At 42.5% G+C, this 72,089-nt stretch overlaps 1 long non-coding RNA gene across 1 annotated transcript; it reads right to left on the reverse strand.

Moving 5' to 3' along the window:
• Positions 1–8,051: 8,051 nt before the first annotated feature.
• On the reverse strand, positions 8,052–44,302 carry LOC135966648 (uncharacterized). The gene is made up of 3 exons (XR_010580151.2): positions 44,127–44,302; positions 18,331–18,490; positions 8,052–9,327 (listed from the first exon to the last, which is right to left on the reverse strand). It is a non-coding gene; the product is annotated as an uncharacterized lncRNA (long non-coding RNA).
• Between the last annotated feature and the right edge of the window lie 27,787 nt (positions 44,303–72,089).

Consider the following 72,089-nt stretch of genomic DNA (forward strand, 5'->3'; position numbering starts at 1 on the left):
AAACAAAATAATAAAATAAAATAAAATAAAATAAAATAGCCTGTCTATTAAAAATCCAGAAAATGCCATGTAAGAGATGACTTCACTCCAAGACTAGTTAGGAACAAAAGCAAAAGCTAAAAAGAGAGAGTACATCTGGGTCTAAGGAAGTATGATTCTATCTCCCTAGCCTACCTTCTTTTACCCCCTCAGACTGGGAGAAGAAAAATTAGAAAGGAGAGGAGAGGGGTACAGTTATACCACATTGTGGCTTTAATTTTCACTTTAATGACTAAGGAAGTCAAGTACCTTTTGCATGTTTATTGGACATTTGGATTTCCTCTTTTGTGAAGTGCCTGTTCAAGTTTTTTGATCATTTTCCCATTGGGTTATCTGTCTTTGGCTAGCCAATTTTCTCATTATTTACTCATCTAACTTGAGAAACTTTTAAAAAATTATATTCTTTCTATTATCTTTTTAACATAATTTTTTTCCAAAACGTTTTTGTCTGGGATATTTCACAGCTTTTTCTGTGAGTCATCAGTATGTGTATTTGTATCTCTAAGGATATATTTTTATTGATTTTAGATGTTTATCCATAATTCTTTTCAATGACAACAACTTTCTCACTCTCAAATATTTATCTTCAACATTTATAGACTTAAAGACATGTTTAGTCATTATTATAGTAAAAGTCATTCTTTTCTGTTTCACTGCCATATTTTAGTTTTTTGCATTACAACATATGACTTTTTTGTTTGTTTCCTTGTTTATCATATTTTTTCTATCAACAGTCTTCATCTTGTTCATCTCCAGTGTTTAGAACAGTAAACACTGTATAAAGGAAATGGCTTCAAATCCTTATTGAATTAAATAAACCTGATTTTTGTCTAATAATGTTTTCTTTTTCATCTTAAAGCTCGAACATTCCACCACAATGTCTTGAGAAATGTTCTGTTTGTTTTGCCTTGAATATGGTGAGCTGTTTTCATATTTAGTCATAGTGAATTGCATTATACCTTTGATTACCAATTCTGACCCCATTACAAAGGACAGTATTTCCAGAACCTATTTTCCATGTCTGTTGATTTTTTTAAATGTTTTTGTGTTACCTTTAATAAAATTACACAAATAATAGATTTATTCACGCTTTTCATTAAAAGTCAAAAAATAGAAAATTGTAAAAGTGAAATTCTTTCTTCTCCTGTCAGTACTGACATATTTGTGATTATTTTTCTCGACTATGTAGTAGTCATTGTCAAATGCACATATTATAGAATATTCAACCTCCTCCCAACAGATGGACATTTAAGTGATTACTAGTTTTTCACACTTACAGAGCTGCATTGTATATTTCTGTGAATGTATCATTCTGCATGTGTGCAAGCATTTCTATAGGATATTTTCCTAGAGGTAGAATTACAAGGCCAAAGAGTGTGTATCTTTAAAATGTTAGCAGATAATGCTAAATGGCTCCTCAAAAATACTATACCAATTTATAGGCCCCAAACTAAAGCGTTTATTTCTTGTACTTTGGTGACCAACACTGGTTAGTATCAATTCTGATAAGCAAAAATGTCATCTTCATTCACATTCTTCTTATTTCTTAATAAATTTCAACTTTTTGAGTGTTTTTCTCTATTTTTATTTTTTACATCATTTGCTTAACTTGCTGAAGGGCCATTTTTTGATTTTAATTTCTTCCAACAATGATGCTATTTAGTTTATTAAACGTTTTATTTTCCCCTTCTACCATCATATTTCTGTTTAACAAATGACATACTTTTTTTTATCCCTTTAAGAATAGAAAACCATCCCTTTATAAGATTTTCCTTTGTTCCATGAAGTACATTCATTTCAGGTGAAGATTTTCCTCTTAGTTGTTGTAACAATGATCTTTTTATGTTTCTAGGTCCTTGCTCCTTGTTGTTCTCTGCTTGTCTCATTCTTGAAACATAGATGTTTTGTTTTATTGTTGTAGCTTAGGCGTATTGAAGGCCTGCTTGTTTTATTATGAAAATTACCAAACACCACAAAAGCATGTCTACAATGACCCCATGTACCCATCACCCAGATTCCAAATATTATCAGGAAATTGCCATAATTCATTTATTTGTTTTCTTATCTTCCTTCCTTCCCTCCCTCTTTCTCCATTCCTTCCTTCTCTCATTCCTTCCTCCTGTCCTTCCTTATTTCTGAAATATTGTAAAGCAAATTCTAGAAACCAGATCATTTCATCCTGACCTTCTTCAGTATGCTTTGCTGTTTTAAAAAATGGGGATTTTCTTATATAATTATGATGCTATTAACACCTAACGTAATTAACAATTCTTTGAAATAATCCAATACCCATTTCAAATGTTGCTAAGGACTTCAAAAGTGACTTTTGTAAAGTTGGTTTGAAAAGGTCCACTTTTAAAATGTATTATCACCTGCCTATGTGAGTATTGTGGGCTCTGTGCTGTGCTGGTCTAGGACTAGAAAAGAAATTAAATGGAGGGATGGTCCCTGCCCCCCAATTCCAGCTAATCAGTTGTCCCATCTCTCTGTGTGCTGAGTACATTGCAGAATAGTAGTAAAATTGGTACTAAGTACTTAGGGACAGTTCTTAGAATGAATATTTGATTTACCAGCTTCATTTACTAAGTGGTCTATCCAGCCTTTTCTGTTACAGCTGCCAGGAAGCCCCAGGAAAAGCCCAGCCACATGGCCAGTCTGGCACTTAAGCTGGTGATGTTAAAGGAGCTCTTTTTAAATTTATGTCATATCCACTTAAGAAATTTCTGAAGCCTGGAAAACATTTTCACTGTGGAAAAGGTTAAGAATAAAAAATCAGGCAGAGCAGCATTTTTCTAAGGAGAAAACAATTCAGCAGATCAAAGGGCAGATTATGCAAATTATAGTAATGGATTTGTATTTTCCCCTGGTGATCACAGAAGCCTGTCTGCAGAGAAAAGTGACTATACATCTGAAAATATCTGGATTAAGGACTGACAGTGTCCGTGCAAGTAGAAAGGAATTATCTCCTGTAACCCCCAACCCACCAAGGTCCTTTGAAGATATCACTGCTATCAAAACAGCCTTGCTACGGAGGAGAGCACTAGCTGGGACTTTCAGTTTTTCAGAAGCATGAGCTATGCCCTCAGTTGAGAACTAACAGCTGAAACCAACTACAGTGAAGGCACCAGTGAAGACCAATTCCCAGATCAGGGGTTGAGAACTCAAGACTCATTCTAGGCTCTGCTCCAACCCCCATTTTGGTTTCGAACATGTCCTTCAGATTCTTTCTGGGAGTGCATTCCTGGTGATTCTGCTTCCCACATGTGCTTCCATTGTCATCTAGCAGGTACGATGCCATCATATCTGCAGAACAGAGGAACTATTTACCCATGGCAATACTTTTTATCCACAAAAGTGAGTCTTTGCCCTAATGGGACAAAGCATAAGCTTTTTTTGAGCAAGTCGTAAGTTTTCTCCAAGTCCTGGTTCCCTTTTCTGAACAATAGGAATAGTAGTACCTACCTTCCACATTGTTCTGAATAATTAAATATTATTGGCTGCTTATTAACAATTCCTGCTTTCCTCATTATTTTGCTTTCATTTAACCTGTAGTACTCATAGCTCTTCTTCATTCTAAAAACAATCTCACAAATCATTTAATTTCCTTACATTCAGGTGCTCTGGAATTCATTGTCTCTGTGGCCTATAGCGGAGAAGCTGAACCCCCTGGCTGATGTCATGGAGGGGACTTTGTACGTGTCCCTGATCCCACTTCACCAGCCTTGCAAAACCAGGGCCTATCTCAACGTCCACCTCACCTGACTTGGAAGTTTGAAGAACCTCTGTCCCCAAGCCTGTTCCGTGCTTTGCCCAGCACACATGGGACAGACAACTCCATTGGTAAGAACCATCCCTTCTTAATTTGCTTCTCCCAGAGGTTTTAGACTGGGCTGGACCCACAAATTGAGCTTGAGGGTAGCAGGCAGATGTCCCTCAAAGGTTAGAGAGGGGCCGATTGTAGTGTTGGTTCACAACTCTTCTGTCCCTCCCCCCCATATGGCTTCCTTTGGGCAAGGTGTGCCTCCCTCCCCACTGAACTGGGCTTGGCCACATGACTTGCTGTGACCCATGAAATGTGGGCAGGGGCGACTGTGTGTCCACCCTGAACAGCTGCTTTAGGAGGTCTGTGTGGTGTCATTGGCTCTCTTGTGCCCCTGCAGTTCCCCTGCTGGTTAGTATCCAAAATTCTCATGTTGAGGAGTTCCCTGCCTTGGTTCAGGTGATAGCTGTCCCTTACACAATGATCTGACCCAAATTCAGCACCAACCCTCCCTTTATCACACCTCTTGGCATGGGTAGTCCCCACTATGACACCTCTGGGGCCATCTGCTGCTTGTAACACAAGCCTGAGGCCACCTGCCGAAGCCCTTTCCCTTCCTGTCTCATCTTTGAGGCCGTAAGTGACCTCATGATTGAGACAAGGCCTTAGATACAATTGCTTTCCCAAAGTCCCATGACATTTCAACACGCGTTGCATCCTTGCAATGGGCCACTCCTTCCCTGGCCTTTGTTAAATGGCAGACCCTCCTTGCAGGGAGCATTCAGTTGTCTGGTGAGTGCCTTTGCCTTCGGAGGTGGGTGCTCTTGAGCAGAAGAGTCTGGTTGTCAGGAGCTGGTCCTGGGAGGTTGGGGCAAGGAGGCAAGGATGACTCTCAAGACACATGGCCACTTCTCTGGTCTGCGTTGAGCTGGCTCCAAGGAGCTCCAGGTGGGGGTCCCTCTAATTCCTGCTCACTTGCCCAGTCCTGATTTTAACACAGCCCTTTCAGAAGTACCAGGCTTCTGATCCTGTTTTTCTGGCACTGAAACAGGAAAGAGGAGTAGGCAGTAGAAGGTGCTAATAGCAGTGGTCCCCAGCCTTTTTGATACCAGTGACTGATTTCATGGAAGACAATTTTTCCACAGACCAGGGAGGTAGGAGGGGGGATAGTTTTGTGGTTTGGGGGTGATTCAAGCCCATTATATTTGTTATGCACTTTATTTCTGTAATTATTACATTGCAATTTATAATGAAATACAACTCACCATAATGTAGAATCAGTGGGAGCCCTGAGCTTGTTTCCCTGCAACTAGACAGTCCCATATAGGAGTGATGGGAGACAGTGACAGATCATCAGGCATTAGATTCTTATAAAGAGTATGCAACCTAGATCCCTTGCATGCACAGTTGACCGTAGTGTTGGCACTTTTATGAGAATCTAATGCCATCTGCCGCTGATCCGATAGGAGGCAGAGCTCAAGCAGTAATTCGAGCGATGGTGGGGTGGCTGTAAATACAGATGAAGCTTCACTCACTTGTCCACAGCTCACCTCCTGCTGTGTGGTACCGGTCTGGGGCCTGGGGGTTGAGGACCCCTGTGCTACAGCATAGAACGCCCATGCTGATGGCAAACCACCCAGGTTCAAGGCTACCTCCTCCCCTCACTAGGTGGGTGACCTTGGAAAATGCATGTATCTTCTCTCAGCTCAGTTTTCTCAAGACTTCAGCAGGAATCATGACTAGAGGTAGAGTGAGCATGTGTTTGGGGTTGCTCAGGACTATCCTACATAAACCTCGCACACTCTCGAGTATAGCAGGAGCTGTCAGGAGTCTGTTACACAGTAGAGCTGAAGCCCCTGAAACTTTGCCTGGCACACAGGAAAGGCTATGTTCCTTGCTCAATACTTTCATCATGGAGCTATCAGAGGAGAGGCTGTCCAGGGGAGGATGCACATCCCCCATGGAGACTGGAAGGAGTGCTGCTGTTTCCCCGGCTGCTATGGTGAGGTGCATCCATTACTTCCTGCATAAATCCACATTAAGGGAGTTTTCATTGGGTCTGTGCTTGGAGGTAAGTGGGCAGAAGAGGAACAGATTATTCAGGGCGTGAGAAGGCAGGCCGAGGAGGCTGGGTATCAGGGAGCTTGAGTGGACAAAGAGGCAAGAAGAGAGACAGGCAGATGAGCAGGGCAAGGTGACATACTTTTGTTGGAAATGCCATTGGCTGCCAATGGAAAAGGAGATGAAATCAAAGCCACCCCAAGCTTGCTTCAGAGCTCCACTTCTTTGGTTTGCAAATGTAAAAATTGCCCAACAGGAACTTGTCTCTAAATTGGTGCTTGGTCCTGCTTGGTCCCCAGCCATGAAATAGGACTCATGAAGCATGAGGGTAATATTCTTTCTCAGCACAGCCAAGCTCACCCTGGGGTAGCAGGGAGGTCAAGGACCACGGGGAAGGGTTTATCCTGTTGAGTTCACCTGCGAGGCAGCTGACCGGGCAAGGGCTTTAGGGACTCTGGGAAACATAATCCTATGATTGGGTTGATAGTTCAAGGACACAGGTGCATCTTTTCTCCCCAGAGGATTGAGTTTGGTTGGAGAGACGCGGCAAATTGGAAAATGAGATTTATGCTTTGTTAGTAAGATTAGTCATTGTTCACCTGGGCAACAGGTCATGAAGATCAAAAACACATGCTCCAGGGTGGAAGGAGGGAGTCCAGACTCCTCACCATCGATTACCAATTAATATTGACAGAACTCTCACCGCGGGGTGGGATGCGGGTGTAACCAGGGCTTTCTCTAAAATAACACTTTAGTGAGGAAGGGACAGAAGAGTTCGAATATATCTCAAAATGATCTGTAGCTAGTAATAATAATGATACTGATATTTTAATCCTGCAAAGGAAAGATAAAATCTGAGTATCACATAACAATGAAGAAATTGGGTCCACACATGGGAAAAATGCTGCAAAAATAAAGGAAATTAAAATGTAAAAGTCTGGTTGATCAGCCTAACCCTGTGGACTATTCTTTTTTCTCCCGAAATACTTGTGTTGTTTGCATCACTGTGACAATAGAATAAGAATGTGCCACTTTGAGGTAACTCAAAGTCATCTTCACTCTCTGCTCAGTAAGGGGAAAGGCATCCACTGGGGAGTCGGAGGCTCAGTGGAGAGGCTGGGCATTGTCTTGGGTTGAATCCTGATACTGAGGCTCCGGGCAAATTGCTTGCCTCTGTAAGGACTGACTTCCTAATCCCTAAGAAAGTCCCATGAAGCCTTGCAGGGTCTTCTGAAGATGACCCAACAGGAAGCTGAGCCACAGCAGGGCTCATCCCACGCTAGGTCCTTCTTCTCCCGCCTCCGCCTGCATTTTCTGTGTGTGAAGGAAGAACTTATTCAGACTCATGGTCTATATGATTTTAGCAAAAACCCCCTAAGAATTTCCCAAGACAAACATAGAATTGGAATTAAAAACATATATGCTCCAAATGTGTCTATTGTTGGCTATTTATTTAATAATAAAATTATGAACTAAGTTAAAAAGAAGAAAAATAGCCATATCTTTGATTCTGTCTCGTAGTCAACATTTTTCAATACCCAAGAAAACCTTTTTGGTGTTTACCTGCCAATAGTTGATGTGTGGTTTTCAACATTCTCCATACTAAACAAGGCCATTGGGGAATTAAAAAAAAAAATACAAGTCATTGCCACATGCAATTTTGTCGTTGTCATCCTTTTAACAGTTTTCTTTATGAAAATAAACATTATTCGTGGTCTTGTCCGCACTTGAAACTATTAAATAAATATATACTATACACATGTCTCTCACAGAGCTTTCAAGTTCTACCTAGTAGGAACCATCCCCCACCACTTCAGCCCTGGCAGAAGTTTAGGTTGACACTAACTAAGGGGCCTAATTCATAGATTTTGTTAAAGAGTCACTGCTTTATTCAGTGTCTTCACAAAATACACAGTGACGGCACAGAAGCACACCACCACTGTAAAAAACTCTTGATCTTCCCTTTGACCCCTCCCTTTCCCTGCCATTAAACCTTTCTTGAAGCTAATTTGGAATAGGGAGCCTTGAAAAGCCTTTCAACTTACCCAATAGATGGTGGAAGTAGGCAACACATTTCTGGGAAGTTCTACATTGTGAAGTTATTATATCATGTATCTCGCTCAATTCAGGTGTAACTATAGCAACTGCCTATAATTGGAGATCAGTGAAGAGTAATCTCTCGTGAAAATTAGTTTTGCCTTAGGCCACTTTAATTAAAGTATAAATATTTTGGGGAAGGAACAAGTTAGTTTTTTTTAAAGGGGAGAGTAACAAGGAGAAATTTGTGTGTGTGTGTGTGTGTGCGTGCGTGCACGCGCACGCATCTTCTTTACTTCTCTTTTCTGTCATGGGCCACAAAGCTGGGAAAACTATCAACATAAAATAAAAATGTCTTTGAAAAAGAAACATGTAATAACATTCATTTTTAAATGCATTATTTAAACACATAATACATTTGTTTTCCTCTATATACATGAACTCTAGCTACTACAATGTGTGATACCTGTTTGGAGAGTGAAGTAAAACTCCCATTACTACTGAGGATTGGGAGGCAGTATGGATTCTTCTGGGGGAGGCCTGATTGGGTAACAGACGCCAGCATCATTGTGGATGCCAGTGGTGTTCCAATCCTCTACCGCCAGCAGTTAGCTGCATAATCTTGAGCAAGTTGCCCTACTCTGAACCGAGGTGTCCTCATCCATAAAAGGGAAGTAATACCACCAGCTTCACAGGGTTGTTTGTGGATTGAAGATAATGAGTGAAAAGGACTTGGCACGGGATAAAGTCAACACATGTTGGGTTTTAATGTCATCGCTAGACGTTTTATCAGCGAGGCAGAGCTGACGGGACGCTCAGGATGGATTGCTTGGAGACTTGGGTCCTGAGACTCACTCTTCCAGGAACCAGTGAGGAAATCTCTTCCCCTGTCGTGCTGCCGCTCCCTCACTTACAGTCTCAGGAGATCCGACTAGATCTCATTTAAAATTCATCCAATCCCCCAGTCCTGTGCTTCTGATTCAGCCTCCACTAAATACTCCTTGCCATTGTCTCATTTACTTTTCGGAAGGGCCCAATAAAGTGGAGATCAGCGAATCTATTTGTCCCAGGCAAGGACACTGGGGTTCACAGAGGGTCTCAGAGCCAGGCTGGGGAGGAGCTGAGTGTTGGTCCTACCGACTCACATCTTTCTGATCCTCCTGAGTTCAGAGTAAGTGCAAGGAAATTCAATCAGAGGCAGGCTGTATACCTCATCAAGCTGAGGCCACGCCCCAGAGTCCAGATGGGTCCCTGAGCTCACAGCCCATTGATCAGCTTCTCCCACGGGATCCCCTTTGCCCTGTGTTCACCAAGCGGTCATCTGAGTGTCCTCTCAGCAGCCGGCTGGTAATTAGCCTGGAAATGACAGCCTGGACACTGATGTAAGGTTATGATTCCCAAGCTTCCCGCTGGAGCTGTGAATGATGACCCTGTGAATACATTTACCAGTATTTGTATGGAGGAATTCGGATTCATTTCAGATTTTTTTTTTTAAAGTCAAAATACTGTGTAAAAAGAAAACACATGCCCCTTCAACCCCCAACATAATTGAACGTTTAAAGGGCCTGGGTGGTTCCATTTATTAGAATCACATGGGGAGAATGTATTGAATCTGTTAAATGTACGATTCTCTTAAATGGATAATTCTATTAAAAGAAGGGGAGGAAAATCTTTCTCACGAAACTTCTAATTTAAGTTCAACAATTCCGTAATATTTAGTGAGAATGTAGAGTGCATAGGGAAAATTAAGGCAAATTATTGCCACAGATTTTACACCATAGATTTGAGGAGTGGGTTGGGTGCCCCATTGCCTATGGTGGTGCCAGCTTTGCCCGTCGCCCAGGCAACCCTGGGAATGTGCAGAGTGACCTGGGGCTTGGAGGGGCACATCACTTCAGGGTCTTGGGGAAGACTAGCAAGCAAACAGGTTTTTCTTGAAGGATGAGCAAAACTTACAGGGTGAAGAAATGAGAGGATGGCCTTTAAGACCGTGGCCATAACACAGAGGTCAAGGCTTTTAGCTCTCAGGCGGATGGGGTCTGGTAAAGTGAACTGACAAGCTGGCCTGCTGGGTTCTTCAGGAAACAGACTTAGACCCAGGAACATGTCAGTGATGACATCTGAGAAGGAAAAAGAGATGGCACAGAGCTCCCCTGCCCCTACAAAGGGCTTCCCATTGATGGAGGCCCACACTGGTAGACAGGGTTGGGCCCTTTTACCGCAACTCCCCACCCCAGACCCAGCCTACACAGTGTGGGACCTCCCTGAGAAGAGTAGGACCTGGATTCAAAAGCCGAGAGTGGACTTTGAAGGAGCCGACTGGTGGAGGCTCCAGGCGACCACCTCCGGTTGAAGGCAGCGCTGAGTGACACCTCTGTGCCAGCCATAGTGAGATCCAGCAGTGACAGGAGTGAAGGCTTATAGAGGGCAGGGTATGTCTCCTGCTGAGCACGTTTCCTTCATTATTTCATTCAGTCCTCAGGGGAGCCCAGTAAGGGAAGTGCCGTTAGGATGATTCCCGTTTTCCAGGTGAGGGACATGGCTCAGGAAGGTAAGGTTAACTCAGAACCAAGAGGCCGGCATGCAGCAGGAGCAGTAGCAACCCCAGCCCTCCACATGCGGAGCTGGTGGTCTTAACAGGATGCAGGTGCCAGGAAAGGCAGACCAGGGCCAAGCCACTGAGGCAGGAGACTTGGTCAGAGGGCTGTGACAGCCCAGCCCAGAGCAGGGGCAGGGTCAGCTAAAGAAGAAAGGATGGTTTTGAAAAAGCTTCCAAGGGCAAACTTGCATGGTGTTGTCCCCACACAGATGCATTGGGTTAGAAAGATGTAACTGGAGGATGCTGAGATGACAGGCATGCTAAGCTTTGGCACTGCTCCTTTCACCCATTTCAGCAGCCTGTATGAAAAGACATCACCACATCTAGATTCCTCATTTTCTTGAATTGTTTGTTTGTTTTGTTCTGAGACAGTCTCACTCTGTCGCACAGGCTGGAGTGCAGTAGTGTGATCTCGGCTCACTGCAACCTCCGCCTTCCAGGTTCAAGAGACGCTTCTGCCTCAGTCTCCCAAGTACCTGGGATTACAAGCACCCACCACCATGCCTGGCTAATATTTGTATTTGTAGTAGAGACGTGGGGTCTCACCATGTTGGCCAGGCTGGTCTCAAACTCCTGACCTCAGGTGACCCACCCGCCTCAGCCTCCCAAAGTGCTGGGATTACAGGCTTGAGCCACCATGCTTGGCCATAATCTGCTTAAATTCTATTCACAACACTTCTATTTTACTTATTTAACTTACTGAATAGGTCATACATTCACAAATTTCTAAGGGCAAAAGTATAAAGGTATATATACAGAAAAAAAAAAATCTCCCTTTTCTCTGATTCCATCTAATTAGTTCCTGCCGTGCACTATACCCAAGCATCTATCCAGTGTTATCAAACATTTTTGATGTTTTCTTCTAGAGCTTTTAAATGTACATGGAAGCAAAGATGAAAAACATACCCATCCTTTTGCCCACAAGTTAAAGCGTTCTACATATGTAATTCTAATTTTTCCATATTAGTACATAAAGGCCTATCTCACACTTTTAAACAGCACCATCTATTCCACAGAGTGGATGTAATACATTTGATTTATCTATTGATGAATGTGTACTTGGGTTTTTTGTTATTAAGAATACTACCACCATTGTGCAGCACACCAGCGCGGCACATGTACACCTACGTAACAAACCTGCACGTTGTGCACATGTACCCTGGAACTTAAAGTATAATTTAAAAATAAAAATAAAGTATGAGCTACAAAAAAAAAAAAGAGAGAGAGAGAGAGAGAGAGAATATTACCACTATAAAAAACTTATTCTTGGCCAAGCATAGTGGCTCACGCCTGTAATCCCAGCACTTTGGGAGGCCAGGGCGGGAGGATCACTTATCATTTGAACCCAGGAGTTTGAGACCACCCTGGGCAACATGGCAAAACCCCATCTACAAAAAGTACAAAACTTAGCTGGACTCAGTGGCTCTTGCCTGTAGTCCCAGCTACTCAGGAGATTGAGGTGGGAGAATCACCTCAGCCTAGGAAGTTGAAGCTGCAGTGAGCTGTGATCATGCCACTGCACTCCTGCCTGGGTGATGGGAGTGAGACCTTGTCTCAAAAAAAAAAAAAAAAAAAATTCTTTATTTGAAAAGTTTTAGTTTGCCGTCTATCTGTGGTGATACCATCTTTCTAATTCCAAATATTATATGTTTTAATTTGTTTCTTTTTTTCCCTTGGTGACATTTCCCCAAAACAACTCTATTTTGTTAATCTTTTCAAAGAGCTGGATCTTCACTCTATTTATTATTTCTATGCATTTTATTTCTAACTTAATTGTGTTCTTCTGTCATGATTAATACCTGATTTTGCTTATTTTTGTTTTTATGTACTTCCTGAGTTGAATATTTCTTGTTAATCCTTAAAAGTATTTCTTCTCTAATAGTAAAGGCTTTTAAAGTTTTGGATTTGAATTGACAACACTATTTATAGTTTTGATTTGTATGTTTGATTTGTATTTTTCTCATTATTATTAATTTCCAACCCATTTGTAAATTTACTTTAACAATAAATTGATTTACTTTTTGACTCAAAACTGTTTTGAAAGAGTGCTTTCAAAATGTCGCAGTATACTTATAATTTATGTCTCATTATTTGTTTGCAGCCTATTTTTAGATTTAATACAAATGATTAAATAATGAGATGTGTAATTTCTACTTTGAGGTAAGTAATCAAGTTTTCCTTTAGCCTACATATAGCCAAATTTTATAAATATTCCCTGGTTATTTGAGGGGGATAAGCCTCTATTAGTATCTATTAGTAGGGTACAAAATTCGTTGTATCTATTAAAATAAACATGTTAATTGCAGCATTCATATCCTTTTTTCTTTCTTTTTTGTTTCTGTCAAATTCTGAATTGGTGCATTAATGTCTTGCATTGTTACTGTGTCTTGATAATTTCTCCTAGCAATTCTAACAATTTGCAGTTATATATATTTCGACGCTATGTTGTTTGTGCATCAAAAGGTTTCTGACTTAACTTACAGCATAGCATTTCTATGGAGTGTAAAAATAAGGGCTAAAGAGCTGCATTTGCTTTTTCTTATTTCTAGAACAGGCCAGGGCACAACCTCTGACTCTCATGTAATCTCTTTAACCATCAAATTTGACCAAACTACACATGGTGCCCAGATATCAATTTGCTCAGTAATTTCACTGATGACTCAGAAACTCAGCCAGTGTCTTTTCCCGAATGTAATCCAGTCCTTTCATGGAGCTCATTAACTCTTCCAAGATATTAGTTTACATTTTTTTAAATGACAGGGTCACCATAACAACATAAGCACGGTCTAATTTGTACCCAGACATGAGTTTCTACTCTTGGCAAGATTTGCCCTTTTTCTTCCAAAAAAAGTTTACTGTAAAGATTAAAAACTCAACCACAGTTGGGATAGTTTCTAAAGAGGTCAAGTCAAATTGCAAAATAAACATTTTGCCTTGCTACACAAAGTTTTGTCCAGCACAGTAGGAAAGAAATTTAAACACGTTTCCATTTGGAGAAGTAATTAAAGGGATTTTTTTCCCTTTTGATATCACTTTTCCAGCAAAACCTTTTTAAAAGTATCTTTATACATACAGTTTCACGCACTTGAGCTACCATTCCATAGCCACAAACTCCTGGAAGTGGAATTCTCCTATCAAAGGATGAGAAACCTAAAATGTTGATGTATAATTTTAACAGGGCTGGGCGCAGTGGCTCACACCTTTAATCCCAGCACTTTAGGAGGCCGAGGCGGGCAGATCATGAGGTCAGGAGATCAAGACCATCCTGGCTAACACGGTGAAACCCTGTCTCTACTAAAAAATACAAAAAATTAGCCGGGTGTGGTGGTGGGTGCCTGTAGTCCCAGCTACTCGGGAGGCTGAGGCAGGAGAATGGCATGAACCCGGGAGGCGGAGCTTGCAGTGAGCTTAGATCATGCCACTGTGCTCCAGCCTGGGCAACAGAGTGAGACTCTGTCTCAAAGAAAAAACAAATTTTTTAAAGGACCTTTGAAACACTTATCACAGTCTACACATTTAGTGTGCAACTGTATCTATCTCCCCCTACCCTCACTACACCAGACAACCTCAATTTCATGTTTCCAATTTGGCAGAAAAAAATATTTCCCCACTTTAATTGCATTTCTTTCTTTGATAGTAAGTTTAAACATTTTCCTAAATTTAATAGCCATTTGTATTTCCTCCATTAATTGCTTGTTCATACTCATTGCCCATTTTTCTCTTGGGTTTTCTTTCTTATTTATCTTTAAGAGCTGTGTGTAGAAATATTAATCTTTTGTCATATTGATGATATTTTTAAAACATTCTATATTCCATCCTTGTGCATGTATGATCTTGGCTGAGTTTCTTCCCAATCATCTCAGTATAAAGACACTGCAAAGTAGGTTGGTATTGTTCTTCTTATTTACACTTGATAAGAACAGAACCTCGAAGTTAAGTGGATGCAAATGGACTTAAAAACCAGTATTATATTCTGAAGTTCCATTCATTTGTCATCGTCAGTCCCCCAAAGGCTTGCTGCACACGTTTTCAGGATACCTGTGGTTGCTGCTAGTATGGCTCCATACAGTTCTAACATACAAAATGAAAATTTCATTTCATAAATGAAAGTTCAACCAACTTTCATTTCATTTCAGAGAAATCTACTGTCCCCCAAACCCATAACAACCCTTATCCTAATCTAGGACCAACTTAGTTTAAGGTCCTGCCTCCTTAAATTCATGGAGTGTCAGTTTTCAAGTATACCCATCTATGTTCAATCTTAAAGGAAAATCTATTATTTCGTTTTGGTTTGGTTTGCATTCGAGAAACCAGAGAACACTGAGTTCTGTGGATGGAGACGAGACGGTCCTGCGGCAAGTCTGCCTTCCATTTGGTATTTGCCATGAACACTGGGGAGCTCTGATCATAATCACAGAACCTTCACTGCAAATTTCCCTCCAGAGAATGAGGTTGACCAGAATCACATATCATGTTATTAACAGTCTCTAGCTGATGCCAGCCTGCTGAACTGTTTCAGAGAGGAACCAGGAAAAGCTGAAACACAGCAGTGTCTTGTTTCCCTGCCACAGCATAAAACCAGCATCTCTCTTTTAGAACTACTACTCTTTGGTGAGTAGACATTTGTGGACAGGGGGCAAACTGCCTAGCCTGGTCATAAAAGCCACTGCCAATAAGCTAGTATAATTACAGGGTGGCAGAATTGTCTAACACAGCAGCATGCCTAGGCCACGGATGGTCTTTGTTCCAGTGCCGTGTCTGTGGCCATTCCTGTGGCCTCAGGCTCCAGCTGTAGGTGGGTTTGGACTGTTCACCATGAGCAATTTCTAGACCACTGAAGCTCTCGTTTACTTTTTATTTGTTTCACTCTGGGCTTTGGAGACTCTCGAAAGTGGCCACAGTCCAGCAAGGTCAACTTTGGGCAACTCAAATTTCTGTACAGTGAATGCCTTGAGTGCAGGGAGGAACTGCTCCCTAACACAGTGGGTGCCCGAGAAGGGTTTGTTGAATTCAGCCGACTCTGCATAAGGTTTTCTTAAGAGGTAACAACATCAATTCATGAGTTAGAGAGGAATACGGGGACCAGGGCAGAGATGGAGGAGTAAAGCATGCGAATCTACAGTCAGAGCATTGGCTTGAGACACTGACTATCCTCACAGTGCGATCTTGGGCAAGACGCCTCCACTTCCCTCTGTATCCCAGTTTCTTCATCGGTAACAGAACCCACACTGCATGGTACTGTGAGGATTAAACTGAATAACACATTCAGGGCCTTACTGTGCCTAGAAAAATCAAAGAAATCAGCTGCTGTCATCACTGTCAGTTCAGTGCCCTCCCCCTCGCTGGGGTGCATCGCCTGCTGAGTCAGCCCAGCCATGTCAGGTGCTCCACCTGCTTCTGCCTTCCTGCTCCTCTCCTGGCCCAGCTCCCTTCCGCTCTAGTTTCAGGGGTGATCAGACCACCTCTGTGTGTTGCTTACGATTCAATGATAAATACTGTTTGTGAATTCAAATTATGCAAATTTGAAATTATATCTATTTTTAAATTAATATAACTTAACTATATGCAAATATTTGGAATAATACAACGCCTTAAAGCCCAAACATCAAGAATCACCTAATTTCAAGGCTGGTGAGCTGCAGGACTTTGAAACCACATCTTTGCCATTGCGGCAAGGCAGTGCTGTGTGAGCTGGTGGACAGCCGTGCCTGGATTTCTCTGCCCGGGTCACTCTTGGATTAGGCAGATTTGAATTATTCCACAGCTCAGGAGTGCATCCTTTTCACAGAGTCTTCTTCCCAATGTGTGTCACGACAGCTATGCTATGCTTCTATTCCTGCCACCAAGGCTATTTGGTACAGTTCAACAAACTCACTGAACAACTACTTTGCACCAGGTACTCTCCTAGTTGCTGGAGATGCAATAAGAAGTGAGACACATTCCCCTGAGAAGCATATGCTCCAAGGCCGAGAACAGCCCATAAATACATGCCAATGTAATGCGACAAGTGATAGCAGGAAGCCTGCAAGTGGGTGTGCAGAGGCTGGCCCAGAGGGCTGCAAATGCTTCCTGGAGAAAATAACCCAAGATTTTAAGGACCAAAAGGTATTAGCCAGATGAAAAGCAGGGGAGAAGAGGGAGAGGTGAGAAAACAATTCAAGGCAGGTCTGATGAAAACACAAACATTTTCCTATTCTTAGACTCAACACAGAATACTTACTCTGTGGTCACCAAAAGGCACTATGGGGATTTGTCCCCACCAGCAACCCATTGTCCAGCAGATACCAGCTGGGTGTCCTCTAATCCAATTCGGTTCTGACATGATCTAACTAGAGACAGCATCAGGTCCCACAGGCGGAGGGCTCAGTCTCACAAGACTGCCCCCTACTTCAGATGCCAACCACAGGTAGTAGGTTGTCACCTGTGCTTCTGACTGACAAGCTGTAAACTGGGGGTTTCCACAACACCCTCCTCAGGTTCAATTAATCTGCTAGAGTGCTCCACAGATCTCAGGGAAACACCTTCCTTATGTTTATGCATTCAGCATAAAGGGTATTACAAAGAGCACAGATGAACCGTCGGATGGAAGAGGTGGGCATGGCAGCGTGTGAGAGAGAGCAGGGAGTTTCCAAGGCACCCCCCTCCAGGCGCCTTCCCACGTTCAGCTATACAGAAGCTCTCTGAACCCAGTTTTGGGGGCTATATGTAGACTTTGTTATGCAGGCGTGATGGATTAAATCATCAGCCGTTGGTGATCAACTCAACCTCAGTCCCTCACCTCTCCCCAGATGCCAGGGGTAAGGGAGCAGGTTTGAAAGTTCCAATCCTCTAATTGCATGGTGGTTCCCCTCACAGGCAGCCCCCCAATCCTGACGCTGTCCAGGAGTCCATCAAGGACACTTCATTAGGACAAAAGATGCTTCTGTCACTCAGGAAATTCCAAAGGATTAGGAGCTCTATGTCAGGAACCAGGGTAAAAGCCAAACATTAGAACAAAAGATTCTCCTGGTGCCCCCATCGACAAGGGTTTTAGGAACTCTGTCAGGAGCAGACAAAGTGACAGGTTCTCCCTCTGTGGCCCAGGCTGGAGTGCAGTGGTGCAGCTGCAGCTCACTGCAGCCTCAACCTCCCAGGGCTCAGGTGATCCTCTCACCTCAGCCTCCCGAGGAGCTGGGACTACAGGCACACGCCACCACGCCCAGCTAATTTTTGTATTTGTTGTAGAGACAGGGTTTCACCATATTGTCCAGGCTGGCCATGTCAAGGGCACCTTGTCCTTGGGCAGCTAAAGCTCTTCCCAAAGTGAATCTCAGGCCAATCTCATTGGCCAAACCAGGCATCCTCAACCTGCTTTCAGCCCTCTCCTGTGAAGCTTGAGCAGCCTCTGTACTCAGGAGCTCTGGTGGATGGTGCCCCCAACCCCTCGGGCTCCTACCCCAACCCACAAGTCTTTCAGCCACAGCTGGAAAGACTCTAACCTTCTCATCCCTGGAGTTTCCGGTCTCCTGGCTGACAGATCTCAGTGAAGCCTCCTTGCTTCTCACTGCTTTTGTGAAGAACATGCTGGGAAGAACCTTCTGTCCCATCTCAGTGCAAATCACTGTTTTCAGCACTGGCAAAGCCCTCCCTCCAAAATCCACACTGACCTCTGCTGTCCTTTTCTGTTTTCTTCTTGCAAACTCAGTAAATCAAGTGTATTTTCAGTTCCCACTATATGAGCTGAAATACTGCCTTCCAAGGTCCAAGTGTTTTGGTTTTTTTGTGTGTTTGTTTGTTTTAAGATGTTTAGCCCTCTCTTTCCTCTTACATGTAGGGTCATCTTAAGAAAATATACCTAAAAGCAGAAATCGCTGAGCATTGGTCTTTAGGCAGCTGCTGCATTCTGTCCCACAGTGTGTCCCTGAGTGGGAGTTTCCTCTGCTGGTCCTGGCTACCCAGGACTCACGTGAGGTCTTCCAGAGTCATGCAGCTTTCTTGAACTTCAGGATCCCCCACTGCAAAATAAAGATTGCAACCCTATGTCACAGAATTCATTTGAAGATAACATCCATAAAGCATGTAGCATAGTGCTTGCCACATAGCATAAGCAATGAGAATTGTGATGATTATAAATGGTATTATTATTTTTGCATCTTTAAAAAATATGAGGCCAGGCACAGTGGTTCATGCCTTTAATCCCAGCACTGTTGGAGGCTGAAGCGGGTGGTTTGCTTGAACCCAGGAGTTTGAGACCAGCTCGGGAAACATAGTGAAACCTCATCTCCACAAAAAAATACAAAAATTAGCCACGAGTGAGCGCGCATGCCTGTAGCCCAGTTATTCAGGAGGCTAAGGTGGGAGGATCACCTGAGCCCAGGGAGGTCAAGGCTGCAGGGAGCTGTGATTGTACCACTGCACTCCAGCCTGGGCGACAGAGTGAGGCTCTGTCTCAAAATAAATAAATAAATAAAAATTTAAAAATATGAAATGCTTCTATTTACAACCTCTTCTTTTTTTATATGGTGCAGATAACTTTTTACAAGGTTCTGAAGACTCATTAAAAGAGTCACAGTGATGCTGGTCAATATGGAACTCCCTTTTCTCACCATGAGAAGTCCAGTTTGACTACCTCAGTTACCACCCAGTGTTGAACATTCTCATTGTAGCCTATTTGAAATGGAAAGCGCTGTACTTTATTTTTAGCATTTTTATTTGTAGGTTGTACTAGAAGACCCCCGTAGGCATTTCTGGCCCTGAGTCCTCATTGGGGACAACCAGCAGATCCCACTGGTTCTGGGCTTGCATTTAATATGACATCCCCACAAGCCAACTGCAGGTGACAATCAATGTATTCCTTCGGGAAGTTTATCAGTGCTTTCAGATTAGCAAAACAAAGCCATTTCCTATTTGTTTTAGAGTGTTTACATTTACATATACAATTTCAATCAGTCTCTGAAATTAACAGCACAGATTTGCTCTCAAGGAAACCAAGGTGAGGAGAGAGACGTGTGAAGGGCCACAAAGCTGGGAAGGAAGGATTGAGGTGAGGTGGTTTCTGCTCTCCCACACTCTAGCAAGGTGTTGTCAGTGTGATGCTGTGGTTGACAGCAGGTGAAGGTGGTCTCTGCTATACCTGACTTGATCCCCTGGCAGTATCTCTGGGTGTCTCTGGGGTTGGACACTGGACCTAACCTAGACCAGTTTTCGCCTCGGGAGTATAAAGTGAAATTCTGTGTGGGCAACCAGCAGGCGGCTGGCAATGTGCCTTTCAGAGCTGAGGGCGAGTATCTGTGCCCTATCCAGGTGCCCAAGGAAGCAAAGAGAAAGCAAATGTCTACGAAGAGAAAGCAAATGAGGCTGATGGCCCAGAGAAGAGCCATGGCGAGTCCTCCAAGCCTTCCTCATCCTGTATCCAACTCACTCCCATTCTTGGCTCCTGGAGACACTCCAGAACCCATATGTCGTATAACCCCACCTTTTCCTTAATCTATTTGATTTACTTCTAATCCTTATAACTTAAGAACCTTCTACTTTTTCCTTAGACAACTTAGCCTTCATTTCTGTTGCTCATAATTTAAGAATCTTGACAAAGACTATGAGTTCCACATGATTTGCATGCCCAAACCTCAAATTCAATGAAGATTTTTTATTTTTATTTATTTATTATTATTATTATTTTGAGACAGAGTCTCACTCTGTTGCCTGGGCTAGAGTGCACTGGTGCCATCTCTGCTCACTCCAACCTCTGCCTCCTGGGTTCAAGCAATTCTCTTGCCTCAGCCACCCAAGTAGCTGGGATTACAGGCACCCACCACCATGCCCAGCTAATTTTTATATTTTTTTGGTAGAGAAGAGGTTTCATCATGTTAGCCAGGTTGATCTCGAACTACTTGACCTCAAGTGATCCACCTGCCTTGGCTTCCCAAAGTGCTGGGATTACAGGCATGAGCCACTGCGCCCAGCCTAAGAAGACTTCAAATGTCCGTTTGGAGATGAGGAACATTTGAGGATACAACAAACAGTCCAGGCTTAGCTGATTCCATCGCTGCAAAGAATTTTCCACAGCAAGAATTACAAAACTAATCATTCCCTTTTCCCTGTGGCACAAAAGTGCAGATACCTAACATTTAGTAAATGATCATTAAGAAAGAAAAAATGGGCTCTCAGATGGCACTGCCCCTGGCATATACAAGAAAACAAACAAAACCAGATCTTATGAGTGAAGCAAAGCTTTAATTACACACTACTAAACATATAGTACACAGTTTTCTAAAATTATCTGATTTCAGGTTTGTAGCAGAGACCTGAAGTTGAGCCTGGTGGGAGGACTAACCTTTCTCCGTGAGGGTTCACAGGAGGCAAAGATGAGAGGAAGGAAGAAGCTTAAAGAAAGAATGGAAGGAGGAGACAAAAGACTAGGGTGAGAGAAAGGGAACCCAGGAAGCAGCAGAGGAACAAATGGAGGGGGAGAAACAGAGGCTCCCACAACACCCACGTCCTGGAACCCTCCACGGAACCTCGGAAGCAAACCCTGCTTTCATTTCGTCTCTTTTCTTCTCTCTCTCTTTTTCTCTTTCTTTTTCTCTCCCTTCTTTCCTTCCTTCTTTTCTATTTTTTCCTTCTTCAGAGTCTCAAGCAAGAGTTGGTAATTCTTTATCCGAAGGAATTATGATAAGGTTTTGAGCTCCGGGAATGTGGGATGTTTCAGAAGCACAAATAATTTATTATCTATTCTCCAAACAAAGCAATAATTAGATCACTCCTGATAACTAATACCATGTTTTCAGAAGCCCTGAGTAGATGATAAGCTAATATTTGTACAGTTGACCTTAAAAATGTGGCAGCTAAGAAGCTCTTGGAGAGATGCCCAGAAAGGCACTAATTAGTAAAGTATTTAGCAATGTGATGTGGAAAGGAAATTTCAGAATTCTTTTAAAAATGTTTTCAGTTTTGTAAATCACTATGCTAGAGTAACTGTAGAATTATCCTTTGACAGTATAATTACATTTTAATTGTATAGCAATTATGTGTTCAATAGTAATCAAGGGGAAATTCAGTAGCCAATCGGCTTTTACCACTGTGAAATGCACAGACGTTGTTGTTCACAGGGTAGACTTCTGTTTTCCCTTGGCCCTCTGAATCTTTCCGGCATACTTGCGCATTGACAAACACGGTGAGGACTCTCTCCAAGGCGTGAGAATGCTCAGATACTCCCAAAGAACCGGCCACTGTCTATTAAAAACCTAGCTAGAGGCTATTTTATGAAATGTTCTGCTGACAATTATAGGAAAATATTCTTCCTTGTGCAATCAGCTCCCATGGGACAATCAAGCCTACAGAGAAAAAAAGAAAGCATTTTGTAGGGGACTGGGGTGGGTGCGGGAGCCTTAGCCAAGATTCCCCTTGGATGGTCCCACTTAGAACTGTTCCTCCTTTCTTTCTGCTCTAAATGTTAAGTAATTCAGACTAGAAACCACAATCTGGCACTAATGAGCAATAAAATGGTCCTTAATCCCAAAGATCTGTGTATTATTTTCCCCCTATTTTTTACATTTTGTGACTTACGGATCTGCTGTCTGGGCTGTGAAGACTGTAAAAACTATTATGTCGTCCTTTTTCACTGCAAAGTGTTTTCCAAAACGCTGTCTAAAATACTAAGTGTTTTATCTCTGTTATCCTTGTTAACCCCTGCAGCGCTGCTCACTGTGTCTACTGTGGTAGTTGTGGTATATGGACAAATTGGAAGCTATTCAGAAAACTAGAGTCTTTTAAAAATTGATCTGGATAGGTATGATGATAAATCAAATACGAACTGATCTATATTCTTAAGGGGGAGACAAGCAAGTCATTTATGGACTTATGGGCAGGACCAAGCTAAACTCAAAGAGATGCCAGGGAAGGGGAAGGAATTAGCTGAGGGGGTCTAGTTGAACTTGACCCCCAGGGTGATTTCAGCAGGCCCGGAGGAGGGACCATCCCAGTGTCATGGAAAATGTTTAACAAGCCAGCTGTGGGGGAGAGGAAGTGCAGTGGTTGCCACTTTCTGTGGTGTAAATGCTCTTGACATGGTCATTTCAAAACTATTAGCATGACACCACTGAATGCTCAACAGGAGAGAGAGATGCACCCAATTTGCTTTCACAATTCTCTCTCTTTCTCGTTTCTGAATTGAGAGTAAAGGGAGACTCTGTATCCTCCTACATATTTTAGAGCACGCTGATACTGGAGGCATAGCCCAGCAGGGTCTATAGGGTGGGGGCAGCTGGGCTGGGGGCTGCACCTCCTGCGAGTGCTGACTGTGGTGGTGGCACTGGTGCTGCCTGGCCTCCCTTTTCTACATTGAACTCTTTTCATCAAGTCTGCTCAAATTAGCCAGAGCAGGTGGTGGAGCTGCCCTGACTCAGAGCAGGAGGGCGGTTTTCAGGTTTCTACAGTCAGCTTCTCGCCACACAAGGCAGTGTGGGGTGGCTACCTTGGCAGCAGCAAAGTCAGGAGAGAGAGGATGCCCTGTTTCCTCTGCAGTGGAACTCGGTCTGGATATCACCATGAGATGACAATGCTGTCACTGCTGGACCCACCTCAGATCCAGCCTCGGATCCAGTCTCACCCTCCACATCTTGACTGAGCAGTCCTCACCTCCCTGGGCCTCTTTCCTTATGTCTCCAGTGTGGTACTAACGGGTGCAGGATGATTGTGGAGAGGCAGGTCTGCGGAGGGTACTTCTCATGCAGCTGGTGCACGGCCAGTGCCTGGGTGGACTCAGCCCCTCTCCCCAGAATGTTCCTGTGATTCCTGTGGTCACTGTGTCTGTTTTGCTAAGCACAGTAGTGTCTCACACTATCTCACAGCTATTTGGAGAGAAATAGTATTTTTATCCTATAACACAAACTCTGTTTTACAAAGGCCAGTTTTAAGATTTTGCAGAGAAGTCATGGATCCCCCAAAAGCCTGCTCGTGTTCTCTAGGTGTCTGTGAAGCCTGGGTGAGTCCATTCTGCAGGGAGTCAATGAGATCTGGGTAGGTAACTGCAACCAGACATGTCTGAAATCTCCCCACCATCTGGCCTTCCCCAGGGAGGGGGATAGCATTGGTTGCACGATTGTTAAAGGTGTCTGTCATGCGAGGGAAACACTGAGGCGCCTAGAGGTTGTGTGACTTGCCACCTTTAAGGCCTAGAGCCGAGTGCAGCCTGAATTCTGTGTCCCCTGGCTTGAAAGTCTGTGCCATTTCATCTACAGCAGCAGAGGATCAGCAGGACTTTTCCAGACTTGTGTGTCGGGTGGGTAGGGAGTGGGGGACTACTGCGAGAAAGAGCGCTTCCTCATGCCCAGAGAATGAGATTATAAACCAGGGGATTTTTAATGAAAACTGATGAGGTAATACGCCACAAGGATCTTGAGATTATTCATAATCTTTGCCTAATTCTGCTTCCAGGAATCCATCGATGGGACTCAACCAGAGATACAGTCAAAGCTTTAACTTCAACATTGTTTATTTCAGCTTTATTTATAAAAGCAGAAATTGGAAGCAACATAAACAGTGTAAAGGGTGAAGATGATTGAAAAATTATAATGCATCTCTTGTATGAAAATCCATGTTTTCAATGGCATGAAAACATTCTCAACAGGCAATGTTAAGTGAAAAAATGACATAAAACTTATTCAGTGCATCAATTTTCTGTGAAACGAAAATGTTAAGAATGATTCTTTCTGGCTACAGGGGTCATTGCGATGTACAGCATTTTCCAAAATCTCTGCAATGAGATTTTGTAAAGAATCTACAAAATTTTCTAATGCACATTTTGATGTATTAAAACAAAAAGAATGTGTATAGCAATTCATCTAAATAGTCTCGATTTCACTACTAAAAACAAAATGTTTTGGTAAGATTACATTAAAAGCCAAAAAAAAAAAAAAAAAAAAAAAACCAAAACCACAAAGAACTTCAACAAGACCCACAACACAATGCTTAAAGATGATGGGAATAAAACAGTGGAAAGCAAAAAGGAGGCAGACATCTAATGTTGATAGAAAATGAAATCGAAATTCAGTTGTACAGTACTGTGAGAAACCTTGTTATTTTGTATAGAATTAATCAGGAAAGGTCATCTTCAGATGTGTACTAGGGCACTATGTTGGCCACAGAGCCTGGAGTTGAGAATTAGGTGTGAATTTGAACTCTTAACAGTGACCTGCTCACCTGTAACCCCAGCACTTTGGGAGGCCGTGATGGGCAGATCACCTGAGGTCAGGAGTTCAAGACCAGCCTGGCCAACATGGTGAAACTCCATCTCTACTAAAAATACAAAAATTAGCCGGGCGTGGTGGCGGGTGCCTGTAGTCCCAGCTATTTGGGACGCTGAGGCAGGATAATCGCTTGAAGCCAGGAGGCGGAGGTTGTAGTGAGCCCAGATCATGCCATTGCACTTCAGCCTGGGCAACAAGAGCGAGACTCCATCTCAAAACAACAACAACAACAAAAAACCAGTGACCTCCTATCAGCCAGTCTGGGGACACCAGCACCTCTGCACTGTTTTCTTCATCCCTAAAAGCAGAAATACCATTAGTGACCCCACAAGGTCGTGGAATTAAATGGATTGTATGTGAAGGCAGTCACACAGTAACGGGTATAAATAGCTGCTCAATAATTTTCTTTTTCCGTGCACTGAGCAACGTGGCAACAAAATATGTAAAGAAGAATTTATTAGACATATGAGAGAAATAGACAGAAATACAATCATTACATGAGATTGTGACTCACTGCCGTCTAAATTCAGACAACAGCAACCACTCAAATTGCTGTCTGGGGATCATGAGGGATACAAAAGGGCTTTGTAAACTATGAGGCAGCATAAAATTGTTAGCTGTTTTGCAAGACGCAAAATAATATTTATGGGAAGTGATTATATTTTTTCCAAGGTCATAAAGAAATGCTCAATAAATTTTAAAGTAGAAATGTTCCAGTCCATATTTATGACCTCAATATGATACATTGTAATACTAGTTGTTTATATTCAAAGTAGAGAAATTTTATCTTCTCCAACATTTTCAAGTGCTCCCTGAACTAATACTTACCAAACAAATCAAATAATTTAATAGTAAATTATTGGGAAAATAAAACACTATATATTGAAATAAAATTATAATAATAAATTATGCCTGAAAAAATGGAATTGACGATTAGAATTTAAATACAAGATTAATTTATGAGCTTTGATGTAATAAAAAATCACAAAAAAGGATATTCAAAAGATTTGATATTTTAAAATGTTTAAAATATATAGATGAGGACAGGCTACGATAACTACTACCAGAAAATGTCAGAGTCCATAAAGAACTTACAGAAATTGATTAGAAAAAATTAAACTCAACAGATTTGTGGAAAAGAGAAACTATTTTAACCCATACAGCACTACTTCGTTATTAACTAACAGATGCAAAGATGAACAAGAATATTTTATTTAATAGTGTGAAAGTTGTCAGAATCAAAATGGAGTCACTAACGTTAAGACCACGCTGAGAAGTAGAGACAGGGAAGGCCGTGAAGAGAAGGTTCTCATACCTGTGTGCCTGATAACACAAAAAACAAACAAAAAAAAACCCACAACGTTCCACAAAGACTGTCACAACCTCTCTCAAAAAATACTTCTGCAAGGATATCTGCCCAGCCACTGCCTGTCCAGCCTTGGAATGGCATCACCCTTGTTATGGATCTTTGTCACCAAGGATACTTATTTCAAAATAATTACATAATCCTCTGCATTTTTTTCCTGTGAAAACCTTCGCCTCTTTACCTTCCTGAACACACACGTAGTTTACTATGGCATTGCCTATAGTAATGCTCTATTCTCAAATAAAACGTCTCTTTTTTTAGACAGCCTCTCTCTGTTTGTTATTTAGGTTGACAATCTTCATATATTCTCCCATGTGCTGGGGAATGTTCTAAGCACTGATATGTTCACACCTTTCACCCTCACAACAACCCGCTAAGGTAGATAATGTCATTGTTCCCATTTTACAGATGGGGGAACGAGTCACAGGGAGGTGGAAAGACTCATCCACGGTCACAGCCAGGAAGTGGCAAAGCTAGGATTCAAGGTCAGGGTCTGTTTTCTGCTGTTCATTTTATTACACAACCATGATTGATGAAAACGAAGGTGTATCCATAAATATGGGAAGGCACCAAGATTTATAGCGGTTAAAACAATAGAAACTGCCAACAACGTAGTCATGCTGAAATAGATAAGTTGCATTAACTGTAGAACTTTTATACTGTCACTGAATTTAAATCATGCCAACTTTGAGCAAACTAAAAATACAAAGTTAAGTGAAAAGAACATAACCTGCATTCATGTTATGCTTGCAACCATGTAAAACATGTATGCATAAAGATGAGGACAGGAAGGATGCATGGAAAGGAAAACAGGCTCAGTGCACTGTTGTAGGCAGTGGTGTTAGTTTCAGGCTACTCAGTTTAAAAAGCAGTAACTAGGCCGGGTGTGGTGGCTCACACATGTAATCCCAGCACTTTGGGAGGCCGAGGTGGGCAGATCACGAAGTCAGGAGATCAAGACCATCCTGTCTAACACGGTGAAACTCCATCTCTACTACAAAATATTAGCTGGGCGTGGTGGTGGGCACCTGTAGTCCCAGCTACTCGGGAGGCTGAGGCAGGAGAATCACTTAAACAAGGGAGGCGGAGGTCGTAGTGAGTCAAGATCATGCCACTGCACTCTAACCTGGTGGCAGAGCAAGACTCCGTCTCAAAAAAGAAAAAAAAAAGTGAATGAAGCAGAACGCTGAGATTACTCCAGTTCCTTGGTGATAGTAACAGTATCAGGGGTGGTTCACACTGGTGTGGCACTTTGTCGTTTTCAAAGTAGTGTCATGTGTACGCTGGGCTTCCGTTTGCACCTTCTGAAGTTTCAGAGCTGTATTCACCTTATTTAATTTGAGCTCTGTTGAAGGCGAGGCTGAGAGAAATGTCCAGTAACAACACAAAGCCATGCTCCGCGTCCAGTACGAAGCTCTCAGGTCTCCTGGGTCCTCTCCTCTCATCCCACAAGAGCACCTTGAGTGGGTGCATTAGGATGCAGATGTTATAGATGTGGGAAGTGAAGATGGGGGAATTTAGGTAATATTCCTGATATTGCACAGCCAGTGAAAGGAAAAATCAGGAGTTGAGCATCTGGGTCTGCATCCACGTCCAGCACGCTTAGCACTGAGGCAGGGGTTCTCACAGTGTGACCCCTGCACCAGCAGCATCAGCACCATTTGGTAACTTGTTAGAGGTGCAGATTCTGGGGCCTCCCCTGATGCTGCTGTATCAGATCTGCTGGAGGCGGAGCTCTGCCTTTTTGCAAGCTCTGGGACGACACTAATGCTCTCATCTGTGTGTGCAAAGCTGTAGCTATCAATGGCTGCTAACTGGTGGATGATGACTTGAACACAGGTGTTTTGATCTCTAATTCCAAACTCTTTCAATGGATTATATCAGCTGTTCTCAGTCCCATCTGAACATTGAATCATGTGGAGAGTTTAAAAGCAACTCATCAACAATAAAAACAAAACACACAAAGAAAGAAACAAACACATTCTCCAGGCCCCATCCCAAGACTATTAAGTCAGAGTTGCTTGGGGTGGTGCCAGGAGCTGCCTTTGTTTAGAGCTCCCAGATGCCAGGCAGCTGTTTCCCCTGACTGTCTGATAATCCTTGGCAATCGGTTTCCATCTAAGTGCCAGGCCTTGAAAAGCAGACTGCAAGCTCTAAGCTCTGTGCGTGGGGGGCTGCTGGCTGTGTGGCCACTGGAAGGATTAGTCTCCACTGCAGGTGATGGCCCAGGCTGCATCTCTGGGGACACTCCCAAGTTGTACTCTTTTTTTTTTTTTTTTTTGAGACAGAGTTTCACTCTTGTTGCCCAGGCTGGAGGGCAATGCCATGATCTCGGCTCACTGCAACCTCCGCCTCCCAGGTTCAAGCAATTCTCCTGCCTCAGCCTCCCAAGTACTTGGAATTACAGGCATGCGCCACCAAGCCCAGCTAATTTTTTTGTATTTTTAGTAGAGACGTGATTTCTCCATGTTGGTCAAACTGGTCTCGAACTCCCGACCTCAGGTGATCTGGCTGCCTTGGCCTCCCAAAGTGCTGGGGTTACAGGCATGAGCCACCACGCCCGGCCCCATGTTGTACTCTTAATGCTCTCTAAGTGTTTGTACCCTAAGGTGAACATGCTGAGTGTTCATCTCTGACTGACCAGAGTCAGAACCTTCTTGTCTAGAAAGTTCTCCTACTCTCCTTCCTGCAGGGGGTGTTGGGAGTCAAGTGAGGAACAAGCCTGGGGCCTGGGTGTCTGCACCACCTGCATAAAACCTTGTCGTGGACCTTATAGGGGCTGAGGCATGTATCGGATTGCTTCTCTGCTTTCCCTGTTTAGGTTCACCTGCTTATACAATTTCATTGCTGTTCTCTCTTCTTTCATTATATCCTTGAGGGTTTATGCTTTTTAAAAAACAAGCAAACAAACAAAACACCTTTTTGTTGTTTTAGTGATATTTCGGGAATAAGGGTGACACAATGGATGTATTAAGTCTGCCACTTCTAACCAGAAATCTGTACAAAATTTCCTATGAGAGTCCTCCTTCATCCCAGCCTTTGTCCAGACACACTTCCCTTGTTCTCTGGAGAAGCAGCTTCCTTCTGTCCTCGTATGCTTGCATCGTTCCTTCTTGCCTCCCTCTCTGCCAGAAATGCTCTTCCCTCTGCATTCTGATGGCTTAATTCCCCTCAACCTTTGGTGTTCAATACCAGATCTGTCCCCTTATTGTAGCTTTCCCTGTAGCACCTGGAGCTGTGCTTGGGTCACACTGTAGTGTGGTCTGATTATGTGATTGATGTCAGTCTTCCCAACTAAACCGTAGGTTCATGAGGCCACAAACCTGTCTGATTGTGTGTGCCATTGTATCTATCTCCTCCACCCAATGCATATTTTTGAATAAATAAATGAATGAATAGGCAGGTGGGGGCTTGAAGGCCTCCTGATTTTGGCAGTAGCATAATGTAATGTGAACTGGCTTCACAGGCCGGTGAAGTTGGCACATCCCGAAACTCTCTCAGCAACGCAAGAGCAATTCACAGCTACCTTGATCGACAAAAACCGAAAGCAAATGAAACCAGGCTTTTACTGAAAATATCTACAAGACCAGAAATACATGGGTAATTAACACCTTCCCCTTATACTCCTATTTAATATTTAATTTCTACTATTAGCATCCTAGAAGAAACAGAAGCTATGTCACCTGCATTGGGTCCATTCTTTAACTTCTTATCAAAAACCTGACCATCTGACGCGTTAGGATCTTAGTAGAAAACGAAACAAAATCCACAGGGCGTTGGTGAGTTGATTTTTATGACAAACTTTAAGAACTTTCAGTAAAAGCCATAAAACAAATGAAGCAGAAGATATCATGGATGGAAAAAAATGCCCCCTCTTGTCCTGATGCATTTCTGGATGGTCGAACATTATTCCCTGAGTTGAATTCCCTTGAATAAGGGAATTCTGTTTAGGAAATGGGAGATGCAAGGTAAATCTCCATTCATGGACATGGACTGTGAAGGATTCCTCAGTCTGCTCTCATGTCAGGTGAGCACAGCCCCAGGGCAGGGTCTCTCCTGCCAGTCCTCCTCTGGGTTCCTGCCCCTGCCTAAGCCCCACCCCCAGACATTCTGAGTCTGGCCCAAGCCCTGACAAAGGTTTCCTATTATTCTACCTAGCAACTGCGGGCCGTCAGGACAAGAATCCAGAAACCTGACATTTTACATCAATAGGACATAAGGAGCATGTGTTGGTTATCTATTGCTGCATAACAAATTGCCGTCTAACTTTGTGTTTGAAAACAACACACATGCATCTCGTGGTTTCTGTGAATCAGAAACCTTGGCACAGCTGTACTGGCTCCTCGACGTCATGGTCTCTCACGAGGTGTCAGCCAGGTGTTTCACAGCTCACAGTGGACTGGGGAAGAGCCTGCTTCCCAGCTCGTGTGGCTGTTGGTGTGATTGTGGATGTGATACCTGCGTTCTGCCTGTCCCTATGTGGTGCCTGTGGCTTGTGCACTCCCTGGCCTACCTCTGAAGTCTTGGCCTGGGAATGTTTTGCAGCATGTGCCCATGGCTGCTGTCTGAAGGCCACCATCAGCTCCTATCCAGCCTCTGCAACACAGCCGTGTGCTCCATCAAGGCGTGTGAGCTGAAGAGACAAGAGTGTGGCAGCAGATCAGTGTCAAGGGTGCTACCCCGTGAGGTGATCTAATCCCATCATCTTCACCACATCCTATTGGCCAGCAGCAGCCACTAGGCTCAATTCACACTCAAATGGCGGGGGCAGGAATACCACCTTTCTGCATCCTCCTGGAGGTGGAGTCGACTAGGGAGTGTCAGGTCACCCATGGCAGCCAACCTGGGCATCAAGAGGCCACTCATACTGTCTTGGATTCCTGGAGCTGCCCTAACAAAGTCCCACAAACTAGGTGACTCAAACAACAGAAATTTTTCATCTCACAGTTCTGGAGGTCAGAAGGCCAACATCGGACAGGGTTTGTTCTTCCTAAGGGCTGCGTGGGAGAATCTGGTATCCATGGGCCTTTCTCCGTCTTCTACGTCTTCACATCCTCTTCCCTCTATTTCTGTCTCTGTGTCCAAATTTTCCCTGTTTTTAAGGCCAACAGTCATATTGGATTAGGGCACACCCCAATGACCTAATGACCATCTGAACTTGTTCTTCTGCAAATAGCCTATTTTCAAATAAGTTCACATTCACATACTCTGAGGGTAGGACCTCGGAATATTTTAGGGGGACAAGATTCAACCTGTAGCAAGTGCTAACACAGTTCTGTTGTTTTTTTTTTTTCTCCCTGACATAAACCATCCCTACCTAGGGTTTTGGCTTTTTCAAGTTAAGCCACTGCTTTGAAGGTTCTTTGTTTTTTTTTGTTGTTTTTTGTTTTTTGTTTTTTCAAAATATTTAACATTTTTAAAATTAGGATGAGCTTCACATGAAAAAGTCAGCCATTGAAAAGTGAGCAATTCCGTGACGTTTAGCACAGTTGCAGTGTTGTACAACCACCACCTCTGTCTAATTCCAAAACATTTCCATCACCCTGAAAGGAAACTCTGTCCCATTAGGCAGTTGCTCCCCATTCCCCCGCCCCAGCACCTGGCAACCACCTAGGCCATTGCTATTGAGGGGTTGTTTAAAGTCCACTGAGCTGATGTAGCCCTCACTCTGCACCCCATCCACATGGACCCAGACAAAGCTGTTACCTTCTTTCCAGAGGCGAGGAGACTGAGTTAAGGGGACATTAAGTCATTTGTCTCTGCAAGGTGGAGGTGCCATCAGAACCCAGCCATCTGGCTTCCCAGTCCACACCCCTCACTCCGCCTCCACAGCCTGTTCCACCCCAGCCTTGAGTGAGCCGTAGAGCAGTGGCTTCCGCTGAGACCAGCAATCCCTCCTCCTGCAAGTGAAGGACAGCGTCCTTGCTGTCTCTCTGCCCTGGTCGTCATGCCCACCTCCTCTGTCCTCCTCGGCCTGCTGTGAGGATTTCTTCCAGGCTGCTGGGAGGGAGAGCGCTTGTAGGAACTCCCTCTGTGCATCCCATCAAGGGCATCTGCAGGTGCTGCCTGTCCTCACGGTCGCTTCTCACTGCATCTCCCCTCCGCCCCTCCCTGTCTGGGTGTCTCCCGCTGTTCCCTGTGCCCTGCACCTCACCATGGGGTGCCTGTGTCTACCACTGCACTGATATTCTAGAATTTTCCACAGCCTTTGCTAAAATAACATGTGCTAACACTCCAGGCTGGAAAAACACTACTAGAAATTACCATGGAGGGAGCAAATTGCAAGTCCCATATTCAGGTCTGCAAGAAAAATCACTTTTATTTCCTAAAAGTAATGGCACTGAAGCCAGGCAAAGAGGGAAGGGGCAGTACCAGGGCAGGGTGAGGTTGGAGCAGTCATCAGCTCATCCTTGTCCCAGGCCCATGGTCTCTTCCCTGCCAGACTCTGGCTGGGCACGCTCAACCCTGGGGTCTCCTAATCACATGCCCTCTGAAATCAGCCACATTGAGGTCACTGACAAGGAGCCCAGTCAAGACCTCACGGCTGGCAGAGCCCAGAAAACTCATTCCCTCCTCCCCAGTAAAACTCATTCCCTCCTCCCCAGTGAAACTCATTCCCTCCTCCCCAGTGAAACTCATTCCCTCCTCCCCAGTAAAACTCATTCCCTCCTCCCCAGTAAAACTCATTCCCTCCTCCCCAGTAAAACTCATTCCCTCCTCCCCAGTCTACTGGGATTGCCTTCGGTCTGACCAGTTCTCTCTCCTTCTTTCCCCAGAGGCACACAGTGTCATTTCATGCCCTTCAACGCCTACATCCAATTTCCATAACCAATTGTGTGTTTGGAAACCTGCATTAGGAAACCCCCCTCTGAACCTTCTAGAAGGCCTGAACATTCCACACTGGTGGCTCTCGGCTTGAACAGGCAGAAGGATTAAGGAAATACAGGGGAGGAAAAACAGCAATTCAAATCTCAAATGTTATTCTGCCACACTGGAGAATGATTTTATGGGCTGCGTATGGTGGCTCATGCCTGTAATCCCAACACTTTGGGAGGCCCGGGCAGGCAGTCTCATTCGAGACCAGCGTGGGCAACATGGCAAACCCCAGCTCTACAAAAAATACAAAAATTAGCTGGGTGTGGTGGTGCACACCTGTAGTCCCAGCTACTTGAGAGGCTGAGGTGGGAGGATCGCTTGAGCCCAGGAGATCGAGGCTGCAGTAAGCTGTGATCACGCCACTGCACTCCCGCCTGGGTGACAGAGCCAGATCCTGTCTCAAAAAAAAAAAAAAAATAAATAAATAAAAAGAATGATCATATGGAATTTTCAGGAATCTTCTCAATGTAGGCTCCAGAGAGAAGGTTTTAGACAGGACACACTGCTCTGACTTAAACTCCACTTCCTAAAGCATTGACGTTGTGCTTTGGAAATGACAAGAGAAACTTAGAGACAGCACACTTCCTCGGAGCTCAGTGTACCCCTCCATAAATAAAAGCAATGGTGATGAGAAGGAAATGAAATAAAAAATTGAGAGCGGAAAGGCACCTTGGAGATCACCTAGCCCGAAATTCTTGTCACGGATGAAGTCAAGGTCCTGAAAAATGAGACGATTTGTCCAAGCTGCCAGCTAGTTGGAGCTGTGCAGACCCCACGCCTGCCCACTGGGCCTTTAAAGCCCAGGCCTCAGGGAGAAGCTCCCTCAGGTCCCCAGATACGCTGTCTACATACCCACTGGGGAGAAGGAGGCAGCAAAGAAATGATGCTGTCCACAGAACAAACAGCAGCCTCTCCTGCCGCCTGACAGCATCCGTTAAAGAAGGATATTTCCAGCCGTGTATATGAGCATTTCACAACACGGACTGCTTTTCAAAGGCAAATTTTACAAAATGCCAGTCCGTGAGAAGTTAATACTGGGTTTTCAGAAAAAGAGGAAACCAGAATAGCTGAATATTTCTGCTCTCTTAAAAACCACAGAACCCACAGTAGCAACAAATGTGACAGAAAAAGGCTCTCCGCCAAACAGGGTGGAGGGGGAGACCCTTCCCTTTATAACCAAGACAGAGACCAATCCTCACCAGAAGTGAAAGATACCTCTCCCAAGAACGGGCTGTTCCCACGGTCACAGAACACACTCATTTTCCACAAGACAAATGGGGCGACCATCAGCCTTCGGTTTATGTAATAATGCAGCTCAGTGTTGATGAGGCTTTGCAACAAAGGGTAATTTAAAATGAGAGTACAGTTAAGTATGATGTCATCCCAAGAACTACTCGCTTAGCTGTGACAATAGACAAGTGACAACAAGAAATGGCATCTATTTACTAAAAGCTAAGCGGAGAGTTTGTTTTGTCTTGTTTATTAAGCTTTAGATTAAATCCAGCCTTGTAAGAGATGGAAAATATCTCAGGAGCCACAGACTTACTTCAACCTCCTACTGGGATGGTTTTTGGTTGCAGCTGAGTTGTCCCAGCCAGCGTCTCAGCTGTGGTTTCAGTGGCTGGAAGAGAGGAATCCCACATGATGGCCCTCGTGGCTGAGAAGCACCAACGTCTTCCAGCCCTACAGATGATGAGCTCAATTTATGAGCTGATTACGATGGCCAAAGGAGATCCAATGGATATTTTGGGAAACGGCTCATAAAACGCATTCGGATAAACTAGAAATAAACTCAAAGGTTCCATTTTTGGAAGCACTAGCAGGAGGAGGGGAAGCTGAGCTGACATTTTGCACAGGCACTTCTAATTATATCTCACATCGTGTTTTTCTCTGCACCTCTTTTTTCATACCAACAGTAAGTATAATTGCTGAACTGCTCTCAGATAGAATACTGCATTTTTTTTTTTTTTTTTTGAGATAAGGTTTTGCTCTGTTGCTCAGGCTGGAGTGCAGTGGTGCAATCATGGGTTCACTGTAACTTTGAACTCCTGGGCTCAAGCGATCCTCCTGCCTCAGCCTCCCGAAGCTCAGGGATTACAGGCATGAACCACCTTGCTGGCCAATGCAGCTTTTTTTTTTTTTTTTAATGACAAAGGGACTCCAAGAGCATTTTATTCAGGTTGGACTATAAACTAATCTTGAAGAGCAAGGTCTCTAACCTTTTAGGAACCAAGGACCAGTTTCATGGAAGACAAATTTTCCATGGACCTGGTGTGGAGGAGGGGGAGATGGTTCCAGAATGATTCAGGTACATTACAGTTATTGTGCACTTTATTTCTGTTATTATTACATTGTAATATATAGTGAAATAATTATACAACTCACCGTAATGTAGAATCAGTGGGAGCCCTGAGCTTGTTTTCCTGCAGCTAGATGGTCCCCTCTGGGGGTGATGGGAGATAGATCATGAGGCATTAGATTCTCATAAGGAGCATGCAACCTAGACCCCTTGCATGTGCAGTTCACAATAGGGTTCTTGCTCCTATGAGAATCTAATGTCGCCGCTGATCAGAATGAAGGCAGAGCTCAGGCAGTAATGTGAGCAATGGGGAGCTGCTGTAAATACAGATGAAGATTTGCTGGATCTCCCACTGCTCACCTCCTGCTGTGTAGTCGTTCCTAACAGGCCATTGACCAGAACCAGTCCATGGCCCGGAAGCTGGGGACCCCTGTTGAAGAGTCCTCTTCTAAGCGCCAGTTTAAAGTTGCAAACTTGGTGGTAAAAATTAAAAGTTTGGGACAGTTAACAAAATTCTTTTTCTAAATCTTTCCTGAAGAAAAATTCTCCCATACTCAGCCACTCCACATAGTCAGGGAATTAACTTCCGACAGTAACCCTGAGCAATGATAGATTACAGAAGAAAAAAGCATGTGATTATCTCAATTGAGTAATGCTCAACAGTACTAATGAAAAAATTCTTAACAAACTGGGAGAAGAACTGAACTCCCTTAATTCGATCATACTTTATGCCTAAACACTTGCAGCCAATCTTATTCCTGATGAAGAAACTTTGGAAACATTTTTTGCTAAGATAATAAGACAAGAGTGTTAATTTTTACTGGTTCGGCTGAAGATGTTGTCAGAGGCTGTGGTCAAAAGTACAAAGAAAGAAAACAAACAAAGAGTATGAGAATGAAAGAGGAATAGATAAAACCATCATCACTGAATGATTATCTACCTAGAAAACTTGGCTCCACAAAGTATTAGAGTTAAAAAGATTGGCCATTCGATTTCTGATTACTTGATTAACCTTCAAAAACCAATAGCATTTCTCTATCTGTTATTCAGCAACAAGAACAAAAAATGTTTTCTTAAAAGCAGTAGTCCATTCATAGGAGCAATGCATTCATAAGTATTATAAAATTAGCTTAACCAATAATATACAATGTTTGTGTTGTGAAACGTCAAAATTATGGTGAAGGAAACAGAAGAGGATATAAATAAATGGAGAGATGTTCTACTTTTGGCTGAGATGATGTAATGTTATAAAGATGTCTTTTATCACCAAACTATATATAAATTCAATGCAATTCCAATCAAAATTTCAGATCTTTTTTAAGAAACTCATTAACTTACTTTAAAATTACATAGAGAAATAAAAGTCCAACATTTAAGTCAATCTCACAAAGAAGAATCAGGGGATTTGCCTCAACAGATATTAAGACATATTTCAAGATCACAGGAATGTGGCATTTGCTGCAGAATGGACATCTGGATGAGGGAGACAGATAAACAGCTCAGGAAGAGGAAATGCTATGAGAATTTAGTGCATGTGAATGACACATATCTATGGACAATGGACAAATTCATCAGATGATCTTGGGAAAACTGGCTCACTATCTAAAGCAAAGTTACATTGGGTGCCTATACCAAACCACCTTTGAGAGTGGACTGTATTTAGATTAAAAACCAAATGGGACAGGTAAAATTATAAAGTTAATAGAAGAAAATGTAGCATGATATTTTTGTGATTTGGGTTGGAAAAATGCTTCTGGAACAAAACTCTAAGAGCACACGTTGTATGGCAAAATTGATCAATTTGAACACATTAAAATTCAAGATTGGTATTCAAGGAAGAGCACGATGGACAAAGTTATTAGATAAAAATTACAATGTCAAAAACTGACAAGGGATACACCTGTGTAATATGCAAGGGATCCTTACAGACCTTCTAGGAAAATGTATCAATAAACAACAAAATGGCAAAATATCAACAAGGACATGACAACGAGAAAACTCAAAAAGCTAAAAACATATGATGATTATTCAAATTCATCAGTTTGCATCAGGAAAATGCAAATCCAAACAACTATAAGAAATCACTCTACAACTGAAGATGAGCATAAACGAAAAGCCGAAAATATGTGGTCACAGGCCCTCTGATGTCCTGGAGAGAGGACAGAGTACATCAGCCATTTCGAATGATCTGGCATTACTGACAAATTACATAATAGCACACCACCTGAGGCAGAAAAATTCTGTTCCTGGGTGGAGATCACAAAGAGATCTAGCACAGATGTATAAGGAAGCATGCATAAAGATATTCATTATGGCACTATTTTTGGGGGCAGGCTGCCGGAAGCACCTGTGTGTGTGTGTGTGTGTGTGTGTGTGTGTGTGTGTGTGTCTGTTTCCTGACATATCATGCATCAATGAAGGGGGACAAAAAGAAAAAGAATTACAAGAATATTTACTAATATGAATGAATCTTACAAATAAACATGGATGCTAGTGAAAAATGAGAAACCAAATGAGACGTATATGAATATACATCATGATACCATTCATATAAAGTCGGCCTTCCTTATCCATGGATTCCACATCTGTGGATTCAAATAACTGCAGATTGAAAATATTCAGTAAAAAAAGGTGACTGCATTGAACATATTCAGTTTTTTTTTCTTGTCATTATTCTGTAAACAGTAAAATATAACAACCATTTACATACCATTTATATTGTGTTAGGCATTATAAGGAATCTAGAGATGATTTAAAGCAGGGGAGTCTAATCTTTTGGATTCCCTGGGTCACACTGGAAGAACTGTCTTGTGCCTTGCATAAAATATACTAAAGATAGCAGATGAGCCAAACAAAATAAAAATCGCAAAAATTCTTTTTTTTTTTTTTTTTTTTTTTGAGATGGAGTCTCGCTCTGTCGCCCAGGCTGGAGTGCAGTGGAGCAATCTCGGCTCACTGCAACCACCGCATCCCAGGTTCAAGCAACTCTCCTGCCTTAGCCTCCTGAATAGCTGGGATTACAGGCATGTGCCACCACGCCTAGCTAATTTTTGTATTTTTTGTAGAGAAGGGTTTCACTGTGTTGGTCAGTCTGGTCTCAAACTCCTGACCTTGTGATCCGCCCGCCTCAGCCTCCCAAAGTGCTGAAATTACAGGCGTGAGCCACCGTGCCAGGCCCAAAAATCTCATAATGTTTTAAGAAAGTTTACAAATTTGTGCTGGGTCTCATTAAAAGCTGTCCTGGGCTGCATTCAGACTGTGAGCTGCGAGTTGAACAAGCTTGATTTAAAGTACATAGAAGGCTGTGTGTAGCTTGTATGCAAATACCTCATGATTTTATATCAAGGACTTGAGCATTCTCAGATTTTGGTGTGTGCAGGGGGTCCTGGAACCAATCCCCTGAGGATACTGAGGGACAACTGTATTAAAAATGTATTCAGAGAATTCACTTTCCAACATATTCTGATTAGGTCATTTCAGGCCCAACATTTCCACTAAGAAAAACTTTAAAAGTTGAAAAACATACAGACAACATTTGTATGAAGAAGCATCTAGAAGATGAATAAAGCCAAGAGAGGTGAGCCCAGCATTTGTGTTGCATTTGTCCTTTTCCAAAAGGAAAGACCGAAGGCCCTTCTTTTCAGTGTCCCTGCTGTGTGGGGGTACCAAAATTGGGTTCTGGGCCCAGCCATGGGAAGGGGCCCTTGTGAACACACCAGGCTCTCAAATGGGACCCTGAAGACTGCTCCCTAGCAAGAAAAGTGAAGAGACAATAGGCTAGCTCACAAAAGGACTGCTATCCAGCATTCAGCCATCTGAACACCTTGACCCGTTGATGTGATATGCTGCTTTCCAGAAGCAAATAAATAAATACATCTCGTTGTTAGGAGATAACATTATTAAAAGCTTAAGGATACCATTTGGCTTTCCCTTAGTGCAGGTCTACCTATGATCTTTTCTGTCAGATTTTGTTAATCTGGAAGACAAATCTTATTTGTCTTTTCACTTTTAAGAGATATTTATTCTATTTCAAGAGGCTCCACTTCCACATGGACCTTTATACCTATCCCTTCTGTCTCTTAAACTTTTTTTCATATTTTTGACCCTTTAACATCTACAAGCTTAGTCTGGATATTTTCTTCTGATCTGTCTTCCAATTTGCTCATTCTCTCTTCACAGTATCTAATCTGCCCTTCAGCTGTGTGTACAGAATTCTAGTTGGCAGTTATTCAGACTTTCAAGGTGTTCCATTGTCTTCTGGCTTTTTTGGACATGTTAGAAGCAGTCTTGTTTTCTGTTGAGAAGTTAGCAGTCTTATTTTTGCTTATTTGAAGGAAGTTTGTCTTAATATCTGGCTGCCTTCATTCTTAAGGCAGAAGTAATGCTGTCATACAGAATTCATAAGTGCAGGAGGGAATATAGAGCAATAAAAAGGGTGAATAGGTGGGTAAATACAAATGAATGTTGACTACATAAGAAAAAACAATGTCTTGTGGTTTTGAAATAGGTATAGAATAAAATATAGGACAACAGTAGGACGTAGTGGTGAAAGTAGTAAATAAAGTTGGAGTATTCCATGGTCCTTACATTGTTTCAGAAGCATTAAAAATATTCATTTATATTAGACACTAAAAAGTTAAGGATGTGTGTAGAAATCTCTAGGGTAACTTTGCAGTACAAGAGTGTGTAAGTCACAAACTAATAGAGGAGAGAAAGAAAATTTTAAAAATACTTAAATAATCAAAAAAAGGAAAGAAAAAGGATCATGGAACATGTGGAACAAATAGAAATCCAATAGTAAGAGGTAGAGTTAAAATAAAACATATTAGTAATTTACTGCCTGTAGTCAAACTAAAAACTACAATTAAAAAATTAGATAGTACAAAGATGTTGAAGAGAAAGGGAGAGGTGAATAGGCAGAGCATGCAGGATTTTTAAGGCAGTGAAACTATTCTGTATGATACTGTAATAGGGGATACATGTCATTATGCGTTTGTCAAAACTCATGGAATTTACCACACAAAGAGTGAGCTCTATTATAGCCTATAGACATTAGTTAATAATAATGTATTTATATTAGCTCATCGATTATAACAAATACACTACACTAATGCAAGATGTTAACGAGAGAGGATGGGGGCACTGAGGGGGTACAGAAGAACTCTATGTACTTCTCACTCAATTCTTCCATAAACCTAAAACTTCCCCAAAGAATAAAATTTACTGATTTTTTTAAAGACAGTACTGTCAAACAGGATAAAATAGCAAATCCAAACTATATGTTTCTTACAGGAAACACATTTAATAAAAAAAAATAGAGAAATATTTAAATTAAAAGGATGGGAAAAGATACACCATCCAAGCACCAATCAAAAGTAAGCTGGGGCAAGTGCAGTGGCTCATGCCTATAATCCCAACACTTTGGGAGGCTAAAGCAGGAGGATTGCTTGAGGCCAGGAGTTTGAGATCAGCCTGGGCAACATAGCGAGACTCTGTCTCTACAAAAAATATTTTCAAAACATTAGTTGGGTGTGGTGGCACACAATTGTAATGTCAGCCACTTAGGAGGCTGAGGTGCCACTGCATTCTAGCCTTGGCCACAGAGTGAGACTCTGTCTCTCAAAATAAATAAATAAATAAGTAAATAAATAAGCAAGCTGGCATAGTTACCCTAATGTCAGACAAAATAAACCATAATACAAGAAACGTTACTTGAGAAATGTGGGGATATTTCATAATGAGGAAAGTGTGGTCCATTAGGAAGATGTAAGAATTCTAAATTTGCATTACTAAATAGCATAGATTCCAAATATTAAAAGAAAAAATTGACAGACTAAAAGGAGATGTAGACAATCAGATTGGAACACTAAAACGCATTGCTTGGTACCTAATAGAACAATCAGACACATCCTTCCTTAATCTATAGATATTGATTTGAACAGTATTCATAACAAATTGTATCTAATTCCTCCCAGCAACTGTAGAATATATATTCTTTTTGAGTTCATGTAGAACATTTTCCAAAATTGACAATTAGCTGGTCCAAGTTCAAATTTTTAAATGAATTAACTCATATAACACATAAATTAATGAGTTTTCTGTCCACAGTGAATTTAGTCTAGAAAACAGTTATGAAAATAAAACTAAGTTATTCTAATTTTGTTAAATAAGCCATAGAATTCTAAATAACCCACCAGTTAAAAAAAAAGAAATTAAAATTGAAATCAGAAAATATTTTAAATTGAATGGAGATGAAAACACTACAGACGGAACTTATGGGATACAACTGAAGATGTGCTCAGCAGGAAATTAATAGCCTTAATTGCGTGTATTGGAAAATAAGGTTTCATATGAGGACGCAAAGGCAGAAGAATGATATAATGGACTTTGGGGACCCAGGGTAAAGGGACAGGAGAAGGGTGAGAGATAAAAGACTACGTATCGGGAACAGTGTACACTGCTTGGGTGATGGGTGTACCAAAATCTCAGAAATCTAAAGAACTTATCCATGCAAACAAAAACCACTTGTACCCTCAAAACTATTGAAATTTTCAAAAAACTTTAAAAACAAAAGTAAGGGTCAAAATCAGTGCTGAAAACACACCTGGAAAAGTTTTAAGAACAAACTAAGTCCCAAGAAAGTAGAAAGAAGGAAGTAATTTTTAAAAGTGTAAACAGCCAAATAGAAAATTAAATGGGCAATAGAGAATTGATAAAACCAAAGTTAGTTTACTGATAAAACTGATAAACCTTGACCAATACTATTTCAGAAAGGAGAGAGAGAGGGGAGAGAGGAAGGGAGAAAGGGCACAAACACACATGCACACACACATGCGTACACACGCACACGTCATAAAGTGGAGGACATCACTACAGGTTCTTCAGACATTTAAAATATCTTTAAAGAATATTGTAAAAGAACTTTACGCCAATACATTTAAAAATTTAGAAAAAATAATGAAAAACTTCCAGGGGAAAAATACTTAAAACCACCCAAATCCATACAAGGTAGAAAAATATAAACTTTCTATTTACCTAAAAAATTTAATCCATAATTTTAAAATTATCTACAAAGGAAACTGTATTCCCACATGGGTTCACCGGTGAATTCTTCCAAATTATTTAAGGAAGAAATAGTACTGTTCGTCTACAAATTCTTCCAGAAAACAGAAAAAGGGAAACACTTTTTAATTCATAGACAAATCCAGCATAACTTTGATACCAAAATCTGACAAGGGCATAACAAAGAAGGAATATTACAGATCCATCTCACTCAAGTATATAGATGTACAAATGTTTTAAAAAATGTGTTCAGATCAAATCTAGTAGTTTTCAGAAGGATAATGTATCATGGCCCAGTCGTGTTTATTCCAGGAATGTATTTAAAAATTTAGCAGAGGTCAGGCATGGTGGCTCACGCCTGTAATCCCAGCACTTTGAAAAGCCTCACTGTTCAGCCCCCATTTATAAGTGAGAACATGCAGTGTTCAGTTTTCTCTTCCTGTGTTAGTTGCTGAGGAACATGGATGGCTTCCAGCTCCATCCATGTCTCTGCAAAGGACATGATCCTGTTCCTTTCTATGGCTGCATAGTACTTCATGGTGTATATGTACCGTATTTCTTTATCCAGTCTATCATTGATAGTCATTTGGATTGATTTCATGTCGTTGCTATTGTGAATAGTGCTGCAGTGAACATATGGAAGCATGTATCTTTGTAATAGAATGATTTATATTCGTTTGGGTATATATCCAGTAATGGGATTGCTGGGTCAAACGGTATTTCTGGTTCTAGATCTTTGAGGAATCGCCACACTGTCTTCCACAATGGTTGAACTAATTTACTAATTTACATTCCTACCAACTGTATAAAAGCGTTCCTATTTCTCCACAGCCTCACCAGCATCTGCTGTTTCTTGACCTTTTAGTAATTGCCATTCTGACTGGCGTGAGATGGTATCTTTTTGTGGTTTTGATTTGCATTTCTGTAATGATCAGTGATGCTGAGCTTTTTTCATATGTTTCTTGGCCACATAAATGTCTTCTTTTGACAAGTGTCCAGTCATGTCCTTTGCCCACTTTTTAAAGGGGTTGTTTTTTGTTTGTATACAACAATGAAAACTAACCTACATGCATCAAGATGCATGACTCTCAGAAATACATTGTTGACCAAAAGAAGCCAGCCACCAAATAATGTGTATTGTATTATTTCAGTTACATGAAATGTCAAAACAGGCAAATTGACCTTTTGATATTGGAGATCAGGATTGCAGTTACATTTGGGAACAAAGCAGGACAGAGCAATTGGGGGGATCCACGAGGGGGCTGCTGGGGTGGGTAACGTTCTACTTCTCAACCTGGTGCTTATCACTCCATAAAAATTTATTAAACTACACTTAAGATTTTTATAACAACAGACTGGAGCAAGATACTTGCATTCCACATGTAGACGATGGAGTAGTATCTAGAATATACATTTAAAATAACCCTAAAAAATCAATTTGAAAAAATATCAACAACTAAAGTGCAAAAAGAAAAAAGAAACAGACATTTCAGGAGAGAAAATGCAATAAAATAAAAGAATATAAAAATGTGAAGCGATGTCCAACTTTAAAAATGCACACGAAACAAAATGGGACATTTTTTCAGAAATGCATATAAACAAGAAAAGAAATGTTAAATTCATTTAAATCATTACCTATTAAAGGAGAGGAATGGGGAATTTGAAATGGGCATAAAAGTATAGTAAAACAGGCACTTTTCATGAATCCCTAACAAAAATGGGTCATGACCAGAGAAGTGTTATTAACTCAGTGCTCCTTCTTTGAAGTTAAAAAGAAATGAAATGATAAACCAAAGATTCACCTTATCTGCACAGTCTGAGCATCTAGCTGTAACAGATTCTTCAAACGTCAATCACTCAGTTTTCACATCTACCACGTCTCATGCTCATGAACTTTTGTTCTGTCCTCTCGATTCCCAAAAAGTTACGTCTTACTTTAGTGAGTGCAATTCTTCATTTATTTCCAATTCTCCTCTTCCTAAAAACGACATGACATGATTTACAAACTACTCATGATACAAAAGATAAGAAAAAGTACTTGAGGAAGTTAGAGTGATTGTAAAATATGTACAGGAAGAGAATACAGATTGCCCCAAAATACCACATAGTGAGTTGATGAAGTTGGTCACTAATTTGACTCTGAGGTTTGGGCAAAGAAAAGAGGAAAAGCTGTCACTTCACCCACAATAAAAATCTAACAGTTGTGACCGGGCTCAGTGGCTCACGACTGTAATTCCAGCACTTTGGGAGGCCGAGGAGAGTGGATCACCTGAGGTCAGGAGTTCAAGAGCAGCCTGACCAACATGGAGAAACCTACTAAAAATACAACATTAGCTGGGCAGGTTGGTGCATGCCTGTAATCTCAGCTACTTGGGAAGCTGAGGCAGGAGAATTGTTTGAACCTGGGAGGCAGAGGTTGCAGTGAGCCGAGATCACGCCATTGCACTCCAGCCCGGGCAAAAAGAGCAAAAAAACAAAACAAAACAAAAAACTAACAGTTATTCAAGGCCAGTCCAACCATGCTTTTCAGTAGTTAGTTCTAACTGTGAGAGGGAAATACGGAATTTTAAAAAATCACCACTTGGAACTATATATTGTTGAATCTTCCTTTTCATTCCTTGATGATATCTTGAATAGCATCCAAAACTTTCCAGTTGCTTTGAGTATAAAAACTCAATCCAGTTTAAAGCCTCATTTCCAGCATGATTTACATCTCCTCTTCTCCCTGGAGCAAATGTTTGAGCTCAGGCTCTGTTTGGATTGGAGGAGAGGATGACAGGCCTTCTCTCCTTTCTCAGAAGTGCTGCTGTGGGGAGGAGGAAGCGGCACTCTCCACCCAGCTGCTGGGCTGGCGTCCCGTGGATGACTGTCTCTATCTCTGCAGCTCTGCCTGTCACCATAACTGTCAGGACCTTCCATAAACCTAAACGTTTATCTGAAACAGGTCTCAATCAATTTAGAAAGTTTATTTTGCCAAGGTAAAGGACGTGCCCAGGGCACAGCCTCAGGAAGTCCTTCTTGATGACATGTGCCCAAGGCGATCGGGGCACAGCTTGATTTTATACATTTTAGGGAGACATGAGACATCAATCGATATATTTAAGATGTACATTGGTTTGGTCCGGAAAGGCAGGACTACTTAAAGCGGGGAATGGGCTTCCAGGTCATAGGTAGATAAGAGACAAATGGGACAAATGGTTGCGTTCTTTTGAGGTTCTGATTAGTCTCTCACTGAATACCCAATTTTTTTCTTTTTTCTTTTTCTATTTATTTATTTAGAGACAGAGAGTTGCTCTGTCACCAGGCTGGAGTACAGTGGCACGATCTTGGCTTACTGCAACCTCCACCACCTGGGTTCAAGTGATTCTCCTGCCTCAGCCTCAAGTAGCTGGGGCTATAGGTGCACACCATCACGCCCGGCTAATTTTTTGTATTTTAGTAGAGACAGGGTTTCACCATGTTGGCCAGGCTGATCTTGATCTCCTGACATTGTGATTCGCCTGCCTCAGCTTCCCAAAATGAATACCCAATTTATAGGAATAGTCACTTATGCTCCAGTCTGGCTTAGTCAAGCAACAGGGCCGAGGAAGCAATCCAGATACGTCTTTGTCTCCCATGAGCAGAGGGACGACTTTGAGTTCCGTCAGTCCTTTTTCCACAAGGAATTTCCTTGTAGGCAAATTGTGAGGGAGATTGTAGCTTCTTGATCTTTGTAGCTACCTTCTTTAGGAACAGAATGGGAGACAGGTTTGCCTGATGCAGCTCCCAGCTTGACTTTTCCCTTTGGTTTAGTGATTTGGGGATCCAGGCATTTATTTTTCTTTTACACTTCCTAGGGGCGGGAACATGAGTCTCACTCTCTTAGGGTTCCAAGGCTTCCCTGCACATCAACCCCCCTTGCAGGAGAGCTGGCCCCATTCAGCACCTTCCACACTCCCTGCTATCTCCCCACAGCCCCTGCTGGGTTCCCCTCAGCCCATGGGCTGTCCCATGGGTGGGCAAGAGCACTGAGGTGCGGTAAACATTTAACAATCAGTCTCCCAAAACGGTATGCATATATACACACATGCATATAGTTATTATAGCATGCATATAGTTATTATAAACTTTACTAATACAAGAAATGTGTCACACAGTTTACAAATCATCAAATATATGATACTCTTTATTATAGAATTTATAACATAGAATTTAGAATTTATATTAGAATTCTATATATAATACAGAATTTAGAATATATGTTATAGAATATATAATATAGAATTTATAATAAAGAGTATTAAATAAAAGCCAATTGATTGACAAGATGCTGCCTCAATTTCTGGGGAACTCTTGTATCCATAGCCAACCTAGGGTTCAATTCACAAACAAGTGTAGTTTTCAGACAAATGTTGGTTGGCTGGGCATGGTGGCTCACACCTGTAATCCCAGCAATTTGGGAGGCCGAGGCAGGTGGATCACTTGAGGCCAGGAGTTCAAGACCAGCCTGACCAACCTGGTGAGATCCCATCTCTACTAAAAAAAATACAAAAAATAATAATAATAATTAACCAGGCATGGTGGCACATACCTGTAATCTCAGCTACTCAGGAAGCCGAGGCACGAGACTTGCTTGAACCCAGGAGGTAGAGGTTGCAGTGAGCCGAGATCACACCAGTGCACTCTAGCCTGGGTGACAGAGTGAGACTCTATCTCAAAAAGAAAAGCAAAATGTTGGTTGATATTTTTCTTCATGTTAAAGCATCAGACAAAAAGAAAGCAATGAAGCTGTGTTCTGAAACCGAACTTATTTGTCAATAGTCTGAGCACCCTTTCTGCTGGGTCAGATAATACTTTTAAACACTGCAAAAATATTTCCTCAATTGTTTGTGCTACTTATAATGACTATAGACACGCCACACTTTCTCATTTAATCTTCACTATTAGCATTAACTCCATTAATTTATTAAGTCTAGACCAGCAGTCCCCAACCTTTTTGGCACCAGGGACCAGTTTCATGGAAGACAATTTTTCCACAGCCCAGCAGTGGGGGAAATGGTTTCAGGATGAAACTGTTCTACCTCAGATCATTGGGCATTAGATTTTCATAAGGAGCACATAACCTAGATCCTTCGAAAATGCAGTTCACAATAGGGTTCCCGCTCCTATGAGAATCTAATGTCACTGCTGATCTGACGGAAGGCGGAGCTCAGGCAGTAATGAGAGCAATGGGGAGCTGCTGTAAATAGAGATGAAGCTTCGCTGACTCCCCCACCCACACAGATAGGTACCAGTCTGTGGCCCAGGGATTGGGGACCCCTGGTCTAGATAATCAACAAAACAGTAAATTAAGCCTTGGTTTGTAGCATTTGACAATTGCCATGATTTAAATGCTCCCACCATGGCCGGTATCAGGGTAGCAACCTGACAGCAGTAAATGTGTAGCTGAGAAGAGAAGCATGGTCACACACCGTTATGTAGGATTGCTACCATGGGGCTAGGCAACATCCATCATTAGGCATCAATAATAATAAAATGTGGTGAAATAATTAGAAAATGAGTTTTGTGCATTTATCACCTCTGCTTTTAATATAATTTGTTTTATTGTAAATTTACATAATTTAATTTTTAATTCTGGCTATACTTAACAACTGGCTCACAATATTCCTGAAATTTTCACAGTTGACTCTCATGAGCTGATGAAAACCAGATCCACCACCACTGGATGAAGGGCCTGAATGAGATGCACGCCGGTGTGCAGCCCTTCCTATGCCCCTTCTCCAGGCCCTGGTCCTGTCCACAGCCCTGCTACCAACAGGGCCTGAGGGCATACTGAGGCCTTGCAATGCTCCATCCAGAACTGATTGGATCAGGTAGAATACACATGATCTAAGAGGACTCGTCCATAGACAGACTGAATCAGAGTCTCTGTTCCTCTGGATTAGAATGAAGATACAGAGAAAGTGGCCAGCAGGTAGCAGAAGAGCAAAGAGACACCTGGAATGAAACTGAGTTTGTCGATGATAAAATGCCAGCCCTAGAAAGAAGTGTCACAGATGATCTTTGCTGAGGTCTAAAACAGCAAAGATCACCACAGCTTAGAGTAAATAGCCATACCATTCATTTCGACTAACCTGATATTGCCTGTACACAATTGTGGACAAGAGCAAGATGCTTCCACCCTCCTTGAGGATTGCCCATGGCACGGTCCTGATGGAAACGATGGTCAGTTTGATTGACATATGGGTCCTGTGTCTTATTCTAAGGATCATACACAGAGAGTGATTGTACACACTTAGCAGCGACTGAAATACATGCAGCTCAAGGATAGGGTCAGTGAGGAGTCAACGAGACCATGCCCCCGCAAAGAGCCTTCAATGAAACGCTAGTGATAATATCAGGAAAAGCAGGCCCACAAAGATTCATTCAATTGCTGAAAATGTGATCCAGGTTAATTTCAGGTAGCCCACATGTTTCTTTTGTTCTGTAGCAGAAAGTGTACATCATGCCAATTCCAGCCCTGATGGAGAGAGGATATTTGACCGTGGTGTCATTTGACTGAATGAATAAATCTAGAGTTAGTTTTGTGCAAACCAAAAAGAGGCGAACGTCTTTGTGTATTTGCTTCCTGAAACTGCTTTCTTTGTACTAATTTAACTAAAGGGAACTATACAATCCCAGGTTAGAGAAATTATCTGAATAGAAAGTAAATAGAGGTCGGTGTTGACTTTTATAAGATACATATCCATTTCCTTCTCTGTAAAATGAAGATACCTCCCAGGGATGTTGTCAAACTCATATAAGATCCTGGGTCCATTCATTCATTCATTCAGTCATTTACTCATTCAATATACTGATGTGACAAAAAGCCGTTTTAAGGTGTTGGGATCCTTTCAAGGATATGAAAACATTCTGTAAACTATAAAGTATGACGCCTATACAAGTCACTGTTCCTTCTCATTGCTTTACATGCAGGCAGTTTATAAAGAGCATGATTAGAGAATAAAAGGCAGCTTAGAAGATAGTTGTACAAAATTGCATGAATCCATGACACAGGATCTAAAGAAAATATGCCTGGTTTGAAAGCAGCTCAGTCTGAGGCAGCGTCCTTCCTTGAGCCCCCACACTGAAGGTCTTGAGTCTTAAAACATCAATATAAGCACTTTCCAAATGCTTACCATTCTAAGGCCAATGTATGAGAAAACCAAGATTTGCTTTGGAAAAAAAGGTTGATGGATTGAAAGACATGCTAATTCCAGATATAACCTGCAGCTATCACCAATGGAGAGAGATGTGAAATCTCAGAGATGTGAAATCTCAGAGAATAAGCCCAACAAAAGCCAAAATGAAGATCCTTTGACAGTCTATGTGACTATGTAAGAAATTACAAATGTATCTATTAAATTGCTAAATAATGCTAAGGCTACACAGTAAGCTTTAAGATACAAGCGCATATTTAATTTCAGATCCATGAGTTTTCTATTCATACGTATTTTAATCTTTTAGAACTCCTGAGAAAACGAAGTAAACATGCTCTTTTAAAAATAAATTCTGAAGTCTGAAAATAAAAGCAGATCATTTTCTTTGGGTAAAGAACGACAGTTTCTAAGACATTGAAATTTAAACTTTGGAATCATAGTTTTAAAGAGCAGAGAATCAAACAAAATATGTGTGAAAGAAAAGCACTTTGAAATGCAAATTATATTCCAATATTAATTTGCTAGTATTACTCACTTATTTACTTGTCAGAACAACTTTTCCAGTCAGGAGACTTTCATGCCGGATTGTGACTTACAACGATGTCCGATTTGATGTATTGGTGGAATCAATACGACAGAATCAGCAAAGGTAAAGTACACGATTTAATCATGCCACAGCTTGGTGAGTAAATTCACTCTCCTATGACATGCATAATTTACAACTGCAAGTTTAATAACTGCAGTTCTCCGCATCAAGCACTTTAACAACAATTTCTAACAACAAGCAATTTCTATGATATTCCTATACAGCCTGGAGTTTACTAACCAGCTCTCCTTTGAAGATCAGTATTCATGCAAACGCCAAAATCCTGCAGGAAATTTCCCTACCCCTTTTGTTAAAAAGACTCAGAACTTTGATGGCAACATAGAGAACACGTACATATTTAATTTAAATTTTATGGTTTCTATTTATAAATATTCTCTCACCTCTCTTATTTTCCTAAACCGGGGATGTTGTTAACCAAAGGCTTCACATTCTCGAAAGCATTTGTGAATGTCCTGAGGGGCTTCTTTTTGAGTTGTGTTGAAACTTATGGCCTACGTTTATACAATTTCTAGACGAAGGCTCAATTATGACATTCGAGGCTGATAAGTCTTATTCCCTATACAATCTTATGATGCGGGCGTCCAAGCCATTGGAATAGTTTGGTGTGATGAGCCTGGCCTGCCTGAGAGCCATTGAATCTACAGCTGTGCCTCATAGACATTCACTTCTCTGCTTGCTCAACTACTGTTTCCCACTTCCTTCCCCTCAATCTTCTCACATCTTGCTTTGTTTTTGTCTTCCTTATCTCTACCACACATTACATATGGCAGAATGCAAAAGCAGTGGACTCCAAACTCTCAGAGTCCTGGCTTAGTCAATGACTCTCTGGGAGGCCTCGAGGACCTTTGGTTTGAATCTCATTATTTGCCGTAGTTCCGGTCTATAAAGTCACTGCGAACACTGAACTCGTGCATACTGAACCATTGCTCCTAAGGAAAACACAAAGTTAGGTTCCTGTGAATCTCTGGTTATAACACTTTCCTCAACCAATCAATACACAACCTTGTTTAGTGTGTGTTTCTGTGTAAAGACACCTTTTTAAATATAGATTGTTGATTCATTAACGCTGAACTCACAGCCAACAGAGTTATAATGAATGCCTGAGCAGGGTTTACCTAACACACATGTTTTTTTCCCCAAGACATGTAACAGCCTTCTTGTGCTATGAACATGGAAAGCTCTCCAGCACTACCCTTGGGGGTCATTTTAAAGAGCAATATCACCAACCAAAAGGACAAAAATGTTAAAAACAGGGCACTTGATAGACTGAAAAGGACACTTGTTTCCCGTAGGAGAGCTGAAACAAGAAAACAGTGTTGCCTTGTCTGACCTTAGTTGGAAAATGTGCACGGGAAGATTCAAATTGGTCATCCCCCTGTCCATGTCTACTGGTGATCACAAGAGTGCCGAGTGTTCACTTTCGGGTCACACATAAATGTCAGTAAGTAAGGCCAATTCACAAATACAGAATTGGCAAATAATGAGGATCTACAGCTATATTTTGTTTCTCCTCTTTGGCCTCAGCATCCTTATTTGCAAAATATATTAGAAGAGGAGGGAGCAGGGTCCCTTAAACCATGTTCCAGGGACCCTAGAGATGAGTTCCCAGGAGCTGGGATGCCCACTCCTTCCTTTCTTCCCACGGCAGCCCCTCCTTCTGTTGCAGAGCTGCTTTCCCCCACTTGAGGTGCATGTTGCTGCTGAACATGGATCTGCTGCACACGTCACCAGCCAGAGCTGGGCATTTGCTCAATTGGAGCCAATCTATGAATCTTGTCTCTCCCTCTCCCACCTTGACGCTAGCCCACAGGGGCAGAAACGGCTGCACAGGAACCAAGAGGGACCCTGGGAAGGAAAGCCGCTGTTGTTTTGTCTGGGGGGTAGTGCAAGGACACTGTGAGCCTTGCACTGCTGTCTCCTGCCTGGGAATGACGCCATCATGGAGGAAAACAGAGCCAAGAGATCGGGTGAGGGAGGAGGAAAGAGGAAGCGGTGCAGGCTGACAACAGGGTCAGTTAACTCTTCAGTCTGCTCAATGAATCCATTTAAAAGAATATGCTGGGCTGGGTGTGGTGGCTCACACCTGTAATCCCAGCATTTTGGGAAGCCAAGGTGGGAAGACTGCTTGAGCCCAGAAGTTAGAGACCAGTTTGAGCAACATGGTGAAACCCTGTCTCTGCAAAAATTAGCTGGGCCTGTGTGCCTATAGCCCTAGCTACTTGGGAGGCTGGGGTGGGAGGATTCCTTGAGTCCGGGAGGTCAAGGATACAGAGAGCCATGATTGCGCCACTGCATTCCAGCCTGGGCAACAGAACAAGACCGTACCTCAAAAAAAAGAATATTCAATTACTCTGAGATGGATTTCCACCACACGGGGAAAGCAAAACACCCTATTTTCTCACAGAGGCTGGACAAGTTGGAATTCTTGTAGGTGATCTGTATGATTTCTCTTCATATTTTTACATTTTGCCTTTTTCTCCCCATAGTCCTCCTGTTCTCCTTTACTCGCCCATAAGGTGGGATTGCAGAAGTTAGTCCATTATTTGTCATTTTTTGGTAACCAAGTTTCATCCCTATTTTTCTTATTTTGAAAAGCAGAGGGATAAATGTTTTCTTTACCTCTTGTATTAAAACCATAGGAAACTAATTTATCCTTGAAAGTCATGTTTGATTTTCCCCCACACCACCACCGCCATAGGCAATTGATTGTCCTTTACTTTTTAAACAGACACACAGCATCTATTTACTCGTGATTGAAAAAGAAAAACAATTCGGTAGCTCTGCAGTGCAGTCAGGGTGGGCTCAGGAAAGGAGCAGGGGCCGCGTGGTGGGACAGCGTGATTCCAGCGCCTCGGCATGTCTCAAGGAATAGACGACTGTTGTTCGCCCCGGCTGGCTTCTGACTCATCCTTCCTGTAACTCTCGCTCTTTTGATTCCCGCGTGGCATCCTCCGGACTATGTCTTTCTGATACAGAAGCCGCCGGATCTGGCACAGAGCTCAGCAGCTACTGTTCCCATAGACTTCCCTGGAGCTGTCACGAGACATGATTTATCGAGTGGAGAGCCGTCCCTCTCAAATCACTCCAGCATTTCTCAGCCAAAGACTTTTCCCCATCCACCAGCACTGTTTGACATCATCTTTTTGACCTTCGGACTGGAAGATCTGTGCTCATCCTCAGAAGATACGAGTACTGGGTCTAACATTCACTTTCTCCTTTTTATTCTCTGACATGCTTCTCACTGTTCTTCGTCTACGTTCTTCTCACTATAGAATGTAGAACGTAGATCCGTAGAACATAGAACGTCTGCATAGATGTAGAACGGTGGCTACCATCTGCTGAGCTTGTACTGTGTGTGTGTGGCAAGTTAGATATGTCAATTCAGTAAATTATCACAAACCACATAAAATGTAGGTATTTTTTCACGGTTTATAGATTAAGGTACTGAAACTCAGAGAGGTCAGGTGACTTGCCCAGGGTCACACAGCTAGAGATCACAGAGCTGGAATTGGAACCCAGACCTGTATGACTCCAAAGCACACAGGTTATCACTACTCCACAGGCACCCTCTGCGGTGGACCACAGGGAGAACAATTGCTCCTTTGCTTTGAAGAAAGAGGAAGGAAAATTCTTGTAGGCTTGCAAAGAATTAATCTACATTTCCCCCTCAAAGAGGGAGATTCCTTAACCGAAATTGTCCTCGTTGTCAGCCTGGCTCAGCTACTTGGCTTCCAGAGATACCAAATTGAGTGTGCACATTCTCAAATGGGTCTCTTGTTTTTATTTTGTGCAGCAGTCAGGGAGGGGAACTATTGGCAAGGAGCCCCACTGTGACAGTAGCCTGGGTATTGGAGTGGTAGCAACAGAGTCCAAACCTGTGCTGCCCAACACAGCAGCCACTCGCCCCGTGGGGCCGCTGGCCACTGGGAAGGGGGCATATTCAAGCCAAGCTGTGTTGCCAGGGTAACGTACCCACCAGATCCCAAGGATTTCGTATGAAAAAGAGAATGCAAACTCTCTCCTCAATAAATTCTTTATATTGATTTTATGTTGAAATGATATGTTGAATATATCAAGCTAAATAAAAATAGCATTAAAATTAATTCCACCTGCACAGCCGGAGGTGAGTGGCAGTCATCGAGCAAGACCACCTGAGCTCCGCCTCCTGTCAGATCAGTAGTGCCATTAGATTCTCATAGGAGCGCAAACCCTCTGTGAACGGCACACATGAGGACCTAGGCTGCACGCTCTTTAGGAGAATCTAACTGATGCCTGATGATCTGAGGTGGAATGGTTTCCTCCCAAAACCATCCTTGTCCCCCTACCATCCATGGAAAAACCATCTTCCGTGAAACCTGTCCCTGGTGCCAAAAAGGCTGGGGACTGCTGGCTTAGAGGGTTACAAGCTGTGGGAAGGGAAAAATTCAGAAGAAAGAACCCTCGGGATAGAACAGGGTGATTTTTATGAAATCCTTAACTACCCAGATGGGTACTAAATTTATAATACTCATAACGCTGCTGTGATGAAGAATCTGTAGCAAGCTAGAATGAAATACATGATTAACGTCGGAGCCTAATTAAGGCTGTAAAATAATTGAATCGATGGCGTGGCCTGGAAGCCTGTGCTGGTATTCTCCAGTAGCCCCTGCAGATCCAGCCTCCCTGTCTCCACCCTGAGTCTGCTCCAGCAGGCAGCGTGGGCTTGGCCAGCTAGAGGCCCTGGCAGGAGATCAAAGGGCAGGAAGGGAGAGGGGCCAGAGTGTCAACTCGCTTGGCCCTGCGTTGCTGGGCCAGGGTTTGGCGTGGCTGCCTCCCATCCCCATCCACTGTCAGATGGTCTCTCCTAGAGCCACAGCTGGCTCTCCAAACCAACTCCTCCATTCAGCCCAGGGAGCTTCATCACACCTTGCTGCCTTCCTGAATCCAGCCCACTGTTCTCTCACCACTGATCTCAAAAGGTTGAGCAAGCCAGCCAGTCCCAGCCTATCCCCAGCATCACCCCCGGTGGACCCGAAGCCTAAGGTGAAAGTACACATGTTGCCTGTGGGGTAAATTAAACCATGCCCCAAACAAGCCAGAGAAAAAGTAAAGGCAAACCAAGAACCCAGCAAGCATGGACTTCGGAGCAGCCAGAGAGAGTCCCGTGCAGAGCCCAGGAGGGTGAGTGTGGGAAGAAGAGGGAGGGTGCTTCTCAGCCTAGCACACTTGGGTCTCAACTGAACCAGCTCTGGCTATCTGTGGGACCATTTGCATGTGACCCACCTGCCCAGACCTCATTTTCCTCATTTGTAGGATGGACAGTGTCACCTGACACTTTTGGGAGAGGTGGCCAATGCATACCTGGCCCAGAGCAGAGAGATTGCTGAGATCCACTTTATGGCTCATTGATGCCAATGGGCAGATAAGATAACCCTGGGGAACATCAGCCCTGGTGCTCCTTGGTGCCCAGTCCTAGGAGTCAGGAGAAGCAGGTGAGAACATCAGCCCCTGGCGCTCCTTGGTGCCCGATCCTAGGAGTCAGGAGAAGCAGATGGGACCTGCTCCCTCATCCGCAGCCAGCCTCCCTCCCCACCCAGCACTCGAGCACGGGCGAACCGCTGGGTATCCTCCCTTGCTCTCCTCCACCAGCTCCTGGGGTGAAAGGGAAAGATGAATATCGAGTGTCAGGCATGCACATTGGCCATCTGAGCTCAGGGATGCTGCAACTACTGGGACAGGTGCTCACTGGCACCTTGCTGGCCCCCACTGCCAAGCAGGGTACCGTCAACCAGCTCGCTCCTCGCAGGGTACTGCCTCTTCTCCAGCAGCCTGGAGTCCCCCACTTCCCAGCCCCATCGTCCTCATCCCAAGCCTGATCCTATTGTGTCCTGTGACTCCTTGTCCCTTGTTGGGCACCTGCATCTGTCCTCCCTCCTCAGCCTCCCATGCCCTCTGCATCCTGCACTCCTGCTGAACGAATGACCCAGGTCTCCACTTCCCATCAGAACATCCTCTGTAACACGTCCCTTACTGGCAGGCATCACTCCCTGAGCTCACCGTTTCCCTGAAGCCATGCTACATGGCTGCCGCTTAATGTCTCAGAGGCCCCTTCTCTCAGGGTTGAGACCTGGGGTTTGCACCCCCTCTGCCTTGACACATCCATCCCAATACTCCTCCAGCCTCTTCCTCCCACTTGCTCATGGCCAGATGAGGATGGGAAGTGGCACCACCGGGCATTTGATTGAAAGCAGCAAAGACTCGATGACTCCCTTCCCACACTGCTGCCATCAGCTTGGTGGACTTTGACTGCAACCCCGCCAACAACCCCCAGTCTCCCGGCTTCCCTGAGCCTCTCACCTCTGATGATCTTCCCTACCTCATCTCTCACTTTCAACAGATGACATCAACTCCTACTTCACAGAGAAGACAGAAACTAGGAGCTGGGACCTCCTTCACCTTCCTGCTGCAAACCCACAGACTCCGCTGCATCTCCCCTCTGCTGCTTCCCCTTCTTTCCTGTCACAGTAGAGGAGGCGTCTGTGCTCTGGGACTGGCCTTCCCACCAGCCCTCCACCTTCCTGAGCTCATGCACCCAGTCTCCTTTCTCCTGTGTCTCCAGCCTTTCTCACTGCACTCTCTCCTCCATTGCTTTCATCAGCATATTCTGCTCAAATGTCTCTGATCTTGAAACAAAGTTGGCCATGGACCCAGTTCCTGCTCCAGCCCTGGCTGTATTTCCTGTGTCTTCCCTTCCAACCTCTCCTGCCACATCCAAGGCCTCTCCCCGCCATCAACTCCCCTCTCATAGTCCCCCAAATTCACCAAGTTTTCCAGCTCACTCCTTTCACATTTTTTCTTCCCTCTTCCTGAAATGCCCTCCCTGCTCCTCCTGTAGTTAGTGCCCTCCTTGGCGTGTTCTCCCATGAATGCCTCCACCTCCTCCCAGCCCAAGCCAGGGTTCCCCTGTGTCTGTCATCAAAACAGTGTGGAGCCTGAATGTTCCGCTCTGCTGGACCCAAGTCCCCCAGTCTCCCAGGCCTCATCTGTCCCTTTAATATCCGAAGTGGCTCAAGCCCAGGCCATCCCATAGGAAGCCGTGGAGGGTCACCTGACTGTAGGGTATTGCCCGAGGCCCTCATGTGTCCTAAGCCCTCCAGGCTGCTTTCTGCTGTGGTCTCACTGCTGGGCATTGTCTGAGATTTGGAGGCTTTCCCCCGCCAGCCTGCCTCCAGGCCCCTGAAGCAACACGAGGCTCAGAGGTGTTGAAGACAGATGAGAAACTCTTCAAATTGGACAGCAGATCCCAGCATTCCAAAATGCCTTCCTTCTTCACCAGAGGAAATTCCTCATGCCCACATCCAGCTCTGCTTTAGGGACACCTCTTTCCCCATCCCTCCTCTCCTCCCATCCTGGAGTCACCCCTCCTGCCTGCGAACCCCGATCTCCTCAAATGCAGGTGATTTTCACCCTTCCTTGTTCAAAGACAGGCACATTCTGAGGTATTGGAGGATAGCATTTCAACATGTGAATTTCGGGGGATGCAATTCAGCCTACGACAGACATCCTGTCTTTCTCTCCTGTGGCTTCAAATACCGGTTGTGCCACTTTCTAATTGTTCATCCCTGGGCAAATCTTTTAACCTCCTGAACCTCGAATCTCACATCTTCCAGATGTAGGTAATGACAGCCACCCGACCGGGCACAGGCAAGGATTAAGTGAGGTGATCCAGGTGAAACGCCCCACAGGGTTCATGTAAGTTCCCTTCTCTCTGATCCTTTCTTCCCCTCTCTGTGTCTGCAGACGTGAGCCCCCGCTTTGAGTTTGCACAAGAGCGGTGTTCATTGTAATGACGATGGCAGGTTACTAAGACACACACACTGTCCTCCGATCTTTAACCTAACGGATGACCCCGTCAGCCTCCTTGAGGTTTGGGTCCAGAATTGGAGACTCTCAAAGGGAAGTTGCTACAGTTTATGATGGCAAGAAATCTGTTTACATTCTGAGTCTAAAGAGGAAAACGTAGGCATTCTTTCAACTTCCTGTTACACAATGCTTCATACCAAAACTTCTTGCCCCCTCTGAAGTCACTAAAGGGTTACAGAGAGGCCTCCTAGTTGTTCCTCTGCTTTTCCACTGCTCGGCTACTCTTTTAAAGATGGCTTTTCTATGTTTTCAGGTTTTTTTCTTCTCCTCTTGGCTAAATATATATCCATAATTAACAGATTGTCACTTAGAAGATTTATATTTATCATCATTATTTATGTTCATTCCTCTTCTGCTTTTATAAACTAAGATATGACAAATTTTTTTCCACTGGTTAAAAACTACTTTAAAACTTTATTTCAACCATCATTTAACTTTTGAAATTTTTTACCCTATTTTCTCCAATTCTCCTGCTTTGTTTTTAGTTTTCTTTAAATGGACAGAGGACTTTGTGAAAACCAAAATATCGTTTTATAAATAACTCAGTTTCTCCTCCACCCTTAACCAATGAATGGAAGGAACTACGTAGTATAGTTTGTCTGCTTCTCAGAAGCTAATTTCTCTATCTGATGTGTTTAATCTTATTTCTGACTTTTAATAATCCATTCTTTCCAGGCTCATAAAAACTTCATTAGTTCAATACGTTTCTTTTTATCTTGTTGTTGTTTTCCAATACAGAATCTCGCTCTGTCTCCCAGGCTGAAGTGCACTGGCATGATCTCGGGTCACTGCAACCTCCACTTCGCAGGCTCAAGTGATTCTCATGCCCCAGCCTCCCAAGTAGCTAGGACTGCAGGCACGCACCAGTGTACCTGGCTAATTTTTGTATTTTTAGTATAGATGGGGTTCTGCCAGTTAACCAGGTTGGTCTTGAACTCCTGGCCTCAAGTGATCCACCTGCCTTGGCCTCCCAAAGTGCTGGGATTACAGGTGTGAGCCACTGCGCCCTGCCTACATTTCTTTTTCAATGCCCCACCTTGGAAGCACCGTAGTAGTTTTCTCCTTGCATGGGTGAGTCCAGTTTTGGTCATTGCTAAGTGGATACACCTGCTGAATAATCACTCGATCTTTCCAATGGCACCCACCAAAGACTCATCTTAAGATCTTGTAAAAGATGCATCCTGCGGAACTTGGTACTACTAGGGTTCCAGTAGTCTACAAAATGCCTTACTATCTAAATTAAACATTTTTCTTTGCCACAGAGTATGTCAACAATCCATTCATTCACGGTCAAATATTGTAAACTTTTTAAGGTATATAGCACCTTACTTTTTCTCCAGAAAGAGTGAGAAGATAATATTTAACTAAAAACATGAAAACTCAGCTTAGAAATGGAGAAATATCTTCCTAGTCCTGGGTTAATCCAGCAAGGTAAATCAGAGAATTGAAAAATAGGACATTTGGGAGTTTTGCCCATGACTTGAGCAATTCTCTGTCTGCCAGAGTGGAATTTGGAGGGTGTGGTACCAAGTTCGTGTGTGGCTGGTCTCGGCATGATGGGGGGGTGGGGATATGCCTTCACAACAGCCAACGGGGGGCTCTCCACAACTCCAAGTCCAGAAACTTGTAATCTAGTTTTGACAGTCAAAAGGTTTAAGTGAATGGATGATTAAATGAATAATAGCCTGATAGAACAAGACTTACATGTCTCTATGAGGTTTGGGTCCAGAATTGGAGACTCTCAAAGGGAATTGGAGACTCTCAAAGCGAAGTTGCTACAGTTTATGATGCATAAACTGTATCATATGGGCCTTGACTTTCATTACAGAGTCCTAGCATCTATATTTTCTCCCACTGTGGGGGACAAAGAAACTGAGACTGAAACAGTTCTACAACTTGCTGATGTCACACACTGTTTTCCGACCCCTGGGCTTTTTTTTTTTTTCAACAACGGTATTCCATTTCTGAGTCAAACGGAGTGCAGACGAGAACACGGATCCCAGTTCTCTCGCTGGAGCAGAAGCTCCTATTCCACCCACATCAACCCTTTCTTCATCTGTACGATGGGATAATGTGCCCTTCCCCCTACCTCACTAGAGATAGAGGAGGGGGATCCTCTAATGAGACAGCAGGGAGAATTTGAAAAAGTAAACCAACATTTAATGCCAGCTGCTGCTATTATTTTACCAGCAGCTTCTTCTTTTGTGCCAACTTAAAGCTACTTAAAGTGATATTTCCTTCCTACTTTTGATACAACTGGGTCTTTATTAGGAGCACTTCCTCGTGGGAGAAGAAAGAATTCCTCTGAATTCTTTGTTTCATGTTGAAAAACCTGAGCACTAGAAAGAATATAGCTTGGCCAGTGAGGATTAACTTCTAGAGATGTTATACCATAACGTGGAATGCCAGAGAAATTGTAAAACAAAAGCCGTGGGTGTCTGCGACACTGCCACAACCTCAGTGGCCAGCCACAGAAAGAGAAAGAGCCTTGGAGGAAGTTAGATTTTGGTTACAGGTAACCACAAAGAATTAGTTGTCACACATTGCCACATGGGTTGTAATACATCTATTAATCTATTAAGAAGAAGATTTTCTTTGGAGTTTGTGAGTCATTGTTCAGAATCTTAGTTCTGCTTGAGAACGTGTGAACTGAAATGATCTATTTCTGTATTGTTCCTTTTTTCTCTTTTCTATCTTCATTTAATTTTTAAATTTATTTTATTTGTATCATTCTTAAACCTCTGTAAGAACGGAGCCCATGAGAGGAATTTTCTTTACTTCATTCCTAAGCTTTCAGATTCTTTTGTCTTAGCTTATTGCTGCCAACTATTAGTTTGGAATTCCATGAGAATTGTGTAGCCCCTGAACCCATTTCTCACCTATCAGATTGGCAAAAATTTACAAGCTTGACAATACACTCTGTTGACAAAGTTGTGGAGAAACAAACATTCCTACCATGCATTGCTAGTGGGAAGGCAAATATAAATATTCATCTTATTCAAAGAGATCCCTGCAGAAATGCCCCAAATAATGTTTCATGAAGTATTTGGGCACCCTGTGTGGTGCAGCCAAGTTAACGCAGAAAATTAATTATCACAACTATGACACTTAATCATAGCTGATTAATGATTGTTGTGACCCCTGTGAAAAAAAAATTGGCAATATCCAAAAGATCTACCTAATGCATCTGGGCTTTGACTCAGCAAGTCCTAGGAATTTACCCCGAGATTTACCTCCAACAATATGAAAATACGGATGCACAAGGTTATTCACTGAAGCATTGTTTGTAATGGCAAGACACTGGAAACTACCAAAATGTCCAAGCAAAAACAAATCTATTGAACCCAGGAAATTGGCTCAGTAAACTCTGGCACGTACATACAATGGAATAATAAGCAGTTGTACAAAGAATGAGGCACATGCATGTATTTCCTCATTCTTTCAGCTGAGAGAGCCTAGAAACAATGACACTCCAGGAGCAATGAGCACTCCCTACTGCCAGCTCTTAGTTTCCAATCCCACTATTCAGTGAAAGGAATCAGGGCTCCTTGGAGAAATGGCTGATTTTAGGACTGGGACAGGAAATACACAAGACAAGCCTGGAACTTCTTATAGTACCAGAAGGCAAAGAAACTCAAAAACAACACACACATGCACACACACGCACATGTATGCACACACACATACACACACACACACTACAACAGAACACATCAAAGGGACCCAGGAGCCAACGGAAAGAGCTCCCAAGGACCCAAGCTGGGATAATTTGAGAAGCAAATATAGTGATATTGGACTATAACCCAAGTATAAAATAAATGTCCATGAATTCATAAAGGTACAAATAAAAGATTGAATGGATAAATAAAGTGCCGGGCACGGTGGCCCACGCCTCTAATCCCAGAACTTTGGGAGGCCGAGGTGGGTGGATCACTTGAGGCCAGGACTTCGAGACCAGCCTGACCAACATGGAGAAACCCTGTCTCTACTAAAACTACAAAATTACATTACCTGGGCATGGTGGCACACACTTGTAATCCCAGCTACTTGGGAGCCTGGGGCAGGAGAATCGCTTGAACCTGGGAGGTGGAGGTTGCAGTGAGCCGGGATTGTGCCATTGCACTCCAGCCTGGGCAACAAGAGTGAAACTCTGACTAAATAAATAAATAAATAATAGAGGAGTATAGACAAATCGTCTGAGATGAATTCCAAATGATTTGTATAAATATTCTGCCCTCAAGTGGGAGAAGCATAACTCCCCACTTCTTAAGTATGAGACACACCTGGTGATTTCCTTCTAAAGAGTCCAGTATTAAAACGAGAGGTGGGGAGTAACTTGACAGTGGAGAAACCTGGCAAATACTACCTCAAGCCACGTGATCAAGGTTAGCATCATCAATGATAAGTTATGTTGATCCAGTGTACCCTTGATTTGATGTGAAGAGAATATCGCTTATCTGTGTAGTGTCCTCCTGGAAACTCATAACCCCAGTCTAATCATGAGAAAAACATCAGGATGATACCAACTGAGGTCGGGCATGGTGGCCCATGCCTATAATCTCAGCACTTTAGGAGGCCGAGGCGGGCGAATCACTTGAGGTCAGGAGTTCAAGATCAGCCTGGCCAACATGGTGAAACCCCATCAGTACAAAAACTACAAAAATTAACCAGGCGTGGTGGTGGTGCCTGTAATCCCAGCTTGGAGGCTGAGGCAACTTGAACCCAGGAGGTGGAGGTTGCAGTGAGCCAAGATCAGGCCACTGCACTCTAGCATGAGAGATAGAGGGAGACTTTGTCTCAAATAAATAAATAATAATACCAGTTGAAGGGCATTTTATAAAATAACCTAACCAGTACTCATCAGTCAAAGTCCCAGCCAAGATGAATATACAGAGGCCTGATGAGTAAATGTAATGTGATATCCTAGATGAGATCCCAGAAAAGAAAAAGGACCTTGAGTGAAAACTAAAGAGATATGACTAAGGTATGTACCTTAGTAAATAACAAAGTGTTGATATGGGTTCATTCATTGTGACAAATGTACCATCCTAATGTAAGATGTTAATAATAGCTGTGATAATTAATTTTCTGTGTCAACTTGCCTGGACCACACAGGGTGTCCAGATACTTGATCAAGCATTATTTGGAGCATCCCTGCAGGGATTTCTTTAAGTAAGACGAATATTTAAATCAGCAGCCATTGAGGAGAGCAGACTGCTCTCCGTAATGCAGATGGGCCTCATTTAATCAATGGAAAGCCTGAATAAAATTTAAAAAATGCTCCCCTAAGCAAGAGAAGTTTTCTCCAGGAGAAGTCTTTGGACTCGAACTGGGACATTGGTTTCTCCTGCCTTTGGGCTCAAACTGAAACATTGACTCTTCCTGGGTCTTGAGCCTGCTGGCCCTTTGGAGTAGAACTACACTATTGGTTCTCTTGAGTCTCCAGCTTCCTCCTGTCACACAGATTTGGGGACTTTTCAGCCTCTGTAAGTGTGAGCCAATTTCCTTATAATAAATCTCTTTCTAGACATGTACATACTATTAGTTCTGTTTCTCTGGAGAACCCTGAGTATTACAATAGGGAAAACTGGGTGTAGGTGTATAGGAACTCTCTGTATTGTCTTTGTTAAGTTTTCTATAAATTTAAACTATTTTAAAATGTAAACATTTTTTTAAAGCCCAGAAAAAATAAATTTAAAAACAAAAGAATTAGGAAGTTCTCTATAAATTAATATGGAAGTAGTTCTAGAAGACATTATTAAATGGGGAAGAAAAATAGCATCTAGGGAGAATTTTTTTTTTTTTTTTGAGACGGAATCTCACTCTGTTGCCGAGGCTGGAGTGCAACAGCGCGATCTCGGCTCACTGCAAGCTCTGCCTCCCGGGTTCATGCCATTCTCCTGCCTCAGCCTCCTGAGTAGCTGGGACTACAGGCGCCCGCCACCACGCCCGGTTAATTTTTTCTATTTTTTAGTAGAGACGGGGTTTCACTGTGTTAGCCCAGATGGTCTCGATCTCCTGACCTCGTGATCTGCCCACCTCGGTCTCCCAAAGTGCTGGGATTACAGGCATGAGCCACCACGCCCGGCCATTTAGGGGGGAATTTATAGCACAATGCCAATATTAGATAAAGAGAAAAGTCTCAAATCAATGATGTCAGTTTCCACCTCAAGAAACTAGAAAAAATAACAAATTAAACCCAAAAAAAATAAAGGTCAGAAAGGAATCAAAGAAATTTTTCAAAGTTTTAAATGAAAATAACAATAAAGAAAATACAGCCAAAGCTACTTGTTGAAGAATATCAATAACATTGGTAAACCTCTGGGCAGAGTACTCAGGCAAAAAAGAGAGAGAAGCCATAATCTCCTGACATTAGTAATGAACAAGATGACACCACTACATATTCTACAGAAATGAAGAGGATAATCATTGAATATCATTAACAACTCTATACCTATGATATTGACAACTTAAACAAAGTGGACAAATTCCTTGAAAGATACAGGCTATGGAAGTTCACTCAAGAAGAAAGAAATAACCTGAATAGCCCTATACCAATCTTTAAAAATGAATTTGTAGTTTAAAATCCCCCTTCCAAAAAAAAATCCCCAGGCCTGATAGCTTTACTGGTAGATTATACCAAATATTTAAGAAAGAAATAATACTAACTCCAAACAAACTCTTCCAGAAAACTGAAAAGGAAAGAACACTTCTGAACTCATTATATGAAGCAAGCATTGCCCTGATGCCAAAATTAGTCAAAGATATTACAAGAGAAGAAAACTACGTATCATTATGTCTCATGAACATAAATGTAAAAATTTGAAACAAAATTTTAGCAAACAGAATCCAACAATACAAAAAACGATAATACATTATAATCAGTGCACTTCCTGGGGAAGCAAGGTTATTCGACATTTGAAAATCTATCAATGTGTTCACCATATTAACAGAAAAAGAAAAATCCATATTATCATCTCAACAGACACAGAAAAATCCAACTCTCAGTAAAGCAGCACTAGAGGGGAATTTCCTCAATCTGACAAAGAACATCTATGAAAAATCCATGTTAACACCACACTAAGTAGTAAAGGACTGACTGTTTTCTCTCTAAGATCAGGAAAAAAGTAAGGGATGTCTATTCTTATCACCTCTATTTCTGAAAATTCTAGCCAGAGCAATAACACAATAAAAAGAAATAAAAGTTATCCTGATGGAAAAGGGAGAATTAATATTGTCTTTATTCCACTATGATATGATTATCTCTATATATAAAAGCAAATGGAATCTACAGAAAAGCTACTAAAACTAATAAGTAATTTAGTTTGAGATGTATACAAGATCAATATGTGAAAAAAGTAGTTGTATGTCTAGGACCAAATGATATGAAATTCTAAAACTACCAATTACATTAGCATCAAAAATATAAAATACTCTGGGATACATTAGTCAAAAGATGTACAAGACCTGTATGTACTAAAGTATACAAACATTGCTGAAACAATTAAAGAAAACCCAAATAAATAGAGAGATATACCTCACCTATGGGTTGGAAGGCTTCATATTGTATGATGACAATTTCCCTCTATTCTATAGAATCGATGCTATCCCAATCCAAATCCTAGCAGGATTTATAGTAGAAACTGTCAAGCTAATTCTAAAATTTGGATGTAAATGAAAAGAAGAGGACCTAGAATATCCAAAACAACTTTAAAAAGAAGAGCAAAATTGGAAGACTAACACTTTCTGGTTTCAAGACTGATTATAGATCTACAGAAATCAAGACAGTGCAGTATTAGCATAAAGATAAAAAAAATAGATCAATGGGAAGGAATGGGAAGTACAGAAATAGATCCACACATATATGTGGGCGGTGATTTTTGTAATATGTGCAAAAGCAATTCAGTAGAGAAGGAACAGTCTTTTCATTAACGAAGCTGGAATAATTGGATATCCATATGTTTAAAAAGTGAACAAACACCTCACAAAAAGATATACGGATGGCAAAGATGCATATGAAAAGAGACTCAAAATCGTATGTCATTAGAGAATTGCAAATTAAAACAACGAGACACCACTACACACCTATTAGAATGCCTAAAATTCAAAATACCAACGATATCAAATGCTGGTGAGAATGTGGAGCAATAGGAACTCTCATTCATTGCTCATGGAATGCAAAATGGTACAGCCACTTTAGAAGACAGCTTGGCAGTTTCTAACAAAGCTAAACATAGTCATATCATCTCATCCAGCAATCGCATTCCTAAGTATTTACACAAGTAACTTGGAAACTTATGTCCCCACAACAACCTGCACACAAACATTCATAGCAGCGTTAATCATAATCTTCAAAAAACGAGAAGCAATGTAAATGTCCTTTATTAGGTGAAGAGCTAAACAAACTGCAATACATTCATACAATGGAATATTATTCAGCAGTAAAAAGAAATGTGCTAACAAGTCACGGAAAGAGATGAAGGAAACTTAAATACACACTGCTAAGTAAAATAAGCCAGTCTGAAAAGTCTACATACTGTATGATATCAACTAAATGACATTCTGGAAAAGGCAAAACTATAGAGACAGTAAAAAGGTCAGCAGTTGCTAGGGGCTGGGCAGTGGAAGAATAAATAGATGAAGCGCAGGCTGTTTTTAGGGTGGCAGAACTACCTGAGTCACACTGTGTTGGTGGATACATAACATGATGCATTTGTCAAACCCCATAAAACTGTACAATGCAAACAGTGAAGCTTAATATAAACTATGGACACTAATTAATAATAATGCATCAATACAGATTCTTTAATTGCAGCCAATATACTACACTAATGCAAGATGTTAATAATATGGGAAACCATGTGAGAGGGAGAAGGGATATATGAGAACTCGCTATACTGTCTGCTGAGTGTTCTGTAAATCTAAAGTTGTTCTGAAACATAAAGTCTATTGATTTTTAAAAAGGTTTAAGAAATCAGGCTGACCGTAAGTAATGTGTGTGGCCATAGTGTCAACTTATTAATTTATAATAGTGAATAGTTGTTACATTGAACACTATAATGAATCATAAAATAACTATCAGGAGCATTCTCTCTCTAGGGAGAACTTCATGATAAGTTGACTAAAATAGAAAGGGAGGGAGGAGGGAGGGAGGAAGGGAGGAGGGAGGGAGGGAGGGAGGAAAGAAGGAAAGAAGGAAGGAAGGAAGGAAGGAAGGAAGGAAGGAAGGAAGGAAGGAAGGAAGGAAGGAAGGAAGGAAGGGAAGGAAAGGAAGGGAAGGAAGGGAAGGAAAGAAGGAAGGAAGGAAGGAAAGAGAAAGAAGGAAAGAAGGAAGGAAGGAAAGGAAGGGAAGGAAGGAAGGAAGGGAAGGAAGGGAAGGAAAGAAGGAAGGAAGGAAAGAGAGAAAGAAGGAAAGAAGGAAGGAAGGAGGGAAGGAAAGAAGGAAGGAAGGGAAGGAAGGGAAGGAAAGAAGGAAGGAAGGAAGGAAAGAGAGAAAGAAGGAAGGAAGGTAGGAAGGAAGGAAGGAAGGAAGGAAGGAAGGAAGGAAGGAAGGAAGGAAGGAAGGAAGGAGAGTCTGGTCCCTGGGAGTCTGGGGCCTCCTCCTGCTGCTCCCTTGGCAAGCTATGCTCATGCCATTCTGTGGGCATTCAGCCAGAAGACACTCCACAAAACCAAGCCTAGTGGGATGAAGAGGATGCAAATTTCCAGGGTCTTCATGCACCACTGTGATAAACCCGAAGGCCCAAAAAAGTCACCCTACAAAGTGGGTATGGGCCAGGGACAAGATGTTTTTTAATTTGGGATTTTCCTACCCTGAGGTCCGCAGACCTTAACTTTACAGAGACCAAGAATGTGTTTAGAAATTCATTACAAAAAGCACGCCTGAGTGAATGTGTCTATGTCTGGAGAGAGTTCTACAGCTCCCTTCAGATTTCCACGGGGGTTTTTAACATCCCCACACTTACCCCTGCTTTGTTCCTAGACTGGTAGAAAACAACCAAATCCCTTACTCATAGATCCATTCTGTAATGACAACAACCATGAAAACTGTGCACAAGTGAGCAAGAGCACTCAATGGAAGCACGGGAAAGCAGGAAAGGACCACAAGTTCTTTCTGGGCCTTTTCCTGAATGCAGAAAAGTGATGTGGAACTATGTACATAATTCTTGAGTAAAGAGAGCGTGGTTGGTTTGTGGATGCAGATACTAAAAAGAAGCCTCAGCGTATCACACAACTCTCCCCACTCACCTTGTACACAGGATTTGCTATGTCCTTACTCCATCATGAGCACCTTTTTCTAGAACTGAGAATTGAGTTTTAGTATTCTGAACTCAGCTTTTCTTACTGTTAATTCCTGCTAAGATTTTTTTTGAGACAGGGTCTCGCTTTGTCACCCAGGTTGGAGTGCAGTGGTGTGATCTCGACTCACTGCAACCCCCATCTCCCAGGCTCAAGTGATTCTCATGCCTCAGCCTCCTGAATAGCTGGGATTATAGATGTGCACCACCACACCCGACTAATTTTAGTATTTTTTAGTAGAGATGAGGTTTCGCCATGTTGGCCAGGCTGGTCTCAAACTCCAAAGCTCAAGTCATCTGCCCACCTCAGCCTCCCAAAGTGCTGGGATTACAGGTATGAGCCATTGCACCCATCCTGTGTTATAGATTTTTTTTTAATCTGGGATGTTTTGTGAACATTGCAGTGCTTTTAACTCTAGAACATCTTTGGGAGGCCACTCTTTTCTGAGACAGGTATACATTTCAGAAAAAGGATTAACCATTTTCTAGGCAAGATACACTTGGGATAAAACCATGGCAAAGCATTGTCTAGACACGTGAGTCACATTCCCTTGCTCACAGATCTTAAGGAGCCTGGCCCATTTTATTTCTTCAGGTTTGCTGACAAAACTCAACTTTGTTGTGTCTCTATTCACTCACCTTGTGGAGCAGGCTTTCTTTCCCAGTTGATCTTGTGCCAAGCATGACTAATTAAGAGTCTCAGCAGGATTTACTGCTGATCATATTTCACATTTGCTCCTGGAACTCCAGTATGATAACAAGGATATTTGCTTTGCATACTAATTTGTGTAGCCAATGATTAACTCTGTGTTGTATACAAGTGTGTGTTAGAATCAGGGCTGGGTCTCATGCTCTTAAAGTGGGAAGAGCTTGATAACCTTCCTTCAACATATCCAGGGAATTCAGGGTTTGGATGATATTGCTCAAAGGCTGAGCAAGCTCCTCAATTTGTTATCCATGGCTGTGTCACAAATTATCACAAATTTAGTAGCTTAAAACAACACACATTTATCTCACAGTTTCTGTGGGTCAGGAGTCTGGGCAGGAGTCCTGGAGTGGCTTAGCTTGGTCCTCTGCTCAAGGACTTACAAGGCTGCAATCAAAGAGTCATCCACAGCTGAGGTCTCACCTGAACGCTCAATGGGGGCCTGGCATGTTATTGGCAGGAATCAATTTCTTACAGGTTGTTGGACTGAGGGCCTCAGTTTCTTGCTGGCTGTTGCCTGGAAGCTGCTCTCACAGTCTTACCACATGGGTTTCTCCAGATGGTTCTTCATCAAAGCCAGCAAAGAAGAATTTATATAGAGCAGAAGTACTAGCAAGACCAAGGTTATAATCTCTCATAACCTAGTCACAGAAGTGACATCCTCTCATTTTAGCTATATTCTATTGGCTAGAAGCAAGTCACAAAGTCCAGCCCACACTCAAGAGAAGGGGCTTACTCCGGGGTGTGACAATCAAGAGGAGAGGATCATTATGGTCCATCTTAGAGTCTGCCTGCCACACCCTCCAAAGTCATATCTATTTGTAGTTTCTTTACAAAGAACCTGCAAAGTTCCAAGTTCTTAAAACTTGCCTATGGACCAGGATAGCTCTGTCCAGGGTCAGGATGCAAGAAATAGCAACAAGGGTTGCAGCAATCACAAAAATGAGCCACTGAGCTCTCCTGCTGTAGGAGCATGGTTGACTTGCAGCCCCAGATGCTACCTCTCTGGATCCACCACTATATTCTCATAGAGGCTACACTTCCTGTGGGCTGCTCCCAGTCTGTGCCTGAGCACTGTGGGCATACTAATGAAAGCCCATTCCTGTCATTCAGTCCAGGCCTGAGCACTGTGGGTGTACTAATGAAAGCCCATTCCTGTCATTCAGTGACTGTAGCCCAGGCTGTGTCTCTGCTGGCATTGCAAATTTCTGAAAGGAGTAACTCTTGGATTGTGTCTTCATTGACCCTAGCAACTGGGGCCTGGGGAAAGCTGAGAGGCTATGGCAGAAGCTCTTCTCTGTGGGGTTACCTGTACAGTTTTTTTCATAAGCCAAGTGGGAAGGGAAAATGCCTTACCATGGGGCTGCAAACTTTAAAGTATCAGGACAATCTTGCTTCTGGCTCCTCTCCAGTTTCTCATATTCAGTAACTTCCCCAAGACCCACCCCCATCCTCTGTCAACATAGCCTTAAGCAGCTGGTACCAGGCTGAGCATATCCTCTCTCTATGGTGACCACGGGTATCTCTCTTCCTCGGGTGCAATGACTCCACACCAGGCTTGCTCATTTTCAAGTGCATAATCTCCAGTGGTTCGTCAAAATACAGGGCCAGCCTGGAATCATTGGCATCCTGGCCTGTAGCAGGGGGCATACCCTAGCCTAACAGGCATATCCAAATTCCTGTTCCATTGACACAGGTCCGGAACCACCAGGCCTGACCTCAGGATGAAAGGGTCTCTTTAGTAGCTAACATAAGGGACAAGAGAGCCTTGGCATAGGCATGGTATGTAGGGTTTCACTGTAAGGGTGACTTTGTTTGTCACCCTTTCTTGCATCCCAAGATTGTGCAAACTGGAGGAATTGGTTACAATCGCATTCTTCAGCTTTGGGTTAATATAACTAGATCTCCAGGTTCAACAATGCAACTGATTCTCTTACTCATGATCTCGGATAACATGCTGGAACATATGGCCCATGCTCTTCCATGCTGTCTGCTAGCCATCCTCCAGAAAAAGGACTATTTAGGGGCTGCAGCAGATGTACTTATGTTACAGGCTCCAATTCCAACCTCTAGCACACAGCTTTAATCCAAACCAAGGCTTTCAGACCAAGAGTCTAATATGTCTGACTTGGCCTCTTTTTATAATTTCACTGTCAAAAGTAATTTTTTTAGCCCAACTCAGAATTGAAATAATTAAGGATTTCTAACAAATTCCATACTTGAATAACTTGAAAAACAAATTACATTCATTTATTATAAAACAAAAGGGGGAAAAACATTCTAAGAATTTTAAAGAAATTGACTAACAAGATGTCAGCTCTTCTATTTTGGCTTCACTTATAAGGAATATAACTTATCTTATAAAACCTGAGTAATGATTCCGAAAAAATTTGTGCATTCATTCAGCAAATATTTATTAACCTGTACCAGGCTCTGTTCTAGGCACTGGGGATACAGTGGCAGGAAAAGGAAAAAAGGCAGCAAAATCATAAAATCCAAAAATCACAGAAATGAAAATTTGGTGTGGACTCAATTATAAACCTAAAGTTATATTTGGAGATGTCAAAAGGACTTGCTAATATATATTAACATTTCCTTAAGATACTTTTTAGATTGCAGTAATTATATTTTTGATAATTCAAGAGACTTCTAAAGATCACGTACACTAGGAAGGGTCTTGATGTGGTTTGGCTCTGTGTCCCCACCCAAATCTCATCTCAAATTGTAAATCTCATCTCTCCAGGGAGAGATTTGGTGGGAGGTGACTGGATCAGGGCGGCAGTTTCCCCCATGCTGTTCCTGTGATGATGAGTGAGTTCTCACAAGATCTGATGGTGTAAACATATTTGGCAGTTTGCCCTCCCCCTCACTCTTCTGCCAACATGTAAGACATGCCTTGTTTCCCTTTTGCCTTCTGCCATGTGCGTAAGTTTCCTGAGGCCTCCCCATCCATGCTGAACTGTAAGTCAATTATACCTCTTTCCTTCATAAATTACCCAGTCTTGAGTAGTTCTTTACAGCAGTGTGAACATGGACTAATATAGGTTTACTATGCTCATATTCTTATTTCCTGT

The sequence above is a fragment of the Macaca fascicularis genome, chromosome 12 (genome assembly GCF_037993035.2).
Source record: "Macaca fascicularis isolate 582-1 chromosome 12, T2T-MFA8v1.1".
Classification (NCBI taxonomy): Eukaryota; Metazoa; Chordata; class Mammalia; order Primates; family Cercopithecidae; genus Macaca; species Macaca fascicularis.